The 72,089-nt window shown below is 34.9% G+C and overlaps 1 protein-coding gene, 1 non-coding gene and 1 pseudogene across 2 annotated transcripts; 2 read left to right on the top strand and 1 right to left on the bottom strand.

Moving 5' to 3' along the window:
- Nucleotides 1-89: 89 nt before the first annotated feature.
- LOC112793789 (small nucleolar RNA R71) lies at nt 90-197 on the top strand. The gene has a single exon (XR_003198483.1). It is a non-coding gene; the product is annotated as a small nucleolar RNA R71 (small nucleolar RNA).
- Nucleotides 198-31,077: 30,880 nt separating this feature from the next.
- Nucleotides 31,078-52,910, bottom strand: LOC112775521 (diacylglycerol kinase 4-like). The gene is made up of 12 exons (XM_025819184.3): nt 52,350-52,910; nt 51,902-52,024; nt 51,203-51,340; nt 51,029-51,114; nt 50,163-50,250; nt 49,439-49,514; nt 49,163-49,245; nt 48,974-49,044; nt 43,892-43,969; nt 43,679-43,766; nt 34,777-34,893; nt 31,078-31,240 (listed from the first exon to the last, which is right to left on the bottom strand). The coding sequence occupies exons 1-12, from the start codon at nt 52,749-52,751 to the stop codon at nt 31,082-31,084; spliced, it is 1,509 nt and encodes a 502-aa protein (XP_025674969.2). The 5' UTR covers nt 52,752-52,910; the 3' UTR covers nt 31,078-31,081.
- Nucleotides 37,796-41,733, top strand: LOC140183917 (glutathione S-transferase U3-like; annotated as a pseudogene).
- Nucleotides 52,911-72,089: the final 19,179 nt, after the last annotated feature.

Below are 72,089 nucleotides of genomic sequence, written 5' to 3'. Positions count from 1 at the left end.
GGAATAGATCCACTTGCAGAATGGTCCAGTGACATCTTAGAGAATTCAGATAGACCATAATAGAATATATCCAGAATGGTCCATTCTGAAAGCATGTCAGAAGGACACCTTTTGGTCAACTGCTTGTATCTTTCCCAAGCTTCATAGAGGGATTCACCATCTTTTTGTTTGAATGTCTGAACATCCAATCTAAGCTTGCTCAGCTTTTGAGGAGGAAAGAATTTAGCCAAGAAGGTCGTGACCAGCTTATCCCATGAGTCCAGGCTATCTTTAGGTTGTGAATCCAACCATGTTCTAGCTCTGTCTCTTACAGCAAAAGGGAAAAGCATGAGCCTGTAGACTTCAAGATCTACTCCATTCGTCTTTACAGTCTCACAGATCTGCAAGAACTCAGTTAAAAACTGATAGGGATCTTCTGATGAAAGTCCATGAAACTTGCAGTTTTGTTGCATTAGAGCAACTAGTTGAGGGTTCAGCTCAAAATTGTTTGCTCCAATGGTGGAAATTGAGATGCTTCTTCCATCAAACTTAGAAGTAGGTGTAGTATAATCACCAAGCATCCTCCTTGCATTATTGTTGCTAGGTTCGGCTGCCATGTCTTTTTCTTGTTCAAAAATTTCAGTAAGGTTGTCTCTGGATTGTTGTAATTTAGCTTCTCTTAGTTTTCTCTTCAGAGTTCTTTCAGGTTCTGGATCAGCTTCAACAAGAATGCCTTTTTCCTTGTTCCTGCTCATATGAAAGAGAAGAAAACAAGAAAAGAAGAGGAATCCTCTATGTCACAGTAAAGAGGTTCTTTATTATTAGTAGAAGAAGAAAGGGGATAAAGAAAGGAGACTCCAAATAGAAGGGTGAGGATAGGGGTAGTGAATTGAGATGAAGATAGGTGAAGAGAAGTGTTAGTAAATAAATAGAAGAAGATGAGAGAGAGATTTTCGAAAATATTTTTGAAAAGGAGTTAATGATTTTCAAAAATTTAAGATAAGAAATTAAAATTAAAATAAAATTTAAATCAATTAATTAATTAAAAAGAATTTTTGAAAAAGAAGGAGATATTTTTGAAAATTAGAGATAGAAAAGTAGTTAGGTGGTTTTGAAAAAGATAAGAAACCAACAAAAAGTTAGTTAGTTGATTGAAAGAGATTTGAAAATCATTTTTGAAAAGATAAGAAGATAAGAAGATATTTTGAAATCAAATTTTTGGATAAGACAAAATTTTTGAAAAATATATGATATAAAAGATAAGATAAGATAGATTTAATTTTTAAAATTAAAATTAATTACTTGACTAATAAGAAACTAAAAGATATGATTCTAGAATTTAAAGATTGAACCTTTCTTAACAAGAAAGTAACAAACTTTAAATTTTTGAATCAATCACATTAATTGTTAGCATAATTTTCGAAAATAAAGATAAAATTAAAAAAATATTTTTGAAAAATATTTTTAAATTTTCAAAAATCATAAGATAAAATTGAAAAAGATTTGATTTTTGAAAAAGTTTTGAAAAGATAGGATTTTTAAAATTGAAAATTTGACTTGACTTGTAAGAAACAACTAATTTTAAAAATTTTTGACTAAGTCAACTCAAATTTTCGAAAATTATGAGAAAATTAAGGAAAAGATATTTTTTGATTTTTGAATTTTTAAATATGAGAGAGAAAAACAGAATTATGACCCAAAACATGAAAATTTTGGATCAAAACTAATTATACATGCAAGAACACTATGAATGTTAAGATGAACACCAAGAACACTTTGAAGATCATAATGAACATCAAGAACATATTTTTGAAAAAAATTTTATGCAAAGAAAATATGCAAGACACCAAACTTAGAATTCTTTAATGCATGGACACTATGAATGCAAAAATGCATATGAAAAACAACACACAACACAAAACAAGAAAACATCAAGATCAAACAAGAAGACTTGTCAAGAAAAACTTGAAGATCATGAAGAACACCATGAATGCATGAATTTTTGAAAAATGCATAATAATTTTAAAAACATGCAATTGACACCAAACTTAAAAATTGACTCAAGACTCAAACAAGAAACACAAAATATTTTTGATTTTTTTCTAATTTTTTTGTATTTTATTTTATTTTTTCGAAAAACATATAGGAAAAAGAAAATAAGAAATTCAAAATCTTTAAGAAGAATTTCAGAAATCTTTCAATATTAGCCCAAAGCTCCAATCAAAGGGTTGGACATGGCTTAATAGCCAGTCAACTTTAGGATGGAATTACATGCATTGTGGTGATTAGTTGAAGACCAATTCCAAAGGAGTTTGAATATGGCTAAACAGCCAGCCAGGATTCAACATGCTTCATGAAACTCTGGAATCCATTCTTAAATGTTTTGAAGCCATAGAATGATTTATTTTAAAAAAAATTCGAAAATAGGAATAAAAAACAATTTTGAAAGATTTTTGAAAATTTTTGAAAAGAAAATTACCTAATCTGAGCAACAAGATGAACCGTCAGTTGTCCATACTCGAACAATCCCCGGCAACGGCGCCAAAAACTTGGTGGACAAAATTGTGATCATCAAAAATGGCTCCAAAGACTTGGTGCTCTCAAACATAAATCACACTTTGTCACAACTCTGCAAAACTAACCAGCAAGTGTACTGGGTCGTCCAAGTAATACCTTACGTGAGTAAGGGTCGATCCCACAGAGATTGTTGGTATGAAGCAAGCTATGGTCATCTTGTAAATTCCAGTCAGGCGGATTTAGCTAATTTAAGATATTATTGGTTTTTCAAATAATAATAATAATAAATTAAATAGAAAATAAAGATAAAGTTACTCTTGTAATCCAATAGTGGGAATTTCAGATAGGTGTATGGAGATGTTGTGTTCCTTCTGAATCTCTGCTTTCCTACTGTCTTTATCCAATCTTTGTCACTCCTTTCTATGGCAAGCTGTATGTAGGGCATCACCGTTGTTAATGGCTACGTCCCATCCTCTCATTGAAAATGGTCCAAATGCTCTGTCACAGCACGGCTAATCATCTGTCGGTTCTCGATCATGTTGGAATAGAATCCCTTGATTCTTTTCCGTTTGTCATCACGCCCAGCAATTGCGAGTTTGAAGCTCGTCACAGTCATTCAATTCCGGAATCCTACTCGGAATACCACAGACAAGGTTAGACTTTCCGGATTCCCATGAATGCCGCCATCAATTCTAGCTTATACCACGAAGATTCTGATCAAGGAATCCAAGAGATATGTGCCCGGTCTAAGGTAGAATGGAAGTGATTGTCAGTCACGCGCGTTCATAGGTGAGAATGATGATGAGTGTCACGGATCATCACATTCATCAAGTTGAAGTGCAACGAATATCTTAGAACAGGAATAAATCGAATTGGATAGAAGATAGTAGTAATTGCATTAAAACTTGAGGTACAGCAGAGCTCCACACTCTTAATCTATGGTGTGTAGAAACTCCACCGTTGAAAATACATAAGTGATGAAGGTTCAGGCATGGCCGAGAGGCCAGCCCCCAAACATGGTCACATGATCAAAAATACAATCCAGGATATCTAATAAACTAGTAAAAAGTTCTATTTATACTAAACTAGCTACTAGGGTTTACAGAGGTAAGTAATTGATGCATAAATTCACTTTCGGAGCCCACTTGGTGTGTTCTTGGGCTGAGCTTGATCTATCCACGAGCTGAGGCTTCTCTTGGAGTTGAACGCCAAGTTGTAACGTGTTTTGGGCGTTCAACTCTGATTCATGACGTGTTTCTGGCGTTTGACTCCAGAATGCAGCATGGAACTGGCGTTGGGCGCCAGTTTACGTCATCAATCTCGAATAAAGCATAGACTATTAAATATTGCTGGAAAGCTCTAGATGTCTACTTTCCAACGCCATTAAGAGCACGCCATTTGGAGTTCTGTAGCTCCAGAAAATCTATTTCGAGTGCAGGGAGGTCAGATTCCAACAGCATCAGCAGTCCTTTGTCAGCCTCCTATCAGAGTTTTGCTCAGGTCCCTCAATTTCAGCCAGAAAATACCTAAAATCACAAAAAAGACACAAACTCATAGTAAAGTCCAGAAATGTGAATTTAGCATAAAAACTAATGAAAACATCCCTATAAGTAACTAGATCATACTAAAAACTACCTAAAAACAATGCCAAAAATAGTATAAATTATCCGCTCATCACCCATACCATATTCTTATGACCATTATGAACAAGAACCTATAGAACCACCACAACCCTATCATGATTATTACCAAGAACCACCTCAATACTCGCCTCAATACTCACCATCTCCATACCCTTACCAAGAAGAACCACCTTCCTACCATGAACCCTCTCTCCAAAATAATGAACCTTTCTATTCACCCTAAGCCCCAATAGACGATTCTCTCACTTTGATACTTCAAAGACAAGAGGTCATGAAGCGGAATACACTTGAGTTTGTGACCAACGTGACCAAGGTGATGTACGCTTTAGCCCACCAATGTTTGAATACTCAAGTTGTTTCCATAAACCCATGTGAAAAGTCAAAAGAAGAGCAAAGCATGAAGGAGAATTTAGAAAAGGCGGTGAAGAAGGAAGAGTCAAATTTTGTGTTGGAACAATTGGAGGAGCCTATGATCATTGAAGAAAAGGAATAAGTGGTTGAAGATTTAGGAGATGTTGAAAGTCCATGGGAGTGTAGCATCATGGAGCATTCTTCCAAGAAACTTGAAATTGATGTTGAGGAGGGTGCGCAACCTCCAAGGCATGCCATAGTTGGAGACTTGAAAGATGCCTATCAAGGGATAGATTCAATCATAGACGAATTTCTGTCTACAATCGAATCCCTTTCCATTGGACATGAAGTTAAAGTTATAGAAGAGTGTGCACAACCTCCCATACCCTTGGTGAGCAATGAGAAAGAGAGCGAATGGGAAGAGGGCTACCAAGAGGAAAAAGTTGGCATGGTGTATATCTAATTTGAAGAATATAGAGAGGTTGATCAAGAGATGGATTTATTCATCAATGAATTCCTATTCAAAATTGAATCACCTCCCATTGAGCAAGAAATCAAAGTTCTTGAAGACAACACCAAGCCATGTGATAAAAAGGAAAAGGTTGAAATTGAGGAAGCTTGCAAAGAAGTGGAATTACACAAAGAAGAGCACAAGGAAGTAGACCTTGCATTGTCTAAGTGTGGGGAGGTCTCCCTTCCCAAGTCACCATCCAACACAACATTCAAGTGGGTAAATATCTTATCCCTAAGCTTTACTTTCTCGCTTGAATATGGTTTGATTGAAACGGATGGACAACTTAGAGCTCTTTGTGGAATTAAAAGTAAGAATGAGTTGTGTAGTGGTTGGAAATTTGGTATTAGGCTCGTTAAGGTCAATATTCCAAGGGATATGGACTGTGATTGGAAGAATAGCACTTTGCATGGGTCTCGACGAAAGACTTGGTGTGCTAAAGAGAATTCTATGTGTCAACCACCCGGAAAGAAAAAGTATGAAGATCAAATTGAAGACGGGTGCGGAAATAAGATATGGGATCCCGGATCGAAGAATGAAGACCAATTAGGGGAACTCATATCTTGGGTTGAACTTTGCCCAAGCTTGGTGAAGACGGTTGGAAATTCTGTCAACCATTCAAGAAGCAAAGATCCTTGGAGATTCAAGGATGAGTACAAACACAAGCCACCTTGAGAGGAGCTCCCCATAAGTCCAACTTAAGGACAATAAACAAAAGTGCTAGGTGGGAGACACCCCACCAAGGTAATATCTTCCCATTTTCTCTTCAATAAATATTAGTAGATATTAGTTTAATTTCATGTTTTGTCGAGTTAATTGAGTCTATTTGGTAGTTTGGTAGGGTTGAATAAGGTTTCAGGGTACTTTGGTAGCTGTTAGGAGGTTTGGAAGGCTTGGTTTGGTGCAAGAACTTGGAAAAATTTTGAAAAAAACAGAGCACCATCCACGCGTACGCGTGCCCCAAGCATTTCTGACCATCCACGCGCATGTGCAAAGCCCGCGTACGCGTGGATCCAGAAGTTCCACCTCCAGGCCATGGACCCGAGAGTCGTGCCAACTCTGGGCCAACTCTTTGCCTAAACTATGGTAGACGCATGCTGTGCGCGTCCGCACCCCTTCACATTTCCATACCCACGCGTGAGCGCACATGGCGCGACCGCGCCCCCTTCTCCTCTCATTCATCTGCGCGCGCACAATGCACGTGCACGCGTGGATTGTCCTGTTTCACCCATCTTCCTTCTCTTCTCTTCTTTCCATTTATTTCCTTCTCCTTTCTTCTTCCCTTCTTCTACCCCTCATCCAACACTCCCAACACCATTGACAACCATTTATTTTAGTTAGTTAATTAGTTAGTTAGTTAGTTGTTTAGTTAGTTTAATTCTCATTTCATTTTCTCTTTTTGATACTAAGTGTTGAATTATTAATCTTGTTCACTGTTCACTGATGCTAATCATTGATGAGATGTTATTTTAACATCATTGTTGTTGATCTCCGTTGTTGGGTTCTTTGATCGAGGTTATGTATTGTTACTTGGTATTGAGTTCTTCATACTTCAATTGGTGAATACCAAGTACACTAGGTCTGCCTTCAAGCATGATTGATCTTTTCTTTTAATTGCATGATTTGGCCACCATGTGATTTGAACTCTCTCATTGATTAGGCAGTCTCTTGATGGATGATGTTGTGCATTTACATTAATGCATTATATTTCATGATTACATGCATCCATATGTGTTTGACTTGAATGCTTTCATGCTTCTTTAATGCTTGTCTCACCTTACAAGTTTTCTTAAGGCATCTCAAGCACACTAGGATGAGTGATGTGCATACCTCTTTGGTGACATAGCTTTTTATACTAATGTGTGTTCTAAACCACGCAACTTAGAATTCACACACCTTATTGTCATAAATGTCACACTAATTCACTCACTCAATTCTAGTGATTTATCTCATTCCAACAATATGTGCTTCCTTGCTTTGTATTTTCTCATCTTATGGTGTCATATTTTTGTTTTTCATGATTGACGCACCACAAGCAATAATGGAAGCGGGAAAAAGAACACACAACAACCGGTTGAACTACCAGCTGAAGGTAGCACTCCCTTCCTCATCTTTAAGTGCACCGAGGACGGTGTAAACTTTTAAGTGTGGGGAGGTCGTCCGACCGTTCGGCAATTTTGGGGTGACAAATTTCTAATCTCAACACTTTTACATTTCATTTTTAGGTCTTTTAGGATTTTAGTTGCATTTTCTTATTTTTGCATATATATATACACACACAATAAGCTTGGTCAAAATAATGAAAATTTTTCAAGAATTTTATGTGTAGGGCACCTCAATTGCTTTGAGTGAAAAAATTTTTTTTAAGAACTTGCTTGAATTATATATATTGTGGATCATGTTTTTGAGATAAGAACACACAACCTAGTGAGTTTTGAGCCTATTGATGTGGTTACATCTTATAACCACTTATTCTCCCTTCTTGTGTGCAATTATTCTTTCTCTATAATTGTAATATTTACTTTGTTTGAGTCTATATGTCCATTATTCCTTGTATTCATGCATTTATATGATTGAGGCCATCGTTTCAATTAGCTCACTTACCCAAATAGCCTACCTTTTATCTTCCATTGTTAATCAACTTTGATCCTATGCTTAACCCATTTGTTCTTAATTTTAGCACATTACAAGCCTAAAGCAAAAAACAATAAATGTCCCTTGTTGGATCTTTGATTAGCTTAGGCTAGTGAGAGTGCTCATCATATAAGTTTGGGAGAGTTGGGAACATTGGTTGGGATGAAAGTGTGTTTTTATATTTTTGTCAATATTTTGGGAAATTGGGTGTATACTCATGCGTTAATTGAATATAAGACCTTATGTATTGATATTCTTGAAGGAAAGAAATATATATATATATATATATATATATAATTGAGAAAAAGAAAAAATAGAAAAAGAAAGAAAAGAGAGAAAAGCAATAAAAAGGAGACAAAATGTCCCAAAGTAAATTTTAATGAAGAACAATGCATATGTGTTGTGAAATGAAAAGAGAATGCATGAGTATGTGAAAAAAGTGAGGAATGGGTAGTTAGGATAGAACCTAATTGTATAGGTTGTCATAGGTTAGGTGGGAAGTTTAGGTTAATCAAAGATTCAAATATCAAGTCCACTTGACCAAATATGCATCCTACCTTGACCCTAGCCCCATTACAACCTATGAATAAGTCCTCATGATGAATGTATGCATGCATTGAATAATTGTTGATTGTTAGATGAAAAACAATTCTTGGAAAGCATAATTAGAGGAGAATTGAGTGAATCAACCCTAGACACCGAGCGAATAGAGTGAAAACACTCCTGGTGAGGGTTCGATGCTTAACTACATGTCTCCACCTACAATCATCACTCTTCATGCAAGTTTGTAAAAATGTTTAATGTAAAACCTGGTTAATTAACGGCTAATTAACCCATAAATGAGAATTTATTCTAGAAAGACCAAAATGTGATTTTTATGGCTAAATGTGATAGAGGAGGTTGAGACAAGAATTTTGGTACCAATTTTATAGAATTCGGACCAAGATTGGACCGAACGGGCCAATCAGACCCAAAGTGGGCCCTTGGCCCAACATAACTAAACCAAAACCCTAGTTTTCAGCACTCTCTCTCCTCACACAACACTAATACACGCTGAAAATTGAAGAGATGGGAGGAAGAATACTCTCTCAAGTTCTTTCTCTCGCTTGATCTTCAAACTACCATAACTTTTGATCTAGAGCTCCGATTGCCGCTTCGTTTGCGGCCACGCGTTCACCGCGGAGAGCTCTACAAAACCCATACAATCAATCTTGAGTTAAGCCACGTTTTGCTCTTCGAATTTCCAGCCTTGTTTTCGAGTTTCATGAGCAAAAATGTTGAGATTTTGGGCTCTTTGATGTTATAGCACCCAACTCTCTTGAAAGAGAAGGTTAATCTTGTCTCTTTGGACCTTGGGTGTGGTAAGATTCTCAATCCTAGTGTAATTTGTTGTTCTATGATGTTTGGGTATTGAGATGTTGTGTATAGGTATGATGATTGTGGCTTAGGTTGTATATATATGAATATTGAGGCTTGGTTGAGACTTTGGAAAGCTTAAAAAGGGATTTGGTGGTGAAAAATCTGTTCTTGGAGGTGTTGAGGCCTTGAGAGCTTGAGGAAAAGTGGTTTGGAAGTGCTCCGATTGAGCTTAGGAAATCGGCTAAGGTATGGTCTCGATTTTCTGTATCTAATATGTAATGTGGTAGAAAATACTTTGACTAGAGGCCCTAAGATAGGCATTGAATTGTTGATGTTGTTGGATGGTTGAAATGTATGATGTGGTTATATATGTGATGATGATTATTGATGCCTTGATGGTATGATGTATGAGAAATATGCATGTTGTGATATATGCTTGATGATTGGTTATGGTTGAATTGTGGATTGAACCATGTTGATGGTGAGTATGATATTGATTGTGTTCAATGATGATTTATTGGAATTGGTGTTGTTGAAAATTGGCATGAGGAAGAGTATATGATATGTCCATGTGTTTGAGTTTGAGCCACTTGGGTGAAGTGGGTTAAAATGATGGGATAGTGATTTTGTAAATTGTGGTAAAGTGTCAATGTGTGAGTTGAGGAGGCTTGATGTTGAATTTGATATATTTTGATTGATTTCAAAGAAAAGGGATGAAATTGGCATGTTTTGATTGATTTTGAAAAGAGTTGAAAATGGCTTGTTTTGAAAATGGCACTTTGTGGTTTTGTATAAAAAACATGGTTTTTGGGCATGCTTTAATGGGACATAACTTGGACTACGAATCTCTGTTTTGTGCCAAATTTGTTTAGAAATGAAATTGGATTCGGGATGTCCATGCCGTTCGAAGAACGGGTAAAAAACGATTTAAAATGAGGAAGTTATGTCTGTTGGAAGATTGGGGGTTGAATCTGTGAATTCTGCAGTTTTTAACTTAGAAATGTTTTAGCAGAATGACCCCCCGCGCGTAGGTGAACTTGGCGCGTACGCGCCGTTCTTCCAGAATGCGCCATCCACGCGTGCGCGTGATGTGCGCGGGCGCGCCGAATGTGCTGCACCCAATGCCCAGCCATTTTCCAGAGAGTTGTGCCAGAACTGTGCCAGTTTTGTGCTTGGGGCACGAGAGCACCCACGCGCACGCGTGGTGGACGCGTGCGTGTCGCTTTGGTATTTTTCAGTCCACGCGTTAGCGTGCATGACGCATATGCGTCGATGAGTTTTGTGGCCATCCACGTGTGCGCGTGGAGTGTGCGTACGCGGGGCCCTGTTTTCATCCCAAAGTTGATTTTTGAGTTTTAAAAGCTAAATCTCATACTTTTAAGCCTCCGATCTCACCACTTATGTCTTAAATTATTATGATATGCCTAGCTATTAGAAAAGGAGTTAGGGGATGTGGTAACTTGCGAGTGAAGCAAGGGAAAAATGAATGATCAATGAGGATCAAAGATGATTATGTGAGAAGCGGAGGATGGTGGTGGAAGTGCTTGTTATGCCATGGGCCGAAAGGCCGTAATTTTTAATGAAATGGCTTGTTATGGATTTAACCGTGAGCCGAATGGCTGGTTATGGATTTAACCGCGAGCCGAATGGCTGATTATGGATTTAACCGTGAGCCGGATGGCTAGATTATTGCCGTGTTACGGCGGAGCCATGATTATGGCTAGGTATAAATGCATATATGCTGTTGAACGAATTATGAATGTTGCACTTCCACTGTTGGAGATGAGAGTTTCCCTGGAAAGAAGCAGTGGCTAGCCACCACGTGCTCCAGGTTAAGACTCGAAGCTCTTTTGACCCTATGTCGTAAGTGTGGCCGGGCACTATGAAAGCCCCGGATGAGCTCGCCACCGTAAATATTCACCAGTGAGGGTGATGGATATGGATCATGATTATGATCAAGTTTATGATGAGTATAACTCGAGTTGGGGATGCGCGACAGAGGGACAGTCCAATGGTTAGCTACCAGGACTTGTCGGGTTGGCTCTATAACCGACAGATGATATCATCAGTCACTAGGGACAAGCATTCATCATATGCATACTATATGAATTGTTTGAGATTCCCTATTTGACTGCATACTACTTGCTAATTGTCTAAATGCCTTAATTGTTCCTATTTGTATATTTCTTGTTTGATATAACTGCGTTTGCTACATTATACTCCTGCTGGTGTATGAGAGGTCTGAAGGAATTGGAAAGGGAAGTATTAGTTAGACTGAAGAACCTTTAGTCAGTCGCCACATATGGTTTAGTTTGTTTATAAGCTTTAATATTATCTGGAGGAAGTTCTAGGATTGCCTTTGGCTTTTCTCTATTATTATGTATTATATATGTGGAAGATGTTACCATGCTGGGGACCTCTGGTTCTCACCCATGCGGATTTTGTGATTTTCAGATGCAGGACGCGAGGTTTCTCGCTGAGGCCTACTGGAGACTTCTGGATTAGCGAAGATCCTTTGTTCTTGGGGACTCTGTTTTAGTTTATATGTTTTGCTTAGATACTTTTATCTCCATTAAATAATACAAACTGTGATGACTCCTCTTATGGGAGATTTTGGAGAATAGGTTTCTGTATTTGTGTCCCTTTGGGTTTCCTTTAGGGTTTTCCTTATTTTATCATATGTATATATATTGCTACATGCTCGGACCGGTTATCTTTGCAGCCGGATTTTGAGTTTTGATATTCCTGTTTTTGACACTCCTTTGTATATATATAATCTCGTGTTGGTTATCCTTCTTCGTTACGTTATCGATCGGAGTGTTGTGCTTTCGAGTTGCGATTTTTGTTTACCCCTTTTTCTACAAAGGCTCCTAGTTATAATCAATCATTCATACTACTATACGTACTAAATTTTTATTTTAGAGGTCGTAATACCTTGCCATCACTGAATTATGACTTAAGCATAAGACTCTGTATGGTAGGGTGTTACATTATGGTATCAGAGTAGTTCGTTCCTGTAGAGCCTGAGGGACGGACTGATTATGCTTTTGTGCATTCTCTGTATGTGTGTTATGTGCTATTAGTATATCTACTTGATATAATTGGCATAAACGTTCATGAGCATGCATTTGGGACTTTGAAGCACTAGACTTCCGATATTGAGACTGATCAACTTAATATCAATTGTTTGGTGTGTATAGGGACCAGATGGCACCTCGTGGACGTGGTAGAGGCCATGGAAGAGATCGTACTAATGCTCGTGCGCCGGAGAATAACCCTAATGACCCGGTGAACTTTATGACTGCGTTGGAGAACATGGCTGCTACTATGCAAGCCACTGCTGAGGCTCTTGGTCAACAGATGAACCACCATGGTAATGATGGAGGTGGAGTTCAAGGCCCGATGACACTGGCAAACTTTTTGAAGGTTAATCCTCCTAAGTTCAAGGGAACTACTAGCCCGACTGAGGCTGATACATGGTTTCAGGCTATAGAGCGAGCACTGCAAGCACAAGTGGTACCTGAAGGACAGCGTGTCGAGTTTGCTACCTATATGCTCACCGGTGAAGCGTCGCATTGGTGGCAAGGTATCCGACGTCTTCTGCAGCAGGGTGATGACTATATCACCTGGAATGTCTTCCAAGAGGAGTTCTATAAGAAGTACTTTCTGACTTCTGCTAGGACGGCCAAGGAGCTTGAATTGTTACAGTTGAAGCAGGGTACTATGTCCGTATCTGAGTATACTGACAAGTTTGAGGAGTTGTTCAGATTCTCTCGTATGTGTCAAGGGACTCCGGTGGAATATGAGGAATGGAAGTGTGTTAAGTATGAAGGAGGACTCCGGAGCGATATCTTCAGCTCAGTGGGACCAATGGAGATTAGGACTTTCTCCGAGTTGGTAAACAAGTGTAGGGTTGCTGAAGAGTGTGTAAAAAGGGCAACTGCTGAGAAAGGGAGTCATAAAGGATCATTCCCACAGAACCAAGTGAAGAGCTTTGCACCTAGAGGTCCGCCTTTCAAGAGGGGAAGCTCTTTCAGGAGGCCCAACAACAACAACTCCCAAGGGAAAAAGTTTGGGAAGCAACCTCAGAATGATCAAGCTTGTACTAGATGTGGGAGTCACCATCCGGGAGCACCATGCAAGGCCGGATGGGGCTTGTGCTACAATTGTGGAAAAGAGGGGCACAAAGCCGCCAGTTGTCCGGAGAAGCAGAATCAAGGTACTGGGAAGGCACAACAAAATGGTCGGGTGTTCACCACTTCAGCTATAGGTGCTGAGGGATCTGAGGCACTTATTCGAGGTAAATGTGAAATGGCTGGTCAAACTTTAAATGCTTTATTTGATTCGGGAGCATCGCATTCATTCATTGCATTTGAGAAAGCCCATGAGTTAGGATTGAAGATTGTAACTTTAGGTTATGACCTAAAAGTGTATAATGCTACCCATGAAGTCATGGTAACTAGGCTAGGATGCCCAAAAGTTCCCTTTAGGTTCAAGCAGCGTGATTTTGTTCATAATTTAGTCTGCTTACCGATGATCGGTCTTGATCTTATCTTGGGATTGGACTAGTTATCTAAGAACCATATCCTGCTTGATTGTTCTACAAAGTCGGTGTACTTTATGCCGGAAGATACAGAAGGGCCGGTCGTGGTGAATAATTATTACTTGAATTCGATGATGGTGAACTGTTCTGGAATCGAATGTCAGGGTATCCTGTTGTTAACCACAGGCGTTTCGGGTGATGATCAAAGGTTGGAATAGATTCCGGTTGTGTGTGAGTTTCCGGAAGTGTTTCCCGATGATATTGATGAGTTTCCACCTAACCGAGAGGTTGAGTTTGCTATTGAATTGGTGCTTGGAGCGGGACCAATCTCAAGTGCTCCTTATAGGATGTCACCGTTAGAAATGACTGAGTTGAAGTCTCAATTAGAGGATTTGTTGAGTAAGAATTTTATACGACCAAGTGTCTCTCCGTAGGGTGCGCCAGTGCTACTGGTAAAGAAGAAAGATGGGAGTATGCGGCTCTGTGTGGATTACAGACAGCTGAACAAGGTTACAATAAAGAACAAGTACCCATTGTCGAGAATTGATGATCTCATGGATCAGTTGCAAGGAGCTGGAGTTTTCTCCAAGATCGATTTGCGATCCGGTTATCACCAGATAAGGGTGAGGGGTGAGGATATCCCTAAGACCGCTTTCAGGACTCGATATGGTCATTACGAGTACACTGTAATGTCTTTTGGATTGACGAACGCTCTAGTAGTATTCATGGATTATATGAATAGAGTTTTCCGTCCATTTCTGGATAAATTCGTTGTTGTCTTCATTGATGACATACTGATTTACTCCAAGACTGAAGAAGAGCATGCGGAACACTTGAGGACCGTGTTGCAGATTCTAAAGGAAAAAAAACTCTATGCAAAACTGTCTAAGTGTGAGTTTTGGAAGAGTGATGTAAAGTTTTTGGGTCACGTGGTGAGTAAGAAGGGAATAGCCGTAGATCCAACTAAGGTGGAGGCTGTGTTGGATTGGAAGCAACCAACCACCGTAACGGAGATTAGGAGTTTTCTGGGTTTAGCTAGCTGTTATTGAAGGTTTATCAAGGGATTTTCACAGATAGCCTTGCCAATGACAAAGTTAACCCGCAAAGACACTCCGTTTGTTTGGACTCCTGAATGCGAGGAGAGCTTTCAGACATTGAAGAAAAAGTTGACCACTGCACCTGTGTTAGTGTTACCTGAGCCGAACGAGCCATTTGAGGTGCACTGTGATGCTTGATTAAAGGGTTTAGGGTGCGTGCTGATGCAGCATCATAATGTGGTGGCGTATACCTCACGGCAGTTGAGGCCACATGAAATTAATTACCCTACACACGATTTGGAACTCGCTGCGGTTGTGTTTTCCTTGAAGGTGTGGAGGCATTATCTCTATGGGGTTAAGTTCCAAGTTTTCTCTGATCATAAGAGCTTGAAATACCTATTTGATCAGAAAGAGCTTAATATGAGGCAGAGAAGGTGGATGGAATTGTTGAAAGACTACGACTTTGAGTTGAATTACCATCCGGGAAAGGCGAATGTAGTGGTGGATGCGTTAAGTCGGAAGTCATTATATGTGGCTTGGATGATGCTTCAAGAGGAGAAGTTGCTCAAGGGATTCGAGAGTCTGAAAATTGGTGCTCGAGAAGTATCCGGAACTTTGTGTTTGAGCCGATTAGAAATCTCAAGTGACTTTAAGTCCGAACTCCTAAAGGCTCATCAAAATGATGAAGCGTTATGGAAGGTGTTACCGGCCATTGAGCAAGGAAAACAGTTGAGAGTGTCAGAAGAAAAAGATGGGTTATGGAGGTTCAAGGGTAAGATCATTGTGCCGGATATTGGCACTTTGAGGCAAGATACCTTAAAGGAGGCACACAAAAGCGGATTCTCCATTCACCCGGGAAGTACTAAGATGTATCATGATTTAAAGGCGATGTTTTGGTGGCCGGGTATGAAGAATGATGTGGCGGAATATGTTTCAAAGTGCTTAACTTGTCAAAAGGTAAAGATTGAACATCAAAGACCTTCCAGGATGTTACAACCTTTAGAGATTCCACAATGGAAGTGGGAAAGTATTGCAATGGACTTTGTGTCAGGATTGCCAAGGACTAGGACTGGTTTTGATGCTATCTGGGTGATTGTGGACCGACTGACGAAGTCAGCTCACTTTTTACCCATTCGTATGACTTACACCCTTGAAGAGCTAGCACGGTTATACATAAAGGAGATTGTGAGACTTCATGGTTTACCTGCTACTATAATCTCTGATAGAGATCCTCGTTTCACTTCAAGGTTTTGGGGTGCATTTCAGAAAGCTTTTGGAACCCGCTTAAGCTTGAGTACGACTTACCATCCTCAAACAGATGGTCAATCCGAGAGGACGATCCGAACACTAGAGGATATGTTGAGAGCTTGTGTTTTGGACCAACCAGCAAGTTGGGATCGGTATATGCCATTAGTGGAGTTTGCATACAATAATAGTTATCATGCGAGCATCGGAATGGCTCCGTATGAGGCCTTGTATGGGAGGAAATGTCAATCTCCGCTATGTTGGTACAAAGCTGGGGAGAAAAGCTTGTTGGGGCCAGAAATGATAGCTGAGACCACTAAACAAGTCAAGAAAATCCGAGATAGGATGTTTACGGCGCGGAGTCGTCAAAAGAGTTACGCCGATCAGAGGCGAAAGCCCTTAGAATTTGAGGAAGGAGACCATGTTTTCCTTAAGGTTACTCCAACCACGGGAGTAGGTAAGGCAATTAAAGCAAAGAAGTTGAATCCTCGATACATTGGTCCATTTCAAATCCTGGAGAGGGTTGGACCGGTGGCGTATCAAATGGCTCTACCACCTCATCTTTCGAACCTGCACGACGTATTTCACGTGTCGCAGCTTCGGAAGTACACTCCTGATGCTAGCCATGTGTTGGAACCTGAGTCGGTTCAGTTAAGGAAAGATTTGACGCTTTCAGTGGCTCCAGTCAGAATTAATGATACTAGTATCAAACGGTTACATGGAAAGGAGGTTTCATTAGTCAAAGTGGCATGGAGTCGAAGCGGTGTTGAGGAACACACTTGAGAACTTGAGTCGGAGATGCGAACGGATTATCCGCACTTATTCTCAGGTAATTGCATTTGAATTTTGTGGGCAAAATTCCCAATTAGGTAGGTAGAATGTAAAACCCGATTAATTAATGGCTAATTAACCCATAAATGAGAATTTATTCTAGAAAGCCCAAAATATGATTTTTATGGCTAAATGTGATAGAGGAGGTTGAGACGAGAATTTTGGTACCAATTTTATAGAATTTGGACCAAGATTGGACCGAACGGGCCAAACCAGGCCAACCGGACCCAAAGTGGGCCCTTGGCCCAACATAACTAAACCAAAACCCTAGTTTTCAGTACTCTCTCTCCTCACACAACACTAATACACGCTGAAAATTGAAGAGAGGGGAGGAAGAACACTCTCTCAAGTTCTTTCTCTCACTTGATCTTCAAACCACCATAACTTTTGATCTAGAGCTCCGATTGCCGCTCCGTTTACGGCCACGCATTCACCGCGGAGAGCTCTACAAAACCCATACAATCAATCTTGAGGTAAGCCACGTTTTGCTCTTCGAATTTCCAGCCTTGTTTTCGAGTTTCATGAGCAAAAATGTTGAGATTTTGGGCTCTTTGATGTTATAGCACCCAACTCTCTTGAAGGAGAAGGTTAATCTTGTCTCCTTGGACCTTGGGTATGGTAAGATTCTCAACCTTAGTGTAATTTGTTGTTCTATGATGTTTGGGTATTGAGATGTTGTGTATGGGTATGATGATTGTGGCTTAGGTTGTATATATATGAATATTGAAGCTTGTTGAGACTTTGGAAAGCTTAAAAAGGGATTTGGTGGTGAAAAATCTGTTCTTGGAGGTGTTGAGGCCTTGAGAGCTTGAGGAAAAGTGGTTTGGAAGTGCTCCGATTGAGCTTAGGAAATCGGCTAAGGTATGGTCTCGATTTTCTGTATCTAATATGTAATGTGGTAGAAAATACTTTGGCTAGAGGCCCTAAGATAGGCATTGAATTGTTGATATTGTTGGATGGTTGAAATGTATGATGTGGTTATATATGTGATGATGATTATTGATGCCTTGATGTATGATGTATGAGAAATATGCATGTTGTGATATATGCTTGATGATTGGTTATGGTTGAATTGTGGATTGAACCATGTTGATGGTGAGTATGATATTGATTGTGTTCAATGATGATTTATTGGAATTGGTATTGTTGAAAATTGGCATGAGGAAGAGTATATGATATGTCCATGTGTTTGAGTTTGAGCCACTTGGGTGAAGTGGGTTAAAATGATGGGATAGTGATTTTGTAAATTGTGGTAAAGTGTCAATGTGTGAGTTGAGGAGGCTTGATGTTAAATTTGATATATTTTGATTGATTTCAAAGAAAAGGGATGAAATTGGCATGTTTTGATTGATTTTGAAAAGAGTTGAAAATGGCTTGTTTTGAAAATGGCACTTTGTGGTTTTGTATGAAAAACATGGTTTTTGGGCATGCTTTGACGGGACATAACTTGGACTACGGATCTTTGTTTTGTGCCAAATCTGTTTAGAAATGAAATTGGATCCGGGATGTCCATGCCGTTCGAAGAACGGGAAAAAAACGATTTAAAATGAGAAAGTTATGTCCGTTGGAAGATTGGGGGTCGAATCTGTGAATTCTGCAGTTTTTAACTTAGAAATTTTTTAGCAAAATGACCCCCCGCGCGTAGGCGCACTTGGCGCGTATGCGCCGTTTTTCCAGAAAGCACCATCCACGCGTGCGCGTGATGTGTGCGGGCGCGCCGAATGTGCTGCACCCAATGCCCAGCCATTTTCCAGAGAGTTGTGCCAGAACTGTGCAAGTTTTGTGCCTGGGGCACGAGAGCACCCACGCGCACACGTGGTGGACACGTGCGTGTCGCTTTGGTATTTTTCAGTCCACGCGTTAGCCTGCATGACGCATATGCGTCGATGAGTTTTGTGGCCATCCACGCGTGCGCGTGGAGTGCGCGTACGCGGGGCCCTATTTTCATCCCAAAGTTGATTTTTGAGTTTTAAAAGCCAAATCTCATACTTTTAAGCCTCCGATCTCACCACTTATGTCTTAAATCATTATGATATGCCTAGCTATTAGAAAATGAGTTAGAGGATGTGGTAACTTGCGAGTGAAGCAAGGGAAAAATGAATGATCAATGAGGATCAAAGATGATTATGTGAGAGGCGGAGGATGGTGGTGGAAGTGCTTGTTATGCCATGGGCCGAAAGGCCGTAATTTTTAATGAAATGGCTTGTTATGGATTTAACCGTGAGCCGGATGGCTAGATTATTGCCGTGTTACGGCGGAGCCATGATTATGGCTATGTATAAATGCATATATGCTGTTGAATGAATTATGAATGTTGCACTTCCACTGTTGGAGATGAGAGTTTCCCTGGAAAGAAGCAGTGGCTAGCCACCACGTGCTCCAGGTTGAGACTCGAAGCTCTTTTGACCCTATGTCGTAAGTGTGGCCGGGCACTATGAAAGCCCCGGATGAGCTCGCCACCGTAAATATTCACCAGTGAGGGTGATGGATATGGATCATGATTATGATCAAGTTTATGATGAGTATAACTCGAGTTGGGGATGCGCGACAGAGGGACAGTCCAATGGTTAGCTACCAGGACTTGTCGGGTTGGCTCTATAACCGACAGATGATATCATCAGTCACTAGGGACAAGCATTCATCATATGCATACTATATGAATTGTTTGAGATTCCCTATTTGACTGCATACTACTTGCTAATTGTCTAAATGCCTTAATTGTTTCTATTTGTATATTTCTTGTTTGATATAACTGCGTTTGCTACATTATACTCCTGCTGGTGTATGAGAGGTCTGAAGGAATTGGAAAGGGAAGTATTAGTTAGACTGAAGAACCTTTAGTCTGTCGCCACATATGGTTTAGTTTGTTTATAAGCTTTAATATTATCTAGAGGAAGTTCTAGGATTGCCTTTGGCTTTTCTCTATTATTATGTATTATATATGTGGAAGATGTTACCATGCTGGGGACCTCTGGTTCTCACCCATGCGGATTTTGTGATTTTCAGATGCAGGACGCGAGGTTTCTCACTGAGGCCTACTGGAGACTTCTGGATTAGCGAAGATCCTTTGTTCTTGGGGACTCTGTTTTAGTTTATATGTTTTGCTTAGATACTTTTATCTCCATTAAATAATACAAACTGTGATGACTCCTCTTATGGGAGATTTTAGAGAATAGGTTTCTGTATTTGTGTCCCTTTGGGTTTCCTTTAGGGTTTTCCTTATTTTATCATATGTATATATATTGCTACATGCTCGGACCGATTATCTTTGCAGCCGGATTTTGAGTCTTGATATTCCTGTTTTTGACACTCCTTTGTATATATATAATCTCGTGTTGGTTATCCTTGTTCGTTACGTTATCGATCGGAGTGTTGTGCTTTCGAGTTGCGATTTTTGTTTACCCCTTTTTCTACAAAGGCTCCTAGTTATAATCAATTATTCATACAACTATACGTACTAAATTTTTATTTTAGAGGTCGTAATACCTTGCCATCACTGAATTATGACTTAAGCATAAGACTCTGTATGGTAGGGTGTTACATTATGGTATCAGAGCAGTTCGTTCCTGTAGAGCCTGAGGGACGGACTGACTATGCTTTTGTGCATTCTCTGTATGTGTGTTATGTGCTATTAGTATATCTACTTGATATAATTGGCATAAACGTTCATGAGCATGCATTTGGGACTTTGAAGCACTAGACTTCCGATATTGAGACTGACCAACTTAATATCAATTGTTTGGTGTGTATAGGGACCAGATGGCACCTCGTGGACGTGGTAGAGGCCATGGAAGAGATCGTACTAATGCTCATGCGCCGGAGAATAACCCTAATGACCCGGTGAACTTTATGACTGCGTTGGAGAACATGGCTGCTACTATGCAAGCCACTGCTGAGGCTCTTGGTCAACAGATGAACCACCATGGTAATGATGGAGGTGGAGTTCAAGGCCCGATGACACTGGCAAACTTTTTGAAGGTTAATCCTCCTAAGTTCAAGGGAACTACTAGCCCGACTGAGGCTGATACATGGTTTCAGGCTATAGAGCGAGCACTGCAAGCACAAGTGGTACCTGAAGGACAGCGTGTCGAGTTTGCTACCTATATGCTCACCGGTGAAGCGTCGCATTGGTGGCAAGGTATCCGACGTCTTCTGCAGCAGGGTGATGACTATATCACCTGGAATGTCTTCCAAGAGGAGTTCTATAAGAAATACTTTCTGACTTCTGCTAGGACGGCCAAGGAGCTTGAATTGTTACAGTTGAAGCAGGGTACTATGTCCGTATCTGAGTATACTGACAAGTTTGAGGAGTTGTTCAGATTCTCTCGTATGTGTCAAGGGACTCCGGTGGAATATGAGGAATGGAAGTGTGTTAAGTATGAAGGAGGACTCCGGAGCGATATCTTCAGCTCAGTGGGACCAATGGAGATTAGGACTTTCTCCGAGTTGGTAAACAAGTGTAGGGTTGCTGAAGAGTGTGTAAAAAGGGCAACTGCTGAGAAAGGGAGTCATAAAGGATCATTCCCACAGAACCAAGGGAAGAGCTTTGCACCTAGAGGTCCGCCTTTCAAGAGGGGAAGCTCTTTCAGGAGGCCCAACAACAACAACTCCCAAGGGAAAAAGTTTGGGAAGCAACCTCAGAATGATCAAGCTTGTACTAGATGTGGGAGTCACCATCCGGGAGCACCATGCAAGGCCGGATGGGGCTTGTGCTACAATTGTGGAAAAGAGGGGCACAAAGCCGCCAGTTGTCCGGAGAAGCAGAATCAAGGTACTGGGAAGGCACAACAAAATTGTTGGGTGTTCACCACTTCAGCTATAGGTGCTGAGGGATCTGAGGCACTTATTCGAGGTAACTGTGAAATGGCTGGTCAAACTTTAAATGCTTTATTTGATTCGGGAGCATCGCATTCATTCATTGCATTTGAGAAAGCCCATGAGTTAGGATTAAAGATTGTAACTTTAGGTTATGACCTAAAAGTGTATAATGCTACCCATGAAGCCATGGTAACTAGGCTAGGATGCCCAAAAGTTCCCTTTAGGTTCAAGCAGCGTGATTTTGTTCATAATTTAGTCTGCTTACCGATGATCGGTCTTGATCTTATCTTGGGATTGGACTAGTTATCTAAGAACCATGTCCTGCTTGATTGTTCTACAAAGTCGGTGTACTTTATGCCGGAAGATACAGAAGGGCCGGTCGTGGTGAATAATTATTACTTGAATTCGATGATGGTGAACTGTTCTGGAATCGAATGTCAGGGTATCCTGTTGTTAACCACAGGCATTTCGGGTGATGATCAAAGGTTGGAATAGATTCCGGTTGTGTGTGAGTTTCCGGAAGTGTTTCCCGATGATATTGATGAGTTTCCACCTAACCGAGAGGTTGAGTTTGCTATTGAATTGGTGCCTGGAGCGGGACCAATCTCAAGTGCTCCTTATAGGATGTCACCGTTAGAAATGACTGAGTTGAAGTCTCAATTAGAGGATTTGTTGAGTAAGAATTTTATACGACCAAGTGTCTCTCCGTAGGGTGCGCCAGTGCTACTGGTAAAGAAGAAAGATGGGAGTATGCGGCTCTGTGTGGATTACAGATAGCTGAACAAGGTTACAATAAAGAACAAGTACCCATTGTCGAGAATTGATGATCTCATGGATCAGTTGCAAGGAGCTGGAGTTTTCTCCAAGATCGATTTGCGATCCGGTTATCACCAGATAAGGGTGAGGGGTGAGGATATCCCTAAGACCGCTTTCAGGACTCGATATGGTCATTACGAGTACACTGTAATGTCTTTTGGATTGACGAACGCTCTAGTAGTATTCATGGATTATATGAATAGAGTTTTCCGTCCATTTCTGGATAAATTCGTTGTTGTCTTCATTGATGACATACTGATTTACTCCAAGACTGAAGAAGAGCATGCGGAACACTTGAGGACCGTGTTGCAGATTCTAAAGGAAAAGAAACTCTATGCAAAACTGTCTAAGTGTGAGTTTTGGAAGAGTGATGTAAAGTTTTTGGGTCACGTGGTGAGTAAGAATGGAATAGCCGTAGATCCAACTAAGGTGGAGGCTGTGTTGGATTGGAAGCAACCAACCACCGTAACGGAGATTAGGAGTTTTCTGGGTTTAGCTAGCTGTTATTGAAGGTTTATCAAGGGATTTTCACAGATAGCCTTGCCAATGACAAAGTTAACCCGCAAAGACACTCCGTTTGTTTGGACTCCTGAATGCGAGGAGAGCTTTCAGACATTGAAGAAAAAGTTGACCACTGCACCTGTGTTAGTGTTACCTGAGCCGAACGAGCCATTTGAGGTGCACTGTGATGCTTGATTAAAGGGTTTAGGGTGCGTGCTGATGCAGCATCATAATGTGGTGGCGTATACCTCACGGCAGTTGAGGCCACATGAAGTTAATTACCCTACACACGATTTGGAACTCGCTGCGGTTGTGTTTTCCTTGAAGGTGTGGAGGCATTATCTCTATGGGGTTAAGTTCCAAGTTTTCTCTGATCATAAGAGCTTGAAGTACCTATTTGGTCAGAAAGAGCTTAATATGAGGCAGAGAAGGTGGATGGAATTGTTGAAAGACTACGACTTTGAGTTGAATTACCATCCGGGAAAGGCGAATGTAGTGGCGGATGCGTTAAGTCGGAAGTCATTATATGTGGCTTGGATGATGCTTCAAGAGGAGAAGTTGCTCAAGGGATTCGAGAGTCTGAAAATTGGTGCTCGAGAAGTATCCGAAACTTTGTGTTTGAGCCGATTAGAAATCTCAAGTGACTTTAAGTCCGAACTCCTAAAGGCTCAACAAAATGATGAAGCGTTATGGAAGGTGTTACCGGCCATTGAGCAAGGAAAACAGTTGAGAGTGTCAGAAGAAAAAGATGGGTTATGGAGGTTCAAGGGTAAGATCATTGTGCTGGATATTGGCACTTTGAGGCAAGATATCTTAAAGGAGGCACACAAAAGCGGATTCTCCATTCACCCGGGAAGTACTAAGATGTATCATGATTTAAAGGCGATGTTTTGGTGGCTGGGTATGAAGAATGATGTGGCGGAATATGTTTCAAAGTGCTTAACTTGTCAAAAGGTAAAGATTGAACATCAAAGACCTTCCAGGATGTTACAACCTTTAGAGATTCCACAATGGAAGTGGGAAAGTATTGCAATGGACTTTGTGTCAGGATTGCCAAGGACTAGGACTGGTTTTGATGCTATCTGGGTGATTGTGGACCGACTGACGAAGTCAGCTCACTTTTTACCCATTCGTATGACTTACACCCTTGAAGAGCTAGCACGGTTATACATAAAGGAGATTGTGAGACTTCATGGTTTACCTGCTACTATAATCTCTGATAGAGATCCTCGTTTCACTTCAAGGTTTTGGGGTGCATTTCAGAAAGCTTTTGGAACCCGCTTAAGCTTGAGTACAGCTTACCATCCTCAAACAGATGGTCAATCCGAGAGGACGATTTGAACACTAGAGGATATGTTGAGAGCTTGTGTTTTGGACCAACCAGCAAGTTGGGATCGGTATATGCCATTAGTGGAGTTTGCATACAATAATAGTTATCATGCGAGCATCGGAATGGCTCCGTATGAGGCCTTGTATGGGAGGAAATGTCAATCTCCGCTATGTTGGTACAAAGCTGGGGAGAAAAGCTTGTTGGGGCCAGAAATGATAGCTGAGACCACTAAACAAGTCAAGAAAATCCGAGATAGGATGTTTACGGCGCGGAGTCGTCAAAAGAGTTACGCCGATCAGAGGCGAAAGCCCTTAGAATTTGAGGAAGGAGACCATGTTTTCCTTAAGGTTACTCCAACCACGGGAGTAGGTAGGGCAATTAAAGCAAAGAAGTTGAATCCTCGATACATTGGTCCATTTCAAATCCTGGAGAGGGTTGGACCGGTGGCGTATCAAATGGCTCTACCACCTCATCTTTCGAACCTGCACGACGTATTTCACGTGTCGCAGCTTCGGAAGTACACTCCTGATGCTAGCCATGTGTTGGAACCTGAGTCGGTTCAGTTAAGGAAAGATTTGACGCTTTCAGTGGCTCCAGTCACAATTAATGATACTAGTATCAAACGGTTACATGGAAAGGAGGTTTCATTAGTCAAAGTGGCATGGAGTCGAAGCGGTGTTGAGGAACACACTTGAGAACTTGAGTCGGAGATGCGAACGGATTATCCGCACTTATTCTCAGGTAATTGCATTTGAATTTTGTGGGCAAAATTCCCAATTAGGTAGGTAGAATGTAAAACCCGATTAATTAATGGCTAATTAACCCATAAATGAGAATTTATTCTAGAAAGCCCAAAATATGATTTTTATGGCTAAATGTGATAGAGGAGGTTGAGACGAGAATTTTGGTACCAATTTTATAGAATTCGGACCAAGATTGGACCGAACGGGCCAAACCAGGCCAACCGGACCCAAAGTGGGCCCTTGGCCCAACATAACTAAACCAAAACCCTAGTTTTCAGTACTCTCTCTCCTCACACAACACTAATACACGCTGAAAATTGAAGAGAGGGGAGGAAGAATACTCTCTCAAGTTCTTTCTCTCACTTGATCTTCAAACCACCATAACTTTTGATCTAGAGCTCCGATTGCCGCTCCGTTTACGGCCATGCATTCACCGCGGAGAGCTCTACAAAACCCATACAATCAATCTTGAGGTAAGCCACGTTTTGCTCTTCGAATTTCCAGCCTTGTTTTCGAGTTTCATGAGCAAAAATGTTGAGATTTTGGGCTCTTTGATGTTATAGCACCCAACTCTCTTGAAGGAGAAGGTTAATCTTGTCTCCTTGGACCTTGGGTATGGTAAGATTCTCAACCTTAGTGTAATTTGTTGTTCTATGATGTTTGGGTATTGAGATGTTGTGTATGGGTATGATGATTGTGGCTTAGGTTGTATATATATGAATATTGAGGCTTGGTTGAGACTTTGGAAAGCTTAAAAAGGGATTTGGTGGTGAAAAATCTGTTCTTGGAGGTGTTGAGGCCTTGAGAGCTTGAGAAAAAGTGGTTTGGAAGTGCTCCGATTGAGCTTAGGAAATCGGCTAAGGTATGGTCTCGATTTTCTGTATCTAATATGTAATGTGGTAGAAAATACTTTGGCTAGAGGCCCTAAGATAGGCATTGAATTCTTGATGTTGTTGGATGGTTGAAATGTATGATGTGGTTATATATGTGATGATGATTATTGATGCCTTGATGTATGATATATGAGAAATATGCATGTTGTGATCTATGCTTGATGATTGGTTATGGTTGAATTGTGGATTGAACCATGTTGATGGTGAGTATGATATTGATTGTGTTCAATGATGATTTATTGGAATTGGTGTTGTTGAAAATTGGCATGAGGAAGAGTATATGATATGTCCATGTGTTTGAGTTTGAGCCACTTGGGTGAAGTGGGTTAAAATGATGGGATAGTGATTTTGTAAATTGTGGTAAAGTGTCAATGTGTGAGTTGAGGAGGCTTGATGTTAAATTTGATATATTTTGATTGATTTCAAAGAAAAGGGATGAAATTGGCATGTTTTGATTGATTTTGAAAAGAGTTGAAAATGGCTTGTTTTGAAAATGGCACTTTGTGGTTTTGTATGAAAAACATGGTTTTTGGGCATGCTTTGACGGGACATAACTTGGACTACGGATCTCTATTTTATGCCAAATATGTTTAGAAATGAAATTGGATCCGGGATGTCCATGCCGTTCGAAGAACGGGTAAAAAACGATTTAAAATGAGAAAGTTATGTCCGTTGGAAGATTGGGGGTTGAATCTGTGAATTCTGCAGTTTTTAACTTAGAAATTTTTTAGCAGAATGACCCCCCGCGCGTAGGCGCACTTGGCGCGTATGCGCCGTTCGTCCAGAAAGCACCATCCACGCGTGCGCGTGATGTGCGCGGGCGCGCCGAATGTGCTGCACCCAATGCCCAGCCATTTTCCAGAGAGTTGTGCCAAAACTGTGCAAGTTTTGTGCCTGGGCACGAGAGCACCCACGCGCACACGTGGTGGACGCGTGCGTGTCGCTTTTTTATTTTTTAGTCCACGCGTTAGCGTGCATGACGCATATGCGTCGATGAGTTTTGTGGCCATCCACGCGTGCGCGTGGAGTGCGCGTACGCGGGGCCCTATTTTCATCCCAAAGTTGATTTTTAAGTTTTAAAAGCCAAATCTCATACTTTTAAGCCTCCGATCTCACCACTTATGTCTTAAATCATTATGATATGCCTAGCTATTAGAAAAGGAGTTAGGGGATGTGGTAACTTGCGAGTGAAGCAAGGGAAAAATGAATGATCAATGAGGATCAAAGATGATTATGTGAGAGGCGGAGGATGGTGGTGGAAGTGCTTGTTATGCCATGGGCCGAAAGGCTGTAATTGTTAATGAAATGGCTGGTTATAGATTTAACCGTGAGCCGAATGGCTGGTTATGGATTTAACCATGAGCCGAATGGCTGGTTATGGATTTAACCGTGAGCCGGATGGCTAGATTATTGTCGTGTTACGGCGGAGCCATGATTATGGCTATGTATAAATGCATATATGCTGTTGAACGAATTGTGAATGTTGCACTTCCACTGTTGGAGATGAGAGTTTCCCTGGGAGGAAGCAGTGGCTAGCCACCACGTTCTCCAGGTTGAGACTCGAAGCTCTTTTGACCCTATGTCGTAAGTGTGGCCGGGAACTGTGAAAGCCCCGGATGAGCTCGCCCCCGTAAATATTCACCAATGAGGGTGATGGATATGGATCATGATTATGATCAAGTTTATGATGAGTATAACTCGAGTTGGGGATGCGCGACAGAGGGACAGTCCAATGGTTAGCTACCAGGACTTGTGGGTTGGCTCTATAATCGATAGATGATATCATCAGCCACTAGGGACAGGCATTCATCATATGCATACTATATGAATTGTTTAAGATTGCCTATTTGACTGCATACTACTTGCTAATTGTCTAAATGCCTTAATTGTTCCTATTTGTATATTTCTTGTTTGATATAACTGTGTTTGCTACATTATACTCCTGCTGGTGGATGGGAGGTTTGAAGGAATTGGAAAGGGAAGTATTAGTTAGACTGAAGAACCTTTAGTCAGTCGCCACATATGGTTTAGTTTGTTTATAAGCTTTGATATTATCTGGAGGAAGTTCTAGGATTGCCTTTGGCTTTCCTCTATTATTATGTATTATATATGTGGAAGCTGTTACCATGCTGGGGACCTCTATTTCTCACCCATGCGGATTTTATGGTTTTCAGATGCAGGACGTGAGGTTTCTCGCTGAGGCCTGCTGGAGACTTCTGGATTAGCGAAGATCCTTTGTTCTTGGAGACTCTGTTTTAGTTTATATGTTTTGCTTAGATACTTTTATCTCCATTAAATAATACAAACTGTGATGACTCCTCTTATGGGAGATTTTGGAGAATAGGTTTCTGTATTTGTGTCCCTTTGGGTTTCCTTTAGGGTTTTTCTTATTTTATCATATGTATATATATTGCTATATGCTCGGACCGGTTATCTTCACAGCCAGATTTTGAGTCTTGATATTCCTGTTTTTGACACTCATTTGTATATATATAATCTCGTGTTGGTTATCCTTGTTCGTTACGTTATCGATCGGAGTGTTGCGCTTTCGAGTTGCGATTTTTGTTTACCCCTTTTTCTACAAAGGCTCCTAGTTATAATCAATCATTCATACTACTATACGTACTAAATTTTTATTTTAGAGGTCGTAATACCTTGCCATCACTGAATTATGACTTAAGCATATGACTCTGTATGGTAGGGTGTTACATTTAATAACTCAATTCAATTACGGATTGGATTTGCTAGTTCTTAGCCCTTGTGCGTATATGCTTCTTGGGAATTGATTTATTTTGACCAAGCAATTGTATTCATTTAGAAAGTTGCATTTAGATAGGTTGCATCTAGTTATTTTGCATTGAATAAATGTGATACACTTTGCTTCTCTCTTGATTTTAGCATGAGGACATGCTTAGTTTAAGTGTGGGGAGATTTGATAAACCCCGATTTCGTGGTTTATCTTGTGCTTATTTTAAGGGATTTTACCATCTTTTCCCACATTTATTCAATGAAATAGCATGGTTTTGTAATTCTCCTTTGAATTGTGCTTAAATGTAAAAACATACTTTTTGACCTTAAATTGGTGATTTTAATTCACTTTAATTCCATTCAATGCCTTGATGTGTTTGTTGAGTAATTTCAGGTTTATAAGGCAAGTATTGGATGGAAGGAATGAGGAGAAAAAGCATACAAAGGGAAAAATACATGAAGAAACAAAGATTGGGAATGCACCAACGGGCGCGCACGCGTACAAGGCACGCACGCGCAGAAGTGGTTTCGCATAGGCACGCGCCCGCGTACATGCCGCGTCTGCGCAGATGAAGAATTGGCCAATCGACGCGCTAGCGCGTAGCGCGCGCACGCGCCGATACTCGCACGTGGTCCACTTAAAGGCAAAACGCTAGGGGCGATTTCTGAGCTACCCAGGCCCAATTCCAGTTTGTTTCTAAGTGTATTTCATGCAGAATTAAAGCCCAAGCAAAAGGGGAATCAACACACACACTCATTAGGATTAGTTTAGAGTAGTTTTAGAGAGAGAAGCTCTCACTTCTCTCTAGGATTAAGTTAGATTTAGATTAGGAATTCTTAGATCCAGGTTAATTTCATGCTTTGATTTACTTTTCCTTTATCAATCCTTGTTCCTATACAATTCCTGTCTTTAATTTTGTATTTCATTCTTGTAATTGTTACTTTGTTGTTGATGCACTTTTTCTTCTTATATTTTCCTTCAATAGAATTTGAGGTAATTCATGTAGATCTTGTTTCCTTTCATGGTTGTGTTAATTCTTTACATTTGATTGTTGTTAGATTTTATTCTTGTTGTTGATTTACTATGCTTTCTTTTTATGCCTTCCAAGTGTTTGATGAAATGCTTGGTTGAATTTTAGTATAGAATTTGTTCCTCTTGGCTTTGGTTGAGTAATTAGTGACTCTTGAGTTATCTAATTCCCTTGTTGATTGGTAATTGGAAGTTGCTAATTGATTTGATTGCCTCTAAAGCTAGTCTCTCCTTTAGGAGTTGACTAGGATAAGATGAATCAAGTTAATTCATCCACTTGACTTTCCTCCTTGGATAGAGGTTAACGAAGTGGTAGCAATAAACAATTTATGATCACAATTAAGGAGGATAACTAGGATAAGACTTCTAATTTTCATATCTTGCCAAGAGCTTTACTAGTTGTTAGCTTGTTTCCTTTGAAATTTACATTTCTTGTCCAAAATCTTAAAAAAACCCCAAAATACCTCATAACCAATAATCATACACTTCATTGCAACTCCTTGTGAGACGACCCGGAGTCTAAATACTCCGGTTAATTCTTATTTGGGGTTTGTTCCTTGTGACAACCAAAATTTTTGCATGTGAGGACTCTTTGTTGGTGTAGAACTATACTTGCAACGAGAATTCATCCATTTGAGGAAAATTCTATATCAAAAAAAGTTCACACATCATATTACAATGGTCAAATTTACTATAAATAGTGTAAGATTTGCATGTGAGATTTCATGTAGTGTTATTGTTCCTTTAACAATATCATTTGAGAAACTTAAGAGTATAATTTGTAAGGAGAACGGACCATGTGAATCCATGTGTTGTCATAATGTTACACTATTTTTAATATGTATTTCTAGGCGTATGATTTAAGGAGAGGGGTGTAACGAGTTAAGTTGAGACATATGAGAATGAGTGAGTGAGAAATGTATTAATAAAAGAGGGAACCTTGCTCATTGCAACACTGGCTGGTCACACTTACACATACAGTGGGCCAAGATGCAATATACTTCTATGAAACACCCCTGATGTTTTTTTGTTCCCTTCAATATCACGCAGCAATCATACACCCAATATGCTCCAAATGTATTTAAGATGTCCCCATAATATCAAAATACTCCATCCTTTGCCATTACCCCATATTACACTAAGATAAAAAGCTATATATCAAAACTAATTCCAACACATTATAGTCACTTTTCTCTATTTATTCCCTTTAGTTTCTATTAGCTTTAATAACATACACTATCTTATATATCGATGATCAAATAATCTTTTTTGGCATATGGTGCCACCTTCTTTTTTCACTATGGAATCCATCAAAATAGAAAAGTCACTTATGTTGTATTAATTTGGTTTCATATCCTCAAATACTAGCATCACCAGTGTAGTAAATAATATTCCATACTATATTTAAGATTATAATTTTCTTTTGGGATAAACTAAATGGAACTAATTTCGACAATATTAACTTTTAACAGACTTAGAAAAATGCCAAAGTTGCATTTGAAATGCACATTTTACATTATTCCCTCCTATAGAGCTACCAATCTTCAAATAATCAGTCTCCCCTAACCATAAATGATTGAAAAGGTTCCCTTTTTATTTCGACAAATGTTGAGTGTTCCCTGCTCAATGGTTGTTTCCAAGGTTCTCCATCCATTTGTAAGTATGCATCTTTCCATTCACCACCCCTAATTTCTAATCGAATTGCTGCTGCCTGAAAGATTTAATCAATAAACTTTTATTGTTAAGAGATGCTAGAACTTACCAATAAGAAAGTCTACAGGGGTAGGTAGCCATCCCCTATGGCATCGTCATTTAAAACGATGCCTCTTGTTCTTTTTCTATTTCAATCGTGGGTCCCAATAAATTATCTCCACAAAAAAAAAGTAGATACCCACGAGTATCTATGAATATTTTTTAAATTTTTTTATAAAATTTAACAAAATAATATATCATAACAATCATAAAATAAATCAATAAAAACACAATCTAATACAATTTAACATAATTTAACACAATCCAACAAAATCAATAACATGTTCATTATAAAAAATAACAATTAAAAAAAATGTAACAATACCTTTCAACATATAATAGAAATGGATATTATCACTCCTATTTTGATAAAGTCACTCTTTTTCTTATTATAAATTCATCTAAACATACAATGTAAAAAAACTCATATATAAAGTAGCATTATCAAAAATAATGACAATATATTTTTGCCAACATAATATATATATTAGTTTTCTATGGTATTTTTCTACTCGATATGTCAAGGACAAAATCATTGCAAATTCAAGCTCCATTTAGAGCAATATGGTAATTTCAAATTCACGGAAATTAATGAGTTTTCACGGGACAAATATCTATGACCTTGTCCCTGTTCTCATTTATTCACAAAGATAATTCCATTTTCTGTGGGAATTTTGTGGATTCCTGTTTAGTCCCCATAATTATTAATCCTACTGATACTCATTTTGACGAATTTTTTGCTATTTCTTGTATTATATAACTAATAATAAAAATGATAAAAAAATGTACGTTAGCTAATGCTTGTTAGAGAGTGTTAGTATGTCTAGTATTTATTCTAATAATAATACTATAGGATTGTATTTAACTTATTAAAAAAAAGTTAGAATATGAATATGCAAGTTATTGAGATTAATTACATGTAATGAACATGAAGAGAGACTAATTATTATCAAAATCAAAATAAAAAAGAAACAAAAATATAATTGCTTATTTTATTTATATACACCTAGAAAGATATACATAAAGATATCAAACTATATTTTAGTCATAATATAATGTTCTTAGTTTTGTTAAATTAGAGTTAGTTTATTCAATTACAAATAATAAATAGTGAATTATTTATTTTATCATAAAATAAACAATTTCACTATTATATATATATATATATATAAATTAGAGTTAGTTTATTCAATTACAAATAATAGATATTGAGTTGTTTATTTTATCAGAAAATAAACAATTTTACTATTATATATATATATATATATATATATATATATATATATATATATATATAAAAGAGAGAGTATTTTGTGAGAATAATTTTTTTACTATCATATTAAATTAGTTAGTTTATTTAATTATGATTAGTAGATAACATAATGATAATATACAAATTTAATTTTATAATTATTGAAATAATTCTTCACTATAATTTTAAAACTATTTTACTTTTAACATTACTAAAAATAGTTTTCTAATTTTATCCCACTATTTAAATAAGCTTTTGGCACCTATCAAGTTTTTCTTTTGTTTTTTATCAAGTAAAATTAAAAAAAAAAGTTTATTCCTCAAGGTTAGTTTGTTTTGTTAAGTAATGACATAGTAGGTTATATGCTAATGAAACAAATTAACAATTAGAATAAATAGAAATCTTTTAAATTTTACATGACTAGAATAAAAAAATTATAAAAATTAAAATAAAACAACAGATCTTTTATTTTAATGAGAATGTTCTAGTCCTTCTAACGAAAATGTTCTCCTTTTCATTGTAAATTTACAATAATAGAATATTACATGATAAATTTTAATATTAGGATTATATAAATTGTGATTTCTAACTAACATTCTCATAAGTAAAAAATTTGCTACTCTCTATGTTTGTTTAATGGCCATTGGAGGAATTCAATTGTGTCATTATGGTAAACACTAACCATCTCTTTAACCCGAATTTAAAAAACCAAATCACTCAACTATGGTAAAATCATTTTTGCAAATCACAAATTTTTAAATAAGTTCCAATTTAAAAATTTTTATCTTTTTTCAGACCACCCAATTTATAAATTAGTTTCAAATAAGAAAAAAACTCTAAAGCTGAAAGAACATATAAGAAGAAAAACTAAATAGCATACAAAGAACAAGAGAATTAAAAATTTATTAAAAATTTATTAAAAATTTGATTACAATATATTTCATGTTCCATTACAATGTATTACATATAAAAGTAGTTGTAAATTTAGTTGGTTTTAAAAGAATGAAATGTGTGCATAACTTTAAAAATAAATAATTTAAATGTCGATATATTTTTCTAGACATACGGCCTGCCTATGATATTTGAAAATATTAACAATCATAAAAACTATGTGTGTAATAGTGATTTGTGATATTTCAATAACAATATTTCTTTTTACACAGAATTTAGCAATATCATTGCATAATTTCTAGATTTTATGTTAGCTTTTTCTTTAAAATGTTCCATATAGACTTGACGTGATCATAATTTTATTGTGTTAATTAGAGTTTTTCGGTTTTTGCTTCAATTGAACATAGAATATGGTGCAATCAAATTTTCGATAAATCTCTAATTTCTTTATTCTATATTAACTTTATTTTGGTTTTTCTTTGGTTATGTTCTTTTTAGCTTTTGAATTTTGTTTTTGAAAGTTGGAGAAAGGTGAAAATTGTAAGTTGGAGTTTAGTTTAAAACTCTTATAATTTGCAAAAATAATTTTACTATGGTTGAGTGATTTGATTTTCAAGACTTAGGTTAAAAAGATGGTTAGTATTAATTATGATGATACAATTAAATTCTTCTAATGACTATTGAACAAGCCATTGAAGGTAACCAACTCCTTATTTATTAGAGGGTTGACTAATAACAGTTATACAAATATTTTGAATATTATTATGTCTTAAGAGTTACAAAGTTATGTTCTATATAAAATAGATATCCTTGAAACTTAATTAGCACACGAGACTGATCTGACACTATTAGGATAGTTCTACCTAACTCACTTTAAACTATGTGATGTATACCTTGCTATAGAAATGACTATGGGATAAGAGTTAAAGAAATTTATGTTCCTCACCTAAATTGGTGACATGTTAGTTCAATTACATTTGAACACATAATGAAAGATTGACTTTATCATTTTGCCTTAACTTTGAGAAATTTTACTTTCAAGTTCTTTTCAGTCAAATTATTGAGTATCAAAAAATTGAATATAGTTAAGGACAATCATTCATTATAGCATTGTATTGGAGTTAACAACGACATTACTACTACACATATGGTTTATGGAGCTATTAATTAAACTCATTCTATAATTTGTTCTTCGTGCTACGTTGTAGTTAATGGAGTTTGCAACTAAAGTTCTACCTAACTACCTTAAGTACAAGATTCAATGAATGTAGATTAAAAGTCATGTTGAGGCCTTTAAATATTGTGCAGTTCTTATTAATAACAAAAAAAATCACAATAAAATGAGTACCTACTTGAGCTATGTGTTTTGCTGAAATTAGTTCAACCATGACAAATGATGCATGCCATCCTTGTTTTAGACCAAATATTTCCAAAAGTCCATCATCTACTTGTGCTTCCACAAATCCTCTCTACAATACAATAAACAAAAATTTAACTTTTCAAGTTATGAAAGAAAAAGATAAAGTAGTTTACAATTAGATGCACATCTAGATGAACATTATCAAATGACAATATCAACATTGATAACATATAATATAATCGTCAAGAAAAATAAGGTAAGTATAGATAAAAAGGTTTTAAGTAAATACAATCAAAGCATCTCATGAATAATTCTTACTTTACAAAAATTAAATAAAAAATGTTTTTGTTTGAAAAGAATGTAAAAGAATAAAATATTTATATGAAAATATAGTGTAACCAAGTTAATTTTTTAAGCAAGTTCAACCAAGCTCCTCTATAGACGGTCTCAAGTGTCGAAAACAAAGGTAACAAAATACTCTTAGACTGTTATAGGGAGTTAGTTTGCCAAAAGCCTTTTTATGAAGAGAAATATTTGATAGAGTAAGTGTAGGTAGTGAATTATTGATGCTTTCTGTTGTTAAAATTTTTTTTCTAATATTTTGTAGATATACCACCAGTAGCTAGGAGAGTTAGTCCTGTCTATAATCCATGTCGATGTTTTCTTTCAACATTGTAATTTTGCTAATGAAGTCATGACACAAAAACCTAAGAATCACTCCTTTTATGTTCCTAAAAACTTTTGCACAAGTTTAAGTATTCTAAAGTATCACTTTGAAGTATTTTAAGTTTCTTATTAAATTGCAGTTCAACCATTTTATGAGTTTGATTAAAAATTGATTTGTGTTTGCTTCGAGCACGAATTAAATATTGGCAAGTTTATTTGGTACAAACATCAATGAAATTAACAAAGTATATATTTTCAATATTACCTGAGATAGGTGATGGCCCCCACATATAAAACTATACCAGCTGCGAAGGCTGATCATAGATAGTTGTAGAGATTAAAAATTTTTTTTCTAATATAGCAGGCATTGCATACAATTTTATTTGTATAAAAAGAGATATTACAAATCTTAGGAACATTTTACACTATATTATTTTTATGACATAAATGTGCATGCCACAGTAAGAATCTATCTTCATTTACTACTGATACTAACGCTACAGGTTTGTTATTCGAAGAAGTGTAATCGAAAATTTTATAGAGGCCTTTATCCACTTTTCCTCGAAGTATTTCATTGGTGTCCTATAATTTTAGTTATGCTAAGTATATGTTGCAAATTATTTAATAAGAAAACTCTAGAACTCAAATAAAATTTTAAAAACGGCTTTCAAGTATGGTTAACTTGCAAACCTAAAAATTGTCCACCACCAAGAGTTGGATATCATGTGCTATGTTACTGCTAAATCTGGATAACAACTTGGATCATCAATCGTAGCTGGTGTAACAATCATGTTGTTGAGATTTGTACTTACTTATCTACTAATCTACCACTATGATTCTCATTACTTTCGATGTAGCTTCCATCATACTTATGGCAGTAGTTTAATTCTATACGACCATATTTTTTTTACATACTTGACACTGAATTCTTTTAGACAAATTTTTTCTTTCTCCAAATTGCTAAGTTCTCTCATGGAAATTGTCTCTAACTCTAATGAAATTGCCTTTGTCAACTTTGCTTCCACAAAAACTCTCATATCTATTATCTTAAATTGATGATCTTTTAGCATTGAACAGCAATATACTTTCTTTGAACATTTTTTCTCTTCTTTCTTGATAGCCTCTTCTAAAATTGTCTCTTTCAAAATTACTTTGTAAGGCTCAGAAAATTATTCAGCTAATTTTCTAAATATAAATTGGTTTTACAACAATTCTAAACCTTCCAAACTCGATTAAAATAGGTTAAAAATTAATTTTTTTTTAGTTAAGAGATTCGCCGATATAATTTGAATACAATATAATTTTCTTAGCATGATGAGGTAATTATTTTTAAGAAAATGAGTTCCTTTGTCACAAGAAACTGAACACACTTTAGGAATCTTCGTATAAAATATGATAAAATGAATAGGGAAAAGGAGCTAGAATAGTTCCTATTTTTGGAGCTTTGGATGTCAGATTTTTGTGATGTAAGGTGAAGGAATCCCTTTTTTCTCATTTGCTCTAATTTCTTAAAAATTATAATTGAGAATTTAATGAAATTGATTAAGTAATTGAATGAGATTTCATTAAGGCAAAGAAAAACTCAAAAAAGGCTAAAAGGCTAGGAGGATCTTCGTTTAAGGTATGGATTTTAATTTTGGGTATTTATATATAATGTTATTTGAAAACCTTAGGTTAGAGGCCTTATAACATATCATAATTCCTTGTTAGTTGGATGATGTTGATGTTGTTTGAAAGTTAGAATGTGTGATTTGTAAAATTATAGTTACCATTTGTGAAATCATGTTTGAGTTATGGTTGTATAAAAATCTTGAAAATTGAATACAAAGGAAAGAAATCCGTTGGGTTGGAAAATTCATACTTTTTATATCGAGTTTAAATTTTTATTGATAATATTGATTTTGTTGAAATGAGTTAAGTTAAAATGAATTAGGCTTGAGGTACCAAAATGTTTAAATTATACATGAAAATTAGTTGTGAGATGTGGTTTGGGTAATAGAAAAAAGAAGTGGTCGATTGAGTGTTGGTTTGTTTAGGAAAATATGTATAATTTAAGTAATTTGAAAAAATTTTGGTAGGTCCTAACTTGGCCCATTAAATCTTGAAAATTATATGAGGTTTATAAACTTTGTATTATTAAAAAAATTAGGGATGTCTAATTTATTGCCTTCGAAGAAATGAGGCTGAATGACTTTTTAAGACGTAATCTTGGTAGTTGGGAGTTTGGAGGTTAGATTTGAATTATGCAAAATATGTTAGCAGGGGAAAGATGATTCCTATGCAATAGGACTCGTGTACACGAAGGGTCAAGAGCTTCAAGGACACATATTTGACATTACCCGTATATGAGCCAACATGAAACATTTGACAAAGAGAAGGGGCGAAAAAAAAGAAAGAAAGAGAGGGATGGGGTTTTTCTCGCTTTTGGCATAGCGGGCCTCAGCGGGAGGCCCACACGACGGGCTATTAGCTCAGTGGTAGAGCGCGCCCCTGATAATTGCGTCGTTGTGCCTGGACTGTGAGGGCTCTCAGCCACATGGATAGTTCAATGTGCTCATCGGCGCCTGACCCTGAGATGTGGATCATCCAAGGCACATTAGCATGGCGTACTTCTCCTGTTCGAACCGGGGTTTGAAACCAAACTTCTCCTCAAAAGGATAGATGGGGCGATTCAGGTGAGATCCAATGTAGATCTGACTTTCTATTCACTCGTGGGATCTGGGCGGTCCAGGGGGGACCACCACGGCTCCTCTCTTCTCGAGAATTCATACATCCCTTATCAGTATATGGACAGCTATCTCTCGAGCACAGGTTTAGGTTCGGCCTCAATGGAAAAAGAAAAACGGAGCACCTAACAATGGCAATGTGCATGGAATTAGCTGTGTAAGCGATGGTTTGCTAACTGATTTGATGAAATGGATCTTTTTGGTGAGCCTGAACCTAACTATAACCTATGCTCAACTTAGGATACCCTCTGTTGGTGAGTTTCAAAAAAGGGATAGTGTGATTAGTGAGGATTTTATGATCTTAGTAATGAGGATAATAGTTGAATTGTATAATTGGGAACCCTTACTAATTTAAAAAGATAAATTGATGATAGATTTCCATGGCCCTCGTGGTGTTTTGTGTTGATGTTAACCTAATGATAATTAATATATGAGGTGTGTAACATGAGTATTTCCCATGTTCTAATGATAGTTAAACATGGATGAAATGAAAATAGTTTTATGTGAATATATTTATGAGAATTTTGTTGTTACGTACGGTTCATAATGTATAACTATAATATTAATTATGAAGATTGTTGATTTGGATACTGGGATCATATATGTTTCTCTTCTAATTCGTGAGGGTGACTAGGCATACAATTTTCGAATAGTTTTTCTCCTAAAAAAGGTGATGGGGTACTTTCCTCTCAATTATTTGTGCGCATTATATGTACATTTGAAAAGAGAATTTTAAGATATCCCTTGTGATGGGGTACTTTCTTCTCAAATATAGTCGAGGAGTTATTGCAATTATGAAAGAAATAAGTGATCTTAACAACTTGGATGTTTGTCTCTAGGTATTATGATTGGGATTGAAATTTAGGATGCCTAAGGTCGCGTCTCATTAGGTTGTTATGCTTCAATTTTAGAATCTTACTAGGAACTTTTAGCTTCCGCCGTTATTGTTCACTCCAATTTTTTTAGATGCAGATTGTGGTATGCCTTGTTGATGGACGCGTGATGTGGAGAAGAAGTAAAGTGAAAAGTTTGTCATTTTCTTTTGCCAGTAGCACTCTCTCCCTCTTTATGTACAACAAAACTTGGTAGAGGGGTTGTTTAGAGAGTCATGATTTTAATCATCTAATTCTAGCCAGAGTACCAATCTAGGTGATTTTTTATGACCAGGATTTGGGGTTATTTATTATTTACATGTTTTTATAGTATTTCTATATTTTGTAATTAAGTATTGGTGTATGCCCCTAATTTTTTTTTTTTTGCAAACCTCTAATATATTAAACTATGGACCTACATGTTTATTTAAGGTTTTGTAAATGGATGCTTAACAACAGAGTGATGTATTCATTGTTCAAAATTTTTACAGGCTCATAATTATGTAAACACTTTTGATATGTATGTATGTGTTTATGTATGTATCAAATCTTCACATGTTTATTGTTGAGTAATACTTTGTCTGTTATCCATTGTGACTTAAGCACAAATATATAATAGGTGAGGGTGTTACAAAGTTGTGTGTGTTGAGCTATATTTGCTTGGATAAATGAATATATTTTTTAAATCTTTCTAATATACATTCCTGAGCCATCAATACTGCTTCTAATTAACTAACACTAATGTTTTGTGGCCGAATCATTAATAATGTGATTAGTGGAGCATAATTTTCAATCAAACAATGGAGGATAGCTTTGACATTATCACTTTCTTTTATAGGTTCTCTAACTAAGCCTAAAGCATCTATTGTACTTTTTTATTGCAAGAACATAATCACTCATTGATGAGTCAATTTAGCTTAGTTTGGTAAAGCTTTTAGTTTTTAAAAGTATCTTATAAAAGTTAGCTTCTTAAAAGTTGTAGCATTCATGTTTTGTAAATTAAATTTAGAGTAATTAACCAAATCAGTCTCTGAGGATTTTAAAAGCAAACATTTTAATTTTCAAGAAAAATTAATACACAAATCAATTCCTAACATTTTTCTCCGTTATACATAACAGTCTCCCATCCATTTTCCAACGTGACTCACTAACAGAGAATACTGAGTTGGCACGTAACCTCGAATTGGTGGCAATTAAGTGTCCACATGTGCGAATAGGACAAATTAGTCTTTGGCTTTCTTCTTCACCTTCTCATCCATGTTCTTCATCCACCATACTACTCTCTTCTTCTTCCTTTTCTTTACCTTTTCCACCTTTTCCCATTCTCACCATTTTTTCTCTTGACAACTACCTCCTCGATTGTAGTTCTGCCACCTCACTCACCATCGTTGCCACTTCTTCCCTCTACGTCGGCAATTACCTCTTCTCCGATGATCTCGCTCGAACATACAACTCTCCTTTCTACTCCCTTTCTTCCTTTTCTGTCATTTCATTTTGAAACGATAACATCGTCTCTGGCCTTTTTCCTATCTACCATACTGCTAGGATTTTCACTAATCCAGCTAGCTATAGTTTCTTCCTTCAATACAAAGGAAGTCACATCGTTAGGTTCCACTTCCATGCATTCATATCACCCAAACTTGATCTGGTCGAGCTCAATTTCGAGTCTTAGTTGATGACTACGTCGTATTGACTAACTTCACCAGTTTGAATTGACAGGAAAAATCTGCAAGAGAAGCACAATTTTTGTCCTTTTGAGACCTGCCATGCTAGAGACGCCACTAGTGAGGTCTTTGAGGAGGAAAGTAGGGGTGCAGGAGAAGAGGAAGTGCAAAATAGTAGGTGTTGAAGAAGCCAATGAAAGAGCATAGGAGAAGGCTCCAGTGCTTGTTCATTCTGGAAAACCCATACGTGAATCCATTATCATTGTTGAATATATTGATGAGATATGGCCACATAATTCATTGGTTCCTTATGATCCGTATGAGAGAGCTCAAGCAAGGTTTTAGGTTAACAATGCTGATCAAATGGTAAGTTTTTAGAAACACATAATTTGTAAGATTGAATTTATATTAGTTTAAAATGTCAATAATGATGGATAAATGTTTACAAGTTCCTGCATTATTTGTGACGCTCTACTTCAAATGCGATGCTGGTGAAGAAAAAGAGAACCCAATAGAGAAGATCTGGTCTCAAAGTTATTGATGATCAATGCCTAGGTGATAAGAGGAAATTCTTCAGTGGGGATACTATTAATATGTGGACATAGCTTTTGGGTCAATTTTCAAAGTTTTAGTCACTATAGAAGATGTTAATGAAGTGAATTTCATAGAAGCTGAGAAGTTCCCTCTCTTGCATTCATGGTTCAATAATTTCAAGAATGTCACAATGATCAAAGAAAACTTTCTTGATATGGAGAAAATGTTAGCTACTATAAAATCTATCATAGGGAAGCGTTGGAATCTTTCTGATAGAAGTCATCAGTATATGATTTTTGCATCCTGGGTGGGGAGGGGCGTTGCAGCTGATGCAGAAGGTGGAGCCGGCGAGGAAGCACTGGGTTGGGCGGTAGGTGGAGGAGACGTAGTCTTTGTCACAGTTGACCCAGAGGAATTGGCCGCTGATCTGAAGTCGAGGATGAGGGGGACGAGGATAAGAGGGATTTGCTATCTCCGTCATCAATAGCTTTCATGCTTGAGATTTTGGAAATGGAGTGGAGTTAGTGGAGGTTGTGGTTGCGGTGGTGAGAGAGTTTGATATAGAGGATGCGTGGCTAGAGTTTTTAATTAGAACGTCAGAGACTAATTTGTCCCCGTTGCATACGTGGACAGTTAACTGCCACGTATGCGAGTTTGTGTGCCAACTAAGCATTCTCTATTTGTGAGTCTTATCAAAAAATGAATCGGAGACTGTTAAGTCTGATGGAGAAAAATATTGGGGATTGATCTGTGTATTAATTTTCTTTATGACTAAAATGATTGATTTTAAAATCCTTGGAGACTAATTTGGGTAATTACTTTCAAATTAAAAATAGCTTTTAATAAGCACAAGCAACATCAAGTGCGCTTGGTAAAATAACTTTTAAAATTTAAAAATACTATAATAAACATTAACATAAGACTTAAAAATTAGATATTAATTAATGTATGAGGTTACATTAGACTTTTTAATTTTGATAAGCACAAGCCAACTTTGAAAAGCTCCCCTTTATGTGCTTTCAAGAGCACTCCTAACCTTTAAAAGTTGCAAGCGCAAGTACGTGAAATTTTTTATTTACCAAATGCAAAACAAGGTGCTTACTCTTTTGAAGCACCTCTTCAAAAAGTTTTACCAAACCAAGTTTTTGAATATTGCTTAATTTATTTTCCAACTGTACTACCTTCGCATTTATCTAAGAAGCAAAATTATCTTCCAGTCTTTTCCACACTTCATGAGCAAACATGCATCAAACCATCCTTGTGAATGATTTAATCAAAAAGGCTAGGAGCCATGACTTCAATAATGCATCTTGTCGTTTTCACCTTCTTTGTTCAAGATTTACTGATCTTAAAGCTACATCTGCTACAATAAAAAACTTTTTTGATATCTCCTCTCTAGTGATGTGACTAAAAAGAATTTTTCATTAATTGTGAATTTTATATGATCAAATATTACAGGTAATTTAATTCATCAAGTTTTATCTCAATTGGAATCAAAGTGAAGCCTATGGATACTTGAGATTGAACACCACCTAAATCTGAAGAGTTTGAGCCTTCAGTAGCTATGAAAGTGATAAAATCTAAGCTCTAATACCATAAAGGTATTAGATCTAGTTTGGAGAATTGAAAACCTAGAGTAATATAATTAGAAAAGAAAGAGAATACGAAAAGAGTAGAGATTGACTGGTCTCTATTAATTGAATAATCAAGCAAAGTCAATCAGTTACAAGTGAGGTATTTATAGACATTTCTATTATACCAATCACCATTCTATTCTCCAAAAAGACTTCAAGGATAAGAGAGAATTCTAAGTGCTTTAACTATTTCTAGACGAGTCATCACTCTAAAAGTTTCTTATGTATCTCTACTAGATTCACCAACCTTTCTATAATATTTATGACGAGCACCCGACTACCCCTTTGGTACTTTAAATCGTAGACATTCTCCAACCTCTATGATTCGCTTGTAGATGGTGTTCATTGTAGAAGTAATGGTGCTCACCAAGTTGTTGCAAGACATAGACATGGTTCTAGTGTTCATTTTTTTCTTCCTTTAAGCTTTTCTTTTATTTTAGTTAATTTTCTTGGTACTAAAATTTCTAATTTATGGCTTCTTACTTTGTTTTGTTTCTTGGATCTTTAAATTATGTAGTTTCAAATATAAATATTGTAAATAATTTATACAAAATAGCTTTCAATGCATAATATCATGCTTTTCACATATTAGATAATTATTTACGATCTTTATAATTTTCTGTTGCTTTCATTGTATATTATCTATTTTATTGCTAAACATTTCGAATATAACATAGCGTTAATTATTATTAGTTCAAATCGTGCAAAGCATTTAGCACTTAATTTTTCTAGAGACATTTTGGATCATGCATATTTCTTGTAGTTTGTGATTATCAAAATGTAACGAACATATATTACCTTTTCTAAATATTCTGGTTTCAAATTACCCCATGGATTTCGTCCACTTCCATAACTATGAAGGTTCAAGGCTACTATTGCCCTAACACTGAAAACAAATAACATAATTGTTTAATATAAGGAATTAATATTATCTGTTCTACATATTTTTATTTATTATTTTAAAAATTATTAACATACAAATTTCATATATGATAATAAGTAGTAGTATACCTTGTAGGAACAGGAATGCGCTCCCATTCTGAACTATTAACCTTCTTGACATGCATCCGTAAAATATTCTTTAATCCCCTAATACCAAAATATTTTAATTAAAATAGATTTATTGATTATGAATAGGATAAATATATATAGGCCAATATATACATTTTTTTCAATATTCTACTAAAAGAAAAGGACCTAATTTAATAGAAAAAAGATATGTCACAATCAATAAAGCTAGTAATGCTTAAAAATTTTATTGCGAAAAAAGTTACATAATTAAAAAAATACTAAACTTATATCATGAAACAAAATAAGAGGCATAAAAAAAAAGAAAAATAAAAAGATGTAAGAACATGTTTAGCATATTTTCAATCCAATACAAATAGAAGTTAAATAAAAAAATAGATTTATTACACCACAATATTGTTTGAATAGAAATACAATATATTTAAAAATGTATAGTCTAGTAACTATATCTTGAATCTTTTCAGTAGAATAATATGAATAATTATTTCTTTGTCAAATTTTATCTCTTCTATTTTATGTACATTGTCATTCATCTGGTTAAGGAGTCAAATATATAAATCTCTATACTAAATTAGGCAACAAATTTGACCGTGAAGAGGTTGCATGTTCTAAAATAAAAAAACAAAATATGCATATTCATTGAGAAATAATACATGTGTTGCAACTTGAACTTATTTTTCCGAAAATGCTATAAAAATTCTGAGTTGATATAATTTTGAAATAACTCCTACCATTTAAAAATTTGTTAAAAAATATATCATACACACAAAAATATTTATTTGAGACACACGCTAATAAAAAAAAGTTAAAATTGTTTAATTGAATAATATATTAGCACAGTTAATACAATGAACAAATTAATCCAATAAAAAGTCTCTAAACATAGTGATGTTATTGTAAATTGTTAAGATATTTAACTACTTTTATTCTAAATTGGTGTCGTCATTACTATCTAGTGTATAAATTTTATGTGCTTCATGAAGAACATCAAAAAATTTATTAATTTATCCTTTCTCTTGATTTTGAAGTACTTCATAAAGATAATTTATATAACAACTAATAACAATATCAAGCATATATCTTATATTCTTGTATATCTAGGCAAGAAATAATTTTTAAAGCTAGACATGTCTTCTTTTCCTTCTCCCTCTAAAAAAAGTGCAAATCAGAGTATTCTGGTCTTTATACATTATTGAGTTTTAATAACATGTTATACCATATAAATAATTAGTTTTATGAAACAAAAACCTTAATATTTGATACACAAACTAATTTTATTATAGAATTGACCTTCAATATTATTTTGTTGTCCTATAGTTTTATTAAGTTAGAATATCGAAGGTATCATTTTTATTAAATAAAATAAAATTTATATTAACAAATAAATAGAATTTTAAATCGTATTGTATTTCTAAAAAATGATAATTATTCTTATAGAGTACAAGATTAAAGGCCTTAATATCAATGATTATGTTATGATATAAAATAAGAATATTCTATGTTATTATTTTAAGTATAGCTTGTGATTAAATTGTTTGATTGTAGGTTAAATAAATTCATAATTCTAAGAATTGTGAATTTTTTCTCACTCAGACAAAAATGTAGGATAAGAATTAGCTATTGGTGTATTAGATTTTAGCCAAAATTTGACACAAATTTATGATCGAATTTTCAAAAGACATACATTATATATATTACAAGTACTTGTATTATTATCGAACTATAGAAATATAAATTAAGTGTCAACAAAATTAGTATAATACATAGAAAAAGGATAAGGGTAAGAGGTACAAATCAGGGCAAGTAAATAAACAATATAGTTTTATCAAATCTTCTAACAACCTTTTCAGGTTCTCAGTCCTAATCTATTTTCTTATATTGTCTTTTTTGTTTTTTGTAAATAGTTATAGTGATGATCTTGCTGACCTACTGAATAAAAATAGCCTACATGTAGCTATGGAGGACAATTTGTGTAGTTAAACTATATAGCTATATGTATATAAAAATAAAGATGTCCATCTTGTATGTATACTCTTTTTATGTTATGAGTGTTTTTGAGAGGAGTTCGAGAGAGCTTTTTTGTCATTCAAATAATAAGAGAAAAAAATAAGAATCTTGTGAAGTTCAAAGGTCTCCTTACAAAAAGAATCATATTATGTCGATCTTGGATATTTGATTTAATTTGACTGGATAATAATTTTTTATTTACTATAATCGAATAATAATTTCTATGAAAATTATATTTTTAGAAAATAGGTATGAGAGTATATATATTTGTTTTATGAAACTTGTATAATTTTAGAATATTTGATTTAACTCAAGTTTATACATATTTTAGAAAATTAATTTGAGATAGAGTCATTAAAATGCGTATTGTTTAATTTGAGGATAAATTAATTGTTTGCTTGAGGAAAGCTTTGTAGAATTGAGATTTTCGATGTAAGAGATAACAAGTATGAGCATGTTTTTCATGGTGTGATAATAATTTATCGTGGATGTATAAGATTATAAAATTGATGACGTGAATGACAAAGGAAAGACCATGAGTTAGCTTATAACGATATTGATTTTTTTATCATATAAATCATTTATATTTCCCATGTATTAATGACAATCAAACATGGATGCGTATAGTTCACGATGACTTAATGTGCTATCAATTTGATATCTATTGAATTTGATACCGTGACCATATATGCAACTCTTCTAATTTGTAAGTATGGTCAGACATGCAATTTTCGGATAGTTTTTCTCCAAGAAAATGTGACAGGACACTCTCTTTTGACTTTTATAAACATTATATATTTGATTTTAGATACCCCTTACGGAATGTACATCTAGAAAATTATGTCTGGGGTTAACTATCAGATGTGTCGAGTTCTGACATAATAATCGACACATGATCTCATGGCCAATAGGACAAGAATGCATCATGTGCATTGTTTGGATTGCTTGGATTTGCATAATTATTAGAGATTGCCTATTTGTTCAACTATGTGCTACTTGTCTAATTGATTTAATTGTGAATTGGTTATGTTTGCTATTATTTGTATTTTCCTAAACTAATTGGAGGTTTTAGAGAGAGAGAGTGGTGTTGAAATTCGATAGTATTTTTATTCTTGAAGGCATTGATTTGGATTGGTGAGAAAAATAAATTTGATAGAGAATAAGTATAGAATTAGAGGAAAGGAACAATAACAAAAACTAAAGAGTTTGTATGAATAAAGATTTTAGCTGAACCCTCAAATATTAAGTATTTAGGATAGCAAGAAATATCAATTATTTTGAATTATGCTTGAGGATTGTTAAGAGACAAAAATGGTAATGAAAGGAAATGGACTTGGAAGGGCGATTGTAGGTAAATTGTTAAGATTATGAGCTAGTGAGTAGTGCTTAAGGTTTAGATTTGTGACTTTTAGGTTTGAGGAGTGGGGTTGAGACCAAGAATGCTTAGGGCCCATGTCTTGTTATGTAATTATTATCTGATTTTAAAGCCCCGTTAGGAATCATCAGCTTCTCACCCATGGTTTAGATTTTTTATCATAGTAGACTTTAACAACTTTCAAAGTCAAATTTCATAACACTTCCTGTGTTTATTCTATTCTTCGCAATCTTCTTTCACTATTGATGTATTTTTTTGTGTGAGTTTTAAGCCAAAAGATGGGATTTTATATATCTCTGGTCATTCTAGTTTGAGGTTCATCTTTAGGTTGTCTTTTCACGGGTCAGGCCTTAGGATTTATTACCTATCTTTTACATGCATTTATAATTATTTTATCATTTGTATTATTTGAATTTGAACCTCTCAATTTGAAAAATTTTTCATTCTTACACCGTACCACTTCTTTTGTATTCATGTATTTAAACAGTATTCATGTGTATAAAAAAGATCTCGCAGATTATTATTATTATTATTATTATTATTATTATTATTATTATTATTATTATTATTATTATTATTATTATTATTATTATACAATTGTTTAAGATACATGTTACCGGTCTTAGTAATGCTCTCACTAATAGCCTATTATGTTTTTGCAATAATCGACTCATTAGTTAGGATGTTACATTATACGTGAAAGTTAATTAAGAATATTTGTAACTTTTTATTTATTTTAAAATTTGAGTTAATACTAAAATTAGTCTTAGAAGTTACACGTGTACCTTAATCTGATTCTTGAAGGTTCAATTTACGCAATTTGGTTACCCAACTTAGCATTTGTGACTCACGTTAGTCCTAGGTCCTATTTTTGTCACAATTATTAAGGGTGTGTTGAGATTGACTGACGTCTGCCACACTAGACTATCTAATAGCTATGGAGGTAAAAAAGTTCCAACTCTCACACCAAATAGTCATTGGAAAGTCTAGCATGGCAGCTGTCAATCTATCTCAGTACATTTTTAACGATTCTACGATGAAACAAGGACAAGGACCAACATGAGTCACAATGCTAAGTTGTGAGACCAAATTGAGTATATAAAAACCATAAGACAATTTTTCTGAACTCTAGACATGACTTATTTTCAGCCTGGACAATGCAACCACTTCAAAAACTAATTAAAGAGTATTGTTTTATGTTAACAAAGGCTAATAACAAGTATAGGATATCTTGTCAATAATATACTGAATTAGATCAAGGTGACTTCAAGTTTCAAGTATAGTTGTTAATGGATTGACAATGTTTATAGACAAGCGCTTGAGTTTTAGTTGAGATTTAATGGAACATATGCTAAACTTGAAAAAAAACTATGCATGATGGAGTTTTTAAGAGTTCAATATATCTTCTAAGTGTGGATTATAACTTAGAGAGGTAAAGACATAAAGTTGTGTGTATCTACTCTTCTAAAAATCCAATAGGTACTCCTTATATTGTGGTCCTTTTATGTGTATATTCTTTTAATTTAATAAAAATATAAAAATAAAAATTTTATACTTAATAAGTGAAATAAGCATTTTTTTTTTTACTTAAGGCTAAGATTAATGTTAAAAAAACAAGTATAAAAAATGATAAGAAGAATTATTTCTATTAAATATAAGAACTTTTGTTTCTCCATTTTTACCTTAACTTTGGATCACTTGTGCACGGAGTAAGGAACCAACCTTGGGTGCAACTATAACCTGAATAAATGATCTACAACAATAAAGAAGAAAAGACCAAGAGTTGTTACCTTATTTGTAATTCAACCTTGTGCAAAGGTACAATTTTAAAGATTTTTTTTAAAATTACTTTAAAGACTATGAGTTGTTACCTTATTTGCAATTGGACCTTGTGCAAGGTACGGTTTTTCATTTCTCAAATGATGAAACCCATAGGCAACTTGGGCATCCATTCCTGAAATAACTAATCTCTAAGAGTAATCAACAAATAAAATTAGACATTTGTTTTAGATTTTAATAAATTTGATATTATTTAGTATTTGAAAACTTTTGTTTCAAATTTTGAAATGTGACGGTGAACATGATGCGTTCAGTATTATAATCAATGTGGTCATAAAAATATAAAAAAATATAAAATACCAAAATACCTGTGCTAAAATAATTGTAAAAGACGCCATCATAGCTTATAATTTTCTCCGGCAGTCCTTCCTCGTCTTCTATGTCCTGCAAGTATGATAAAATTCATAAATTGCAAGGTATAATGTAAGTAAAATTTGAACATAAAAAAATCAAATAAAAAAATAAATATGCATAATTATTATATAAATTACATGTTTACTTTATATGTTCATTTACTGAAAAAATACACAATCAATTAAGGAGCTCTTATTATAAAATCTTATCTTAAGAACAAATATCCTTCAAATTAGTTCATAATAATTAAGCTTTCACTATCAAAATATGTGTCAACAATCTAGTTATGTAAAGAATTGTTATTATATATGTCATTGTTATACAATTGTGTGAACTATACATAAAGTTTGAAAAACATATTTGTAGTAATAGTTATGAACTTTCAAATGGGATAATTACAGTGATAGTGATTAAAATGCATGTCGTTAAAGCATATTAGAACAAAACTTATATAAAAAATCTCTAACATAATATTCTTTAATTAAAGTGAAGATATTTTGGTAAAATTATATTTGATTTTTCTATATTTTGTAAGATAAACACTATGAATTATGCTTTTTTCTTGATTTATAGAAGACTAAATTCACTAGAACATATAAAAGGGAATGATGATGATGTTGATTTTTACCAAATTTTAGAAAAATTAGTATAATTTTTCATAAAAAATTATATTGCAACCTCATCAAAAGTGCACCCTTCTATTTGCTTCAAAGAATGTGGTGGTTCTACTATTGTTCCTTCGGGCATTGTAATTGAAATTCGCCAACTGCATGAAAATTGTCAAAATAATTAATATTTAAATAATGCTTGATTTCTTAAAATTGGAGATGGTGCAAAATGATTTAGTCTGCTTGTTAAAAGCATGACTATGGTCTTTAATTATAGTAATAAAAGAAATTTATGCTACAAAAGATAGTTTTTTTTTATCTTTTATCACTTTTCATCAACTGTTTTTAAAACCAAATGTAGAAAATATACAAAAGAAATTTATAAAAAAAATGCATATAATATTTTTCGTTACAAATATTATACATGAAAATAAACACTCAACTAAGGTGATTCCTAATGTAGTTGTAGAGGACAACAGTCACTACCACAATTTTGAATATCTTTATTAAAACTTTATCTCTTGTAATTTTTTCGTCTGTCATTTTTAAAAATTTTGGGACTAACATCATAATGTATTAACTTTTTTAAGTTTAATAGTCCATATGTATCCTTTATTATTTCTTAATTTATTACATTTCACTTTATTCAAAAGAATAAAGAAAGTTTGAGAAATACTACAAACACTAAAGTGAAAAAACATATTGTTTCTTGTCTCATGAATTGTCTAATTTTGCCCCAGGCTACTCAAGACTAGAAGGTATTTCCATACTAAATTATAATAATATGTTAATCATATTCGTTCAATATCTGCATTTGAAAAGAAGATCATATCAAAAATCAAGCAACGTCCAATAAGATATTAAGCTCTAAACAATTCTTTCTTGAGAAATCAATTAAACAAAATATAAGATCTAAATTTATATTATAATATATACCTATCCAAACGACAAATTGGACCAGTAGTAGCTTTGTAAAGTGTTCTCTTTATTGCTTGTCTCCATGAGAAAGGAAATGAACCACCCTAACACCACAAGAAAAAAAAAGACACATTATAAATTAGTCTTTTATTTCAGTGAACGTATCATTTCTTAATTTATGCAATTTCTTACCCATCCAAAACTCCTAGAAAGATCATTGCCTGTACCAAGTGGTATGATTGCAACAGGAGGAACTGGTTCTCGACCATATTTGTGAAGCTCTGTAAGGCATCCTAATACCCATCCAACTGTACCATCACCTCCAGCAACCTATCAATCCAACCGTATCTATTCAATGCCATCAATAAAATAATAATAAAAGTATTTTTTTGTGTAAAATATCTTAACATCAATCATAAAAACATATTTGACAAGGGTTATTTTATTTTCATCATGTACAATCACAACTTTTATTAGCCAGATATTCGTCTACATGCCTATTTAAAAGTTCTAGCTTAAGATTCTTTTTACAAAAATTCTATTTGTACACCAAAGTCAGCCACTAAAATCAGTCACTAATGTATTTGTGTATAAATACATGTTGGTTTAATTTATTTTCAATGTGTATTTGTATTTCAACATGTATTTTATACTGGTGGCTGATTTTGGTGTACACATAACATAACTCATCTTTTTATATAGTAATATGTGATCAACTAAATTAATAGTGTTTTAATAGTGTTGTAAGTATTAAAAGGAGGTACTCGATAACGAATTTAATATTATGAAATAAAAAATTTGTGATTGTAGAGAGTTCAACAAAAATACAAATATATTTTACATTCTATCATGTGGAATAATTCAATCATCACGAACACAATGAACATATACCACAATCCTTATTCTTTCACGAATCTCTCTAGCGCAGGTATCTCCTTTATCAGCTAGCATCTCTAAACATTTTAATCCATATCGGATAAATTCATCTGGCTTCACATCTACTAAATCTAAAACCTGCATCACAACTTAACATACATAAATAATATTGTAATTGTGTAATAAAAACTTTACAACAAGAAGACAAACTCAACCAATATTTTTTAATACTTCTAACCTCATAAAATCCCAAAACAGGTTGATAGAAAAAACTCAACGCATTTTAAATATTAAATATATTGAAAAGAATCTTGTTAAGAGTTTTGTCATATTTAATTTATATCATAGAATAATTTCTTACTAGAAAAACATAAACAAAGAAATAAATAAATTATATGTGCTAAGTTTAAACTTTTTTTAGAATTATGAATTTAAAATAAAAAAGACATGAAATGATAATGACCTGTTCCTCACTCATGAGATGTTGGAGCCTCTCTTTAAGGACAGGACCATGGCGGCCACCACTACGGGGATTGATGAAGACAACGAGGGGTGTTCGCTCTGCGGTGATCTCATTGTCCACAGAATCAATTGTACGAGTTTCTTCAGTAATGAGATCTTGAAGACGAATGCTATCACGCATTGCACAACGAAGGTATTGTGGCATTGTAAGGTTTTGTCTAAGATTTTCCGTGTCAATGCGAACATTGGAAAGGCCACATCCGCGAAGCGAATTTACTAACGTTGATGATCTTAATGGGGTCTTGATATATGTGTCTCCTGTTGTCGATGACGAAGGTGATGCAATTACACTGAGGTTCTCTTCTCCCTCTACATCTTTTTCTCTATCTTCTATCGGATTCATGAGGAAAAAACTATATGATTTGATGGACAAATGTATTGAAAAAATGTTCTTCTGTTCAAGGTATTCAATAATAAATCTATTACCGTATTACAAGATATAGTATAAATATATAGCCTGAGGTTGAGAGAGAAAGAAACAAGTATAATGAAATAGAGTAGGAATGGTTGTGGGGACAGACAAGTTCAATTGGGTAAACAATAAATCATCCTACGTCCTTTTTTATTACAGAATTAATTAGTGACCCAATCATAATGCTCATGCACCACAATTTTTGAGCATTCCACGATATTTATGCTACTTTTTTATTTTCTTTTATATATTATTTTATGTACAAAAGATACATCTTTAATTAGTATCTACTTATATTACCTATATTTTCATCAATTTTTTATATTAGGAAGTATATTTATTTTTGTTCAAATATAATAATTATACCTTTGTATTGCATGAGTTCATTGATGTTTCTATACCTATGTTTGATAAAAATAGTCAAATAAACAAAATAGTACACCAAAATATTAATATATCTATAATACCATTTTTAGTAAGAATTTATACTCAAGTCATAAGTCATAAGTTCGTTCTAATCAGAATATCACATAATGCAAAAAACTAAATTCTACTAATTAACTACTTACTTGATTTAGTAATATTAAAGTCTTACCAAAATTAAATTTCTTAAAAGTTTTTTCAATTTTTTAGCAAGCGTGTAGTCGTAAAAAAGGAAGCCAGTATAGAAAAATAAGGAGTCAAAAAGTATGAAAATAACCAACTACATCACAATCAAGTTTGAGCAATTATAAATGAAAGTTCTACTTATAATGCAGTGACATATAATTGGAAAAAGAAAAAGTATAGAAAAACAACGAGAATACTAAACAACGTAAACAATGGAATAAAAAAAAACTAAAATTAAAATCATAAATCAGATTAGTAATTAATTATTTTTAATTTCAGATTTTGAAATTTAAAAAATAAGAATTTTCAATTAAAATAAATCACAATTGGCACAGTTACTCCTAATATCACGTTAACTTCCCATTCTCCATTTGCGGTCTCCGGTCCGCACAGTCACCCCAGTGCCGCTGCACTTCCCTGCTGTCCGATCCGACATCGCCCAGCCAATGCCGCCCATCCTCCCGCCAACGCCGCCCAGCCTCATGCCGACGATGCCTAGCCTCTCCGTATTTCGCTTGTCCTCCCTGTCGTGCTGTTGTTACTGCTGTGCCGCACCTCATCGACGTCACCATCTTCCCACCGATTGTTCGCATGCCGCCATGGCTAACAACTTTCTGGCGTTAGCTTGCGTATGCAACGATGGAGGCTCGAGTTTCGGCAACCTTTCGCCGCGACCATGCTACCCTTCTATGCCGAGGTACCTGAAGGGCGTCATGGTAGCAGAAGGGAGCAGCATGGACACTATGTCCATGGCAAAAGCATATTTCTGCGTCACTGGAATGACTTGCTCCACCTGCATCAGCTCCGTCTGAAAATCCATCAAACGTCTTTCGGGTATTCGTGAGGCCGTCATAGATGTTCTTAACAACCATGCTTAGGTCCTCTTCTACCCCACTTTCATTAACGAGGAGACCATTCGGGAGGCTATTGAAGATGCTGGTTTTGAAGCCACCTTAGACAGAGACGAATCCAATGAGAGAAATGTTCATGTATGCCGAATGCGCATCAAAGGAAAGACTTGCACCTCTTGTTCCTCCACCATTGAATTTCCTCTCCTGCCTCCGTGCGTCATCATCGACTCTTTCCACCCCGCAAATGTGCTGGATGTTCAATTCACTAGGTACATAGATGGTTATTTAATTCTTAATTGGATGATTATTTTGTTAAATTCAGTTTAAATATATACAATTAACAAATGCTGGATGGTCATTTCACTAGGTAGTTGGATGATTATTTTAATAATTATGTAGATGGTTGTTAGATGACGATCCCGCAACGGTGATGCGAGAAGAGTCTACAGGGGTGGACGATGATGGCCGGTGAGGGAGTTTCTAACGTCGGAGAAGTGGGATGATTGATGAGGTGGGGTGGCAGACGATTTGGGAGGAAAGAAGGTGGTTGGGTGAATTTCTTTAGTAAATTAGAATTGAGATAGTTAATTTTTTAAAATAACATGTTTGGATTTTTTGGCTCAGGTAATTTGAAAAATTTTTTTACTTTTTTTTCTCTTGTATTTAGCTAAATTTGGAGCCTATTATTTATATTGTTTAAATTTTTCATTGTCTTTCTAACAAAATTGATTAAATAATTCAATACTAGGTGCTTTCTTGTACCAAATTATTGTACTATTTACTTCTTTAATTTTTAGTTTTTTTTATAAAGTTAAGTGTTAATAAAAAATATTACCTGTACATAATAAATTATCTGTTAAATCATTATTATCATATATATATATATATATTATAATTAAATATGTATTTATATTAATGGTGATTGATTTAATAATTAATTTTTGGGGATATGTTATGGTGCTGAAGAAGAAATTTTTTAACAAGTGCTGAAAGTAGGTGGCGCATTCTAGGAGTTGACGCGTGTGCAAGTTGTTTGGATGATTTCCGACAATTTCTGCGGCATGTCCAGCGAGTGATAGAGGTAGACAATAATATAGATGTAGTAATGTTTTGTTGATGATGACTAATTTGTTGTTGGGCTTTTTTTCGGAGTCTAAAAAAGATGTGGTATGACATTTTTGGAAGTCCAACAAATGTTGGATGTTGACATAAAAAAAGATCAAACCTGAACAAATAAATAATAATAATAATAATAATAATAATAATAATAATAATAATAATAATAATAATAATAATAATAGTTATTTATCAAAAAAAAAGTAAGAATAGTTATAATTATTTTTTTTAAAAAAAAAAAGTAAAGTTTGAAATCAAATGGTTAGGATAATTCTAAGAGAGTAAAATCTAAAAGTTTTATCCTATAATTTAATAAATATAGAAAAATTCATATGAGTTTTATTTTTTATGTAAGGAGAATTATATTTTATTTTTTTTTGTGTGTATATATATAATATAATTTTAATAATGGTAATTAATAATCTTATAACTAATTTTTTAAGCTGAAAATGCATGATATTGTGTCTTAGCAAATAGAATACCAAAATTAAATTTTTTTATTGAGTTATTGTTAAATAAACTAATAAAAATAAACTTATAAAATTGATAATTCTTATGGTTATGGTTATGTCAAGTTACAAAAAGAAATACAATTCTACGTTAAGTTATAAATACCAAATTTTATTTTTTTTTCTTTTACTGATCTTAATTTTATGTTTTTACTTTATCTCATATTTTTATTTTAATATACCAAATAAAAAATGATATATTTGTGATATATTTTAATATTTATTTATAAATACAAATTTAAAATATAAATTAATTTTAACGAAATACTTGAATATAGATTGAATATAATTATTTTTATTTAAATATAAAATTTCACATACAAATTATTAAAATAATCTAATCAAATTTAACATTAAACAAAAAAAATTAAAATAAAACTCATATGAATTTTTCTGTGTTTATTAAATTATAGGATAAAACTTTTAAATTTTATTCTCTCTTAAAATTGTTCTAACTATTTGATTTCGAACTTTACTTCTTTTTAAAAAAAATAATTATAACTATTCTTATTTTTTTCTTTTTGATAAATAACTATTCTTACTTTTATTATTATTATTATCATTATTTATTTTTTCAGATTTTATCTTTTTTAATGTCAACATCTAATATTTATTGAACTCCCAAAAATATCATATCACATCTTTTTTGGACCTCCTAAAAAAAGTCCAACAACAAATTAATCATCGTTAACAAAACATTACTACATCTATATTATTGTCTACTTCCATCACTCATTAAACAACTGCTGAAATTATCCGAGATCATCTAAACAATCTGCACATGTGTCAACTCTTGAAATGCGCCACCTACTTTCAATATTTGGTGAAAAAATTTTTCTTCAACACCATAGCATATTCCTAATTTTTGTTACATGTAATATACTCGTAATAAAATTATCCTTATTTGATCTTGACTTATTGTATTGTTATAAAAATTATTGATGTTACGGAATGATATTTTTATCTTTATTCTATTTTATATATAAAATATATTTTTTACAAAATATTTAAATAATATTTTTTATTTTATTTATAAAATATACATTTTTTTAGTAAAATTAAAATAATATATACTTTAATTTATTGATCAAATACTGTTATTATTATTATTATTATTATTATTATTATTATTATTATTATAGCCAGCATCATGATACATCTGTGCCTAATAATAAACTCCTTCCAAACTAGAATCTCATCAAAGCAAAGCACTAACCATTTTCTTTCCATGGCAACATACCAAGGTTCTCGCCATGCCCTACTCTTCGCCTATCCACTCCAAAGCCACGTCATTTCGGCGGCCAACCTCGCCATCAAGCTCGCATCCCAAGGTTCACCTTTGTCAATTCACACTACATTTAGGGTAGAGTACGTTTGGATATGCCTGCGGATAATATAGGGTACGAGTTTAGGGTGTACTCTATCCTATCCTATTCGCACCTCATATATAACATATATTTTATAAAAATTAGGTATATAATGAAAGAAGTGATGAGAGTTGAACTCACAACCTCTCTTATATAATAACTTACGATAACTGAACAAATATTAAATTAGTTAGTTAATTAGTAATTTAAAATATTAGTTTTTAATTTTTTATGTCATTAATATATATAAAATTCGAAATGATTGAATTTTATATTTACTTTAAAAAAATTTGATATTTTAACGAGTAAAATAGGATAAAATAAGATTTAAAATTTTAGGGTACGAGTAGAATTAGGATTGAAAAATTTTCAACTTACGAATAGAATAAAATAAAATTTTAATAAAATTTTCAATCTGTAGGTATGGTGGGTTTCTATCCTATTCTATCCTATCCATTGCTAGCCCTAGTTGCTTGGTTGCGGACACGTTCTTTGTTTGGCCATCTGCCATAGCTACAAAGTTTGGCCTTGGTTACGTGTCATTTTGCAAAGAACCGTCATTTTGCTTGCCATGGTAATTAACTAAGTAAAATCATTCATCATATTTCATTTTTTTCAATTTCCTTAGCATATTTTAATTCATCATGTTGAATATATATATATATATATATATATATATATATATATATATATATATATATATATATAAAGTAGAAATTGATGTATAGTTAAGTTTATGTGAAAGTGATTGTTAAAACTTGAAAATTGTTAAATAATCTAACTGATTAAATTAAATTATCATGTAACAGTTTATAATTTATCGTTAATAACTTCACATAAAATAAATGCATTTAAGTTTCTACATAATCAATCACTACTCTATTTATGATGCTCGATGATGATAATTGTCGTGATTTTTTTCCTTTCAAAAGAAGTCTAAGATGATAGATAAAAATATACTAATGATTATATCATTTTTTAAAATTTTAATTTATGAATATACTATAAACACATAATAAGAAATTTGAGTTCTATTAGCTGATCAACAATATGGGTTTTGCTAAGGAATAATTTTTTTTTTTCTTTAACTAGCAATCAGTCAATAAAATAATTGACAAACAAATATTAAAGAAAATTAAAGAAAGAGAAATTTGAGGGAAAAAAAGAAAGATATTTACTGATTGTTGGCTTTAAGAAATTAGTTTCAATTCTTTTCTCCAACAATATTTAGTCAAAATAGAGACAATATATTGGTTTAAAAAAGTTTGTTATTTACATTTAACTAAAAAATATTAATCTCTTAAGACTTTTTTTTCTTATACATAATATTTAGTATATGTTGGTATTCTCTTATTTTATGTATATTTATAAATATATATAATAAGTTCAAAAAGCTAAGGAAACATTTTTCCTAATATCACCACATAAACTCAAAGAACAGTACGCACTTATTGCGTAGCGAAGTCGTCATCTATTTGTCTTTACCACTTTTCACAATTCACATGCTTCTTTTCTATATTTTGTTTTGTCTCTTTGTAACCATGTTCGTTAACTTCATTCCTTTAATTTATATGAACACTTCCCAGTTCACATGGTGCATTGTTGCCAACACTTACGTGTATTATTAATCATTTCTTCATATTGAAAGTATTTGACCATTTTAAGGGAAAAAAGGAACTTTTTGTTTTCTTCAGACATGAGGAAAGATTTCATTGACTACTTACCTGGGGTGGAAACAATTGATCCAAAGGAAGAATCAGAAGACACATCCACAATGTTCCACCAATTAATTTCTGCTTCCTTCATTGATGCTAAAGGTGCAGATTTTGTGCTATGTAACACAGTTCAATTGGGCCCATTTTTGCAACTGGGTTCACCAATACTATCATGGCCACTAGCCTATGGGCCGAGTCAGACTGCACCCAATGGCTCAATTCCAAGCCTCATGGTTCGGTCTTGTATGTTTCTTTTGGTAGCCTAGCCCATATAACAGAAGTGTACTTGAGAAATTGCAAATGGGCTTTTGCTTAGTAATGTGAGTTTTGTTTGGGTGCTTAGGCCCAATGTTGTGGGCTCAATTGAGGTAGATCCGCTGCCCGTTGGATTTCGGGAGGCGATTCGTGACCGTGGGATGGTAATACCTTGGTGTAGTCAAACCCAAGTTTTGGCCCACCCTGCTATAGGGGTGGCAAAACGGGTCGAGCCCGCCGGGCCGTTTCGCTAAACCCGCTAAAAAGGTGGGTCGGGCTAGGATTTGGAGCCCGCCAAACCCGCACCGCCAAATTGGCGAGTTTTGGCGGGGCAGGACGGGCCGGTTCGTCGGGTCGAAGCTTTTTATTTTTTTTTATTAAATAAAAGAGTGGTTACTATTATAAAATTAATAATTATAAAATTTTTAAACAATTTTTTTTCATTTTTTGTTTTTATTCTTCTTTTAGTTATTAACTTTATTTATTTTATTTTATAATTTCGTATATATGCTCAAATTATGTGATTTATTTTTTAAAATAAAGATGATTTTATTGACAAATATTATTTTGAACAATTTTATTGAAGTTAAAAATTAAAAAAAAAGAGTAAAAAATTATATTATAATTTGACTATTTTTTATTTGTATTTTATTTTTTAATTATTATTTTTTTGTTAATTTTAATGAATTTTATTTTTCAAAAAAAAAGAGTCAAGCGGGCTAACCCGCCAACCCGCTAATCCGCCATAAAACGGAACGGGCTAGCATTTTGAACCTATTTTAGTTGGCAGGGCGGGCCGGTCCGTTCCGTTTATAAGGCGGGCCTAGGCGGAGTGGGGTGGATTGGGGCGAGCCGGCCCGCTTTGCCACCCCTACCCTGCTATTGGAGGATTTTTGACTCATTGGGGTTGGAATTCTATATTAGAAGGCATTTGGTGTGAGGTTCCATTGTTGTGTTTTCCTTTGATGTATGATCAGATTACCAATAGAAAACAAGTGGTGGATTATTGGAAGGTTAGGATTAATTTAAAGTGATCCAACGGTGATTGCAAAGGAGGAAGTCTCGAAGAATGTTAGCCGTTTGATGGGCGGACCTTTAGGAGACCAACTAAAAGACTACAATCAAAGAGATCAAGAAAAAAATGGAAGATGCACTGAGCCCTAGTGGATCTTCAGAGAAAAATATGTAATACTTCATCAAATATCTAAATACCAAATCCCATGGCCAATGAGCTTTGAGCCTTTGATCAATTTTCTTAAATAATAAACTAATTATGTATTGGTATATTTTTTAGTTTAATTTTAGTATATTTATAATATAAATAATTTTACTAAATCTTTTAATCAAATTCATACATTCATATAAATTTTAAGTGATAAATTTAAAAATTAATTACTTTTATTGATATATCAATATATGATTAATAATTGACTATTTTTTATATTAATAATTTTTAAAAATTAAAATAATATTTTTATATTAAAATATAAAATATACATAAAAAATTAAATATATATTTATATACAAATATATAATTACTAATTTTACTGTGTAAATAGTATTTTTATTTTTTTTAAATAATTTTTCAGCATAATCAACATTTATGTGTAGAAATAAGAAATGGTTATTGTTTTATGGATTTTGCTAACATGTGCCATAATAGCACATTTTAAGAATAATAAATTTTTTATTAAAAGTTATTATAAAAATAAATATTTTTATATATTTAATGTATTAAATGCATCAAAAATTTAGAAGATTACTATTAGAATAAAGTACGTTTTTTATCCTTAATATTTTTGAAATTTTTTAAAATTACTTATGAGGTTTAATTTGATTCAATTTTACCCTTCACATACTATGAATAAAGTCGATATTATTGGATACTCCACCATATGGCCCACAGATGAAAAAACAGTCCTAAATGCTCTGGCTAAATACCTTTGTCAACTTTGGTAGTTTGGACTATATGGAAAGAGAGATGTAGTTGAAGGACTCCCGTTTCAGACAGATGTTCCGCCAATAACCCTCCAAGAATTCCAGTCCAGATTCATAACTTCAGGAATAATCAATCAATTTAGACAATACTCTTTTTATGTTCCAAGAGACCAGCCCAGCACGTCTACACATATTCCAAGCAGAAATTCTGAAGAAGATCTGAATTCTGAAGATTCAGGTGGAAGAGTGTATGCCTTACCACCAAGCCCAATTAGAATTGATGCAGGAATACCCAATGATGCTGAAGGCCCAAACTCAAACCCATATGATCCATATCTGCAAGATGTCCAAGATTCAAATGAAGGGAACACTGAAGACCCGTTTACCTATCTACAAGACCCGGATATGGATCTTAGAGCTGTCAATTTAGCTTCTGAAGATACAACATTCTTCTCAGATGGTGATGGGACCCTTCCAGAAGACTATTTCAAATCGTCCCTTTATTAGGACAATAACTCCACTATGTATAATTATTAAGTGTGCTAGAATAAAGTGACCTATGTCACATGTCTAAGAAAAGTCAGCAAGAGATAAGGCTTATCCTTATCCTCTAGCTGGCATTGAATGATAGGTTTGTCTAGATTTCGTAAGATATCACTTCTATCTAGAGACCTCTATAAAAGGAGGTGCTCACCGCAGTTGTAATCAGATTTCAATGAACATTGTAATACATCCACTTTTTCTATCTTAAAAAATGTTCTAAATTTTCCTTCCCTCTCTGAAAGCTTAGCTAGTGTTATTTTCTTCTTTCTCAATCTAGTGCCATAAAAGTATGCTCTGAACTTGCCTCTAAAAGAGGATCCTGCTCATCAGAAAATAGCATGGATAGGATCCACGAAAATTTCTTATAGTGGAAAAGGGATTCAATGTTATAATGCTAAGTGTTGCTCAGACCCTTTAATCTCACTCGTTTTTATGGTTACAAAGAGTGATTGGGATAAGCAAACAATGTATTATTTTATTGTTATCCTGAAGTACTGGAGATCCACCCCTGTGATATCAGAGCCTCAGGTTTATAAGAGGAAGAAGAAGGTATTACTAGTAAAAGCAAGTAAGAGAGAATCACTAAACATGAATCCTGTAGACTCTTCAAGTTCTTCACAACCCATACATCACTCCATCGCTTTGAGCATAGACCGATTACCTTCTAGTTTAAAGAAAACCCTTAGCAACAAAATTGGCCAACTGGTAGAATTTACTCATGTTCCAGAAGACTCTCGAACCCCAGCCACTGAATACCCTCTTATAAGCCCCTATTCCTTCTACCAAAGACAAAGGAAATCAACCTTCACCTCTATTCACCATCTCATCCACAGAAACCCTTCTCCTCCTCCCAAAGAAGTCATCCAGTCCTCTTATCTACAATAGTGTGGTCTAAAAGCTACTACTGCTGAACAATACATAACCCTAGAAATCCCACAGGAACTCATCCAAAATTACCAAAATCAGGGCTACACTCATTTGCATCTAGAAGCAGTTAGGCTTATTCTTACTCTCCATGGAAGAAGATCCCTTCTGATGACAGCCAAAGTTGCTCTTTTAGATACCACTTTCAAAGAATACCAACATGCCCCTTGACAGGAGCATTAGTAACCACACTCTCAAATGGAAGTGTTATTCTCACTATAGCTCCTAATTTCACTATGAGACTTTCAGATCCCACAATATGTCAAAGGCTAAAGATCCAAATACAGCTAGTAGGAGTAATCCAAGATTCCACTGCTGAACAAGCCACGTTGCACCACCAAGTCCTCTATAGAGTTCAAGACCATGCTCTCGATCTCAATCTCCCAAACACTATAGGAGAAGCATTATTCATGTTTACAGATAATGCAAGAGGACCAGCAATTGTAAACATTCCAAGAATGATCACTACTGGTGAACTTTCTTCTATCATTCCATTAGAATGGATTACTAATTATGAGAAAGCTTTCCCAAAGGAACAGGTTGATGTTCATACTACAACATCTCCAACCATTACTCATAATAGTGATAGAACGGTGACTACTATTTTTCAGAGACCTGGAATAACCAAACAGACTTCACTGCGAGGACCATCCTTTAGAAGAATTAATATGATCTCTCCTGTCAAGGTGCAAACAACCCACGATCAAAATGATCCACCTGTACACTTTTATGAGAACGGAAAACCTATTTATGTTTCTCATATAAATGGCCACTTCATTTGGGATGTTGATCCTTCTATGTGTGATTCTAACTCTGACTGTGCCAACCAATGGAGTGACACTGATGATGAAAATTATGTCAGGAGACAAAGGAACAAGAAAAAGAAGAAGAAGTTACTACAAGCCCCTTACTCCTTCAAAGGACCTGAGCCTCCTGATGATGCTGAAGCAGCCCCACTGCTCAGAAAGAAACCAATGCTCAGGAAGACAAGACTGTCCCGAAAATGCTCTAAGGATTATCTTTATCAGCCAGCCAATACGATCCCATGCATTGCCATTCTCAGATCTTATGAGGAAGAATTCCTACCTTTAATGACTCAGACTGATGAAAAGAAAATCACTAGAAGACCTTATGTAATTTCCCAAGGGATTACTCCACATGGACATCAAGCAACAACTCCTCAAGAGGAAGTACTTAATTGGCCCAGAGACAACGCAGTCAGGCAAAATAAAGTCTTACTTTGCATAGATGACACCATTGATGCTCTTGTAGAAAAAATTGAAGGTCTTTCAGCATAAATAGGTTCCGTGGCAGAATAGGTTGCTGAACTCAGAAATTGGCTCACCGTACAAGCTTTTCAACTTGATCAAGAACTCAACACCTATATTGACGATAGGTACTTCGGCCCAGAACTCTATAAGAAAAATAGAGATCTGGATCAAGTCAAGGCCCAACTTTGACAGATTGAGATGGACAAAAACAAAGCAGTTGTACCTCAAGCATTGGCTATAGACCCATTATCCATGTATCCTAAACCATATCCCTCGTATTCACCTGTTTTGGTTCCTTCAACATATTCACTTCCAGAAATCCCAGATTATGATTCCATTTTCAAATTCACCTACCATTTAGCCAGACAAGCAAACACCCAAAAATCTATCTCTCCCCAAGGACGGTGATATTCATCTCAGTCCCAGCCTTCTCTTCAACCCAGGCCTCATCCTCCTTGGAAACCAGGAAATTTTTTCAGAGAAGAAACATCTTCTAGTTCCCTTACAAAAGACAAGGGCATCAAAAAAGGGTCACCTACCCCAAGACGATCAATAAATACCCTTACTTTGGGTAATCAATCACCCGAAGAAGAAACCACTGAGGTATCTGAGGATACTACTGAGACTGGTGAAGAAACAGATAAATGGTCCGAAGAGGACTATGAAGCAGACCTTTCAGCAATAGCCATGGTTAATCCTGTGGAAGAAGAAGAGGAAGAAGTAACCTTTGAAAGTGATGAACCAACAACTTCAGCTAGCCATACTCGTACAGAGTCCTTTGAAGTCAAAACTTCTAACAAATGGTTCACTTTTGATGATATCCCACCAGCAAGATACAGAGAAAGGTTGAATGAATTTAGTGCTTGGATTGAAACCACCATGGCCAATCCAAACCTTTCAAGCAGACAAGTCCTTGCAGATTTCATAAATCGGATGACTTGCAATCTTCGAGAGTGGGTGAATAACCTTTTTGAGTATGAAAGACTCCAACTCATCAATGGTACCTCTTCACAGTTTCTGGGAATTATACATCAAGAATTTCTGGGAGATATTTCAATAATCCAGAAAAGAAATTCTCAAGAATATTTTGAAATGAAATGCTGCTCACTCAACAGAAAGAACTTGGAAAGACATTACAAGAGGATGGCTGCTAAATATTATCATCTTGGAAGAAATAACAATCCTCCATTAAAACAAGTCTTCATGGCATCCTTGCCAGATGAACTTCAGCCAGAATTACAGCGAATGATGATGACTCTTCGCAAAGAAGTAGCTACCACTATCATTGGAGAAATATATCAGTTGGCTTTAGCTATTCTAGACAAATTGTGTGAACAACAACAAATGTTCAAACAGCTTAAAAAAAACTCAGGCAAACTCAAAGGATCATGCAGCAAATCCCATTTGAAGATCAAGTGCAAAGAGTCAAGCACGTGTGAATGTAAGCCAAAGAAGAAGATGCATTGGCAATCACCGGCTATGAGATTTCACCAGAATACATTCAGAAGGGGAAGAAAGAAGCAGAAATGCCACTATTTCAAAAGGAGAAAACTTCATACTAAGTCAAAAAATGCTTCATTTGTGGAAAACAAGGACACTTTGCTAAATCATGTCCTCATAAGACAAAGAAGGAGATAAAAATGCTTCAGTCTTTAATGGATGTAGCTTCCATCGAAAATGAAGAAGATCTTGAATCAGTACTTGAAGAACAAGAAGTCAAAGATGGAGAAATTGAATATGTTTTCCAAGACTCTGATTCAGAAGAAGACCTCCCACCAAAGAGGTTAATCTTTTCTATATCCTCCGTTGCACCACCCATAGCTTCTATTACCACAAAAATTCCTAAAGGATCGAACTTCTCAGAAGAAGACCTTGGATCCCTGGGAATGAAGCAGATAGATGGTACTCCTCGTCCTCATTTCGATTTAAAGGTCAAGACATCTGTCTATGACAAACCAACAGAAGCTGTTGTACTAATGGATACTGGATCTTGTGCCACTGTTCTAAGACCACATGTCTTATCCAAAGAAATGTGGGCACCTATCTCTAAAAGATTCACAGCTGCTAACAGTGAAATCTTCACCATCAATCTTATTTCCAAAAAACCCATTGGATTGGAAATATTTGCATGCCAAACTACTTGGCTCAGGGTACTAGGAAGCCATCTTCCAGACAAAGACGTTTTGTTCGGATTTGATGCATTCTTCTGAACCCATGGACTACACATCAAACCCACTGGTCTAAGTTACAAAGGACAGTTTTTGCCTTTCACAGGAATGCAAAGCATCTTTGAAATCCAAGAAGCTCCAAAAGAATATAAGAAGGTCCAGCAAATACTCCTTAGTGCCTATTGTGACAGTCATGATCAATTCAACCATCCTGCACCTTTGTGGAAGAATCCAGAATTTTATGTATGCCTCCCCTTCAAAAAGAATGAGGACATCAATCCAACAAAGGCCACGCATTCAGGGATGAACCCTGAAGATCCTAAGTTGGCAAGAGCTGAATGTGCAGCCCTTCTTATTCAAGGACTCATTGAACCAACCAATTTTAATTGGGCGTGTCAAGCATTCTATGTTGAAAAAAGGGCTGAGCAAAATAGAGGAAAGAAGAGGCTTGTTATTGACTATAAGCCACTTAATGTCTTCTTACAGGACGACAAGTTTCCTTTACCAAGAATCTCAGTTATTACACAGAGATTAAGTGAAGCAAAGATATTCAGCAAGTTTGATCTAAAAGCTGGTTTTTGGCAAATTGGGCTCCACCCTGAAGATAGATACAAAACAGCATTCTGTATCTCTGAAGCCCAATATCAATGGATAGTAATGCCATTTGGATTCAAAGTAGTCCCATCCCTTTTCCAAAAGGCCATGACCAAAATTTTTGAGCCCATATTACACTCCACACTCATTTACATTGATGATATATTACTGTTCTCAAAAAATAATGAGGTCCACAAGGCACTCCTGGCCCAATTCACTCAAATCATCAAAGATCAGGGAATCATGCTATCATCAAAAAAGAGCTCTATTGCTAAGAAAATGATTGAATTCCCTGGCATGGTCTTCAAAGATGGATTTTTCCAACCAGGAGAACATATTGCCAAAGAGCTAATCAACTTCCCTGATGAGAACATGACGGTCAAACAAGTCCAACAATTCTTGGGAATCGTCAACTACATCAGAGACTTTATCCCAGATGTGACCAAACACACCAGCCAGCTGTCAAAACTCTTGAAAAAGAAGCCCCATCATGGGGACCTGAGCAAACCACAGCTGTCAAAATCCTAAAGAAGATAGCACACGACCCCCTTCCTTTAAAGATTCTCGGCACAGGAAAAAGAATATTGAAGACAGATGCTACTGATGAATTCTGGGGAGTTGTGTTACTTGAAGAGATTGATAGGGCAAGACACTACTGTGCGCATGCTAGTAGAAAGTTCAAAGAATCCGAAAAACATTACCATGCCACTTACAAAGAGATTCTTGCTGTCAAAAGAGGAATAGAAAAATTCAATTTCCACCTCAGTTCTTATCATTTCACTGTGGAGATGGATAACACCTCTTTCCCATCAATGCTGGAAATTAAGAAAAAGATCTTGCCAAAATCTCAACTCTTGAGATGGAAAGATTGGTTCTCTCGCTATAAACTTGAAGTGAAACACATCAAAGGACATCAAAACACACTTGTTGATTTCCTATCCAGACCAACCAAAGAACCACTCCCCAAACCAATCCATTACATTTGCACCATGAGTACATACAATCCTTCATACACCATTCCATTCCCTGATTGTCCACTTCACAGGAGCCCATACAGAAGAAAGATTGGTCCTTTTTCCTTCAAAGCAAAACCTCAGACAGAGTTCCAAATAGACTGTCTAGCCAGACAAACTTTATTTTATTGGCTACACCAGCTCCTTATCATAACCCAAATCTATCCAAATCTAAGGTACTTCAACATGGATACCCCTTTTTGCACTATACCAATAATCCAAGGACCTATACCAAAGGAAATGATGTGGTATATCTGGGCTCTATCTTCCATATATACATGTGCTATCATAGTGCCACTCTTCCTTATATATCACATCCTGTGTAATCGCACTCAAGTCCAGTCTCATCTAGTCTGGTTATTCTCTATGTATGCCCCACTTGATGCATGGAGAGGAATGTTATATAATATGCTCGACTGGCACCAACTATGGGATAAATCCTCTAAGGCAAAACGAAAATTCTATTGTTCTGACTGTTCCACTTTAGTGTACTGTGTAGACTTAGAGAATAAATTATTCAATCATGATTTATATTTTATTTGCTATTAAATAAAAATATAAACTTTGCTTATAGATATGTCTCCTATTTAGTTTATTTTTTCTAGAACTTCTTTATTTGTTTGTGTTTCAGGTTCAGTTTGTGTGTTTGTTTGTACTTCAGGTTTTTGTGTTTAAATTTTAAATTGTTGAATTTTAAACTTCATCTTAGATTAATTTTTCAAATTAGAAAAGGGGTGTATGTTCAACGTGGATTGTACATTAGATGTAGACTATTGTTTAGGTGTGGGCTTTGTTTTAGATGTGAATTTTGTTTTTGTTTTAGTTGTAGAGTTTGTGATAGATGTGAGTTGTGGTTTAAAATTAACCTGTAACTTGGGTGTGGATTGTGGCTCAGATTTCAGGTCTATTTTTTGTGTGGATTGTGGTATGGGTTTGAGTTGTAAATTTAGTATGGGGTCCATTTTGAGTGTGGATTGTAACTTAGATTCCAAGTTTGTTTTTGATGTGAGTTGTGACTTGGGTTTGGTTGTGAGTTGGGTTTCACATTAACTGACTGTTTTTTAGAGGTTAGGATCTTATTTAAGTTTAGAATGCACCGCAAGACTTGGTTTAATGGCAACTATGTTTGCCTTACTAGAAGGTGCATCGGATTCAAATCCTAACTAGGTTTAGAAAGTTGATATATGGAACCCATTGGAAAAGGAAAGGGGTGTTTGTAAGGGGTACTTGACCAAAAAAAAAACTTTAGAATATACCTCCTCTAAACTGGTGTTATGATTTTTTCTTTAGGTAGGGATGAGACATTGTCGCTCTCTTTTTCAAGGTCAATAAACTCAATTGGCTTATCAATTAGATGATCAAAAAATACACGAATTCTCCTTTTATGTTTAAGTGCCCGATTATACATCTTTATAACAATATTGTCACCCCTAATCATATATAATCCCCACCATTAAATCCTAATCCTCATCTAGCCAATACATCTCATTAAATTTTTGGTACCCTAAGTCCAATAATAAACCCTTTATGAAAAACATATTCAGGTATCAACATTCATTCTCTCAATATAGTTTTTTATATCGCATAGACTAGATTCAGGTTATCATTCTTTTTTAACTTTTTTATATGATGATACACCAATGTGATGTGTGTAGACATTGTTCTATCAGTACAAACGAAAATCGAATCAACATAAAACTCTAACAAAATCTCCAATAAAACAATCAAAATAAAAATCCAAACAATGCAAGTTACATTACATACGATAGTATCAATTATGCACAACATAAGGATCAAAGAGCTTACCTTTAATGCTCAACGAACATAAACGAGACCTCTTCACGGGGATTGCACCACAAAAAACACGTCTCTCTCGCTTAACATGGACTAAGAACTCGTTTGGAAAGTTTCAAAAGTAATTTTTTTGAGCTTTTGACTTATGAAAAGTAGTAGTATTAATGTTTGGTGCAATTTTCAAAACCAAATTGCAGCTTTCTAAGAAGTTATTTAGGAGCTTATAGAGAAATTGAAAAAATGACTTCTCTCATAATACTACTACTTTTTATCACATTTCTATAAAATAAGTACTTTTAGAACTAAAAATCCAAATACAAAATAACTTATTTATAAACTATTTTTAAATAACTATTTATTGTTTAAACTATTTTATCAAAAAAATTTTAATTAAGTTGTTTACCCAAATTGGACCTGACTCTCACAACACACGAAACTTTCTTTGCTAGAGAGACCAAGGATAATGACAGTGACGCATCAACATGCTAGAGATTCTCGTATTGCTTAATTTGAGAATACTTCTCTATAAAATTAGGGCACTCAATACACTTTGGATTTTTTATTTTTTTTTCAATTTTTAAATAACCTAATTCCACCTAACCCTTATTATACAGCCCACTTTGTCAGGTTACTTTGTTACATACGCAGTAAACTTAACGGAAATGGAGCCTAACTAATTGTGTATTACTTTTGTCCATCCATACTAATCTTTCGTGTGTACTTTTGTCAATTTACTCATAAAAAAAAAATCTTTTACTTCTACTCTTCTGCAACTCTCAACTCTCTTCCATAGTAGTAAGAATCGAATTGGACCAGCCAATTCGACCGAAAAATTGATTAATTAATGGTCTAGCCGGTTCGGTTGAAAGTTTGGACAATTTATACAATCAACATGTTGAGAACCGACTAATTCGTTACAAACTGTGAACCAAGTGACTCTACGATGTTCTCAATATTCTGCAGGTCTTTGGTGCTCTTCAGCTTTCCTAACATTCTATCTACCACTTGATCATCGCCATCTTCAGCTTTCCTAACATTCTATATACTACTTGATCATTGCTAAGATCGAACTCGGGACAACATATTAAAAAGCACCATATATTGTCACTCAACTAAATCTTTAGCTGCACTCTTCTATGAGACTTGAATATGTGCAATTGTAATACAACTTTTATATTTCTGTTGCTAATTTTCATTGTTCAGTTTACTATACAATTTTTTTTTTTGCTATTTTTGAGTGTGAAATTATTGCTTTTTTTTTTTGCTGGTTATTCTATCACTTACTCACTATTTATTAATAACCAAAATACTGAGTACCTTCATTCTATTTTAAGAGATTTTGAATTTAGTTTTTGATAATAGTAAAAAGTTTTTTTATATGAATATATATGAAAGAAATATTTTAGAAAAAAAAATATGTACACCAAAATTATGTATAATATATATGGTAAATATAATCATTTATATTAAATATCGTATTATGCTTCGATAGCTGAGTTAGTGGTGGTTGATTGAATTTCCACAGAAATGAAAATATCAATATCAATTTCAACAATAATATAATTTAAATTAAACCTAATTAGTTTATTTAAATAATTCTACCAAATTAAATGAAGTTCTGTTTACATGAATTCAAACGGAAAAGGATCAAATCACAGGAGATTTTTTTTTTTACAATATTTTTTACGAAGGACTTCATTCTTTCTTTTGTATAACGTGACAATATTTTATTATACAGAAGATTTTAGTCACCAAATTAAACTTTCGAAATAAAGCTAATGATTATGAGATTTCGTGGTGGATCCACTAATTTCAATGGCTTTTAGGTGCAGTCAACTGAATGGTTAGATATATAGACCATAATATGCGTGGGACCAAAGTACAATGTTTATAAGATTTGTCCAAGTTGGATATTAATTTCAAAAGGTTAAATAAAATATAAGCATAAGCGGTAGTACACTAAAGAAACCAGTGGAATCCTTGAACCTAGAAATTGAATAAGAAAAAGGCATACATATTTCTGGGACTACAATAGTTTACAACAGGAACTTAAGGCTTTCCTAATCCTTAAACTCTTATTTCATTACACGCTTAAAATTAAAAGATGATGAAAAAGTAATTATGTTAATGGGCCATAGAGTGGAGTATTATTATTATTAGAGTGAAGCCAAGAAGGCATTGTTCCACTTACAATATGGTAAATGGCGCATCCCAAAACTTGGAAAATCTCAGATGCATATCTGAACATTATTGGCCGCAGAAACACACCCCACAATCCCACAACGGCCATAACTACCTCTGCTCCGAAACCCATCTCTATTCGATTCTATGAATTTCTTGAGCTTCTTCCCTTTCTTCTTTTTGAAAAATCGTTGCTTTCCCTGTAAATAAAGTGATGATTGTTTGGTAAGTGAAACTGTATGTGAGACGTTTCATTAGACACTGTTTTGTAAAGGTGGGATCTTATTAATTCTTTCTCGAGCTTTTTGTTCTTATCATTGATTTCATTTCTTGTACGGCCCTGTCCCTCCATTCCACAACTAACAGTCTTTATTCACACTTCAGAGGAGTTTGACTCACTTGTCTTATCCACCATTGCAAA

Source organism: Arachis hypogaea, chromosome 3 (genome assembly GCF_003086295.3).
Source record: "Arachis hypogaea cultivar Tifrunner chromosome 3, arahy.Tifrunner.gnm2.J5K5, whole genome shotgun sequence".
Taxonomy (NCBI): domain Eukaryota; kingdom Viridiplantae; phylum Streptophyta; class Magnoliopsida; order Fabales; family Fabaceae; genus Arachis; species Arachis hypogaea.
This window is presented reverse-complemented; position numbering and strand designations above follow the sequence as displayed.

Bases quoted from the DNA above. Each gene is read 5' to 3' on its own strand.
- LOC112775521 (XM_025819184.3), bottom strand. From the start codon at position 52,751: ATGAATCCGATAGAAGATAGAGAAAAAGATGTAGAGGGAGAAGAGAAC. The intron at 51,341-51,901 runs GTATATGTTCAT...TTGGATTGATAG, and splicing joins GTGAAAGAATAAGGATTGTG to GTTGCTGGAGGTGATGGTAC. The intron at 43,970-48,973 runs GTAAAAATGGAG...TTTTGGTATTAG, and splicing joins ACAAGTGATCCAAAGTTAAG to GGGATTAAAGAATATTTTAC.